This window comes from Gossypium raimondii, chromosome 8, assembly GCF_025698545.1.
Source record: "Gossypium raimondii isolate GPD5lz chromosome 8, ASM2569854v1, whole genome shotgun sequence".
NCBI classification, from domain to species: Eukaryota; Viridiplantae; Streptophyta; class Magnoliopsida; order Malvales; family Malvaceae; genus Gossypium; species Gossypium raimondii.
In genome coordinates this window covers 33,864,707-33,936,795 of record NC_068572.1, presented here as the reverse complement: position 1 = coordinate 33,936,795, position 72,089 = coordinate 33,864,707, and the positions used below count along the sequence as shown (strand labels likewise).

The window sequence follows — 72,089 nt, the reverse complement described above, 5'->3', positions numbered from 1 at the left end:
TTCGAATCTTGGTATGGGCATTATTTTTGCTCGTGCGTCCAGGAGAGTTTGAGATGGACTAAAAATCTGAGCAGTGGTTTTAGTGGGGAATTTGATGGAGAGAAAAAAGGGATAGGGGTGGTTATCAAATATTCTGTTCAGCTTTTCATTTTTTTTCTTACTTTTCCCAAACTCCCTCCACCCTTATGTCATTTTTCTCGTCATTGCTGCTGAATTTCTGCTCTCTTTCACCCTTCATCTTCTTGATTTTTCTTTTCCCACTCTGCCTCGTGTCGTTCCACATTTGTCTGCGATAGTTCGGTAATTTTTAGATAAGTGATTTGTCTTTATTTGTTAACTTTCTTCTGAAGTGTTTTGTTTATGCCAATTAGGGGAGGATTCAAGGGCTCGTAATCACCAAACGGAGTCTTAGTTTGTGTGGGAATTACTGTTCATCGGTGGAAGGTAAGGTTTAGTCACTCATGTGTTAAAACCTTGATACGAGTTCGATTTGGGATCATTTTATGTGAGATTAAATTAGTTTTATTTGTTCAATTATAGGCTTTGGAGTGATCGGGGACTGTTTTAGCATTAAACAAAACCAGGTGTGCACCCGAAACGCAGAAAATACGATTCGGTAAAAAGTCAAAATTGTTTGTTGTTTGGACAGTAACAGTAGGCTAACTTTGAAAATTCACCATAAATTGTGGAAATATAATTAGAGGATGAAAAAATATAGACTTAAATCTTATTGAGTCTAGTTTCTTATAGAAGAAATGGTGTAAGTAATAGAATTGTAAATCGTGATATATAATAAGTTTTGTGAGACAAGGTCAGAATGAATTTCGGTTCCCCTGTTCTGACTTTGGAAAATCATCAAAAATTTGAGAAAAATAATTAAGGGTTAAAATTTACATGTTTAAATTATTAATACGTCTATTTTTAATATTAAAAAAAGGTAACATCATCCAAATTTTTACTAGAAGATACTTAATTTTTAGCAAAGAAAGGTCGAAGCTGCCAGACAGCAGAACAGGGGTAAGATTGAAGATTTTAATGTACTTATTGGCTAAACCAAAAATTATGAAAATTTTATGGTAGAAAGGTATTTTAGTATAGTTTCAAAGAAATCAAGCGGACCTTAATTTGGATTTCTGTACCTCGAGATATAAATAATTTAGTAACAGTGACTCAAGTAGACAACTTTGAAGGAACATATAAGTAAATAGTGAAAAAATATATGAATATTTAGCTAGCACGGGTTACATTAAAAATGGACCACGCGGCCAAATCCAATTTGGGCCGAGTGGGCCACAAGGGTGTGTGGGCCCACACGGGCAGACCACATGGGCGTGTGAGCCCATTTTCACTAAATTGATTGCTAAGACTGCACAGGTCGCCCAAGTCGACTGTGTACCTACTGTAAGGTCGATAAGTATCAGTTAGACCCCTAATTGTACGAACTGGCTATTTGATTTATATATGTGTTGAGTATGATGATAGTATGCTTGTATACTGAACTGGTTATATGTACTGATGTCCTGAGATAGCATGCCATGACTTGTATATTGCAGTGCATAGGGTTGGGTTCATTATATTTGGAGGAAATGTACTGAAAGGCTCTTAAGCCTAACATACTAGTAGCTCAGCTGCAAATTACTATTTTGTGCTGCATTCGGTACTGCCTAGAGTGTAGGGATGGGTGGATTGATTTGATCCCCACATAGAGTGTAGAGTTGGACGGAGATAGTGTGTAGAGGCTGGTTGGGTAGGACTTTGTTACTGAATACTGCATGACTGCTAATGATACTGTGATGGGCTAAGACCCTACTGCATATTTGATACTATACTGAGATGGGCTAAGGCCCAAACTGTTACTGATACTGAAAAGGGGATTAGGCTCAAGACTGCTTTAACTGTGCACTATGATTTGCTATTGTTTGTTTTCTATGGGATTACACACTGAGTTTTCGTAAACTCACCCCTTTTGTTTAAATGTGCATAGGCAATCCCTAGATCTAGACGAATTGATGCGGCGGAGGACTCGGCAGTGACTACGGTTTTGGACTTTCATGGTTTTTAACCCATATTTACGATAATTGGTTTTATTTCTATTCTATTTTTACTGGCTAAGTTTTTGGGTTGTAATTGGACTTTCGGACTTTGGTTTTGGGTTTTAATTATCTTTACCTTACGGATTACAATTGCTAGTAGTAGGAAACCTCGGTTTTCAAAAGAAACAAATTTTTTTCCTAAACGCACGATTGTTTAATCTGTTTTAAAGGCTTTCGTAAACGAATAACGTTTTGAAACTATCAATTAAATGAGCAAAATAATCTTGCAACTAATAAGATATTAAGATAAGGAATTCAATGGAAATGGTTTTAGCTCGTCAACACGATTTTCAAACACCCTATCATGTGACATCGTTTGATCCAACCATAATTTCTGGGCCAGGTTTGGGGTGTTACAACAGTCTTGTGATGTTTGTGATAAATCTCGTTGGATGAATAGGAATACAGAAGATGTGAATGAGGATGAAGGTGAGACACAATCAAGAAAGAATCTAATAAATATTTTGCGATATTTTCCACTAATACCAAGGCTTCAAAGGCTTTTCATGTCGTTAAAGACAGCCGAGTCTATGAGGTGGCATCATGATCAACGAATCGATGATTGATTATTAAGGCATCCTGCAGATTTTTTAGCTTGGAAATCATTTGACAGTAATTTTCCAAGCTTTGCAAGCAATCCTCGGAATGTGAGGCTTGGGCTAGCATCTAATGGATTTAATCCTTTTAAAATCATGAGTACTTCGTACAGTACTTGGCCTGAAGTGCTTGTTCTTTACATTTTTCCTCTGTAGATTTGCATGAAGCAATCTTCTTTTATCTTATCTATGATTATCCCTGGAGAGAAGGTCCCGAAAATGATATTGACATTTATGTGCAGCCACTTATTAAAGAGTTAAAACAGTTATGGGCAGTTGTTGAAACATATGATGTCTTGAGAAATGAGAACTTTTATTTACGTGCAACTTTGTTGTAGACTATTAATGATTTCCAGGCTTATGCTAATTTATCTGGTTGGAGTACCAAAAGGCGTTATGTTTGTCCTTGTTTTGAGGTGCAAACAAGTTTGAAGTGGTTATATAATGGGAAGAAGTTCTCTTACATGGGGGCATCATCAGTGGTTAGATGGAAATCATAGATTAAGATTTTAAAGGACTCTATTTAATGGTACTGAAGAGTTCAGAGAAGCTCCTGAGCAAACTATTGGATCTAAAATCTTGTTCATGTTAAAAGATATCAATTTCAGTTATGGGAAGATGAATTAACCACCCAACATGCAAACAAAGAGAAGACCAATGGAGGCTTATATTGGCGATGTTGACTGGAAGATTGATGATGAATCCGATAAAGAGGATGATCCTAATGAGGCGAACTTGTGGAAAAAATATTTTTTTGAGTTGCCTTATTGGGAGTATCACATTTTGCGACACAATTTTGATGTCATGCATATTGAAAAGAATGTTTGCTAGAACATCATTGAGACAATTCTGAATGTCAATAGAAAATCGAAAGACAATCTTCAGAGTCGACTTGATCTAGTTGACATGGGAATTCGGCGTGATCTTTATCCTTAATTACTTCCGAATGGAAAATCTCAGTTGTCGCCTTCTATTTTTGTAATGTTGAATAAAGAAAAAGAAGTGTTCTACACGATGTTGAAGGATATAAAGGTCCCAGATGCGTATGCATCAAATATATCTCGATGTGTTAGTTTTAAAGATCAAAGACTATATTCCCTAAAACCACATGATTATCGCATCTGGATGCAAGATTTACTACCAGTTGCTTTACGGTGTTGTATGTCAAAAAAGGTGGCGTCTTGTATAATTGAACTATCCAATATAATGAAAGCTATTTGTGGCAAAGTTTTGATTGTTGAAGAACTTGAGAAAGTATAAGATCGAGCCGCTTTGACTTTATGCAATTTGGAGGAGATCTTTCCACATTCATTTTTCACTATTAGGTGCACTTGTTAATCCATCTCCCTCATGAAGCAAAATTTGGTGGACCGGTTTTCTATCAGTGGATGTGTCCTATAGAGAGGTGCTAATTTATTTGTAAAGTTTTCATTCATTCATGAATATGCATTTAGTTACAAATTGAAGGTTACTTGGTAGAGGAGTGTTTGACTTTCTGCTCTAGATATTTAGAATATGTTGAAACAAGACTGAATAGACCAAGTAGAAATTCTAGGCTCATTAATCATAACTTAGCCGAAACTTATTTATTTTGAAGTTATGGAGAACCAATCAATAAAGTTGAAATTGCACACTTAGATGATAGATCTTGGGTACAAGCACATCGACATGTTCTTTTTCACCACGATTCAATTGAACTATTACGCAAGTAAGTTTTAGAATTTGATAAATATTCATATTTTTAATTTGTTTATCTTCTAACCAAGTAATCCACTTTTTAACATAAAGAGTACAAACAAGTCTTGAGATCTCGTTCACGCTCTCGAAGATTACAACATCGAGAGATTCATAAGTTATTCACAGAATCTTTTCATGAATGGTTAGGGAAAATGGTATGCAACTGAAGCTTTCATTGACAAATAATAATGTTTTCGTATAACATTTATAATTAATCAATTTACTTTCGATTCAATAGGTTTGGAGTGGAAAGGATGTCAATGAAAAAGCTAAATGTCTTTCTCAAGGTCTGAATAGAGTAATAAAAAGATATACTACCTTCATCATTAATGGATTCAGGTTTCATACAAAATCTTGCGAAAGATTGAGGAGGACTCAAAATTGTAGAATAGTTGTTAATTTTTCAATTACAAGTTATGCTAGTGCTAGGGACATTAATCCAGTTGAGGGAAATGTGGAGTATTATGGACTTCTTACTAACATTATTGAGTTGGATTACTATGGCAAACGGAAGGTTGTCCTATTTCGATATGATTGGTTTGATGTTAATACTGTTCGCAGAATTAAAAAAGTTCAATTTGGTTTTACAATTGTGAACTTCTCTCGATTAATTCACACTAGACAACAATTGATAGACGAGCCTATGTATTTTCTTCTCAAGACAAACAAGTTTTTTACTTGAAAGATCCAACTGATGAGGGTACGTTGTACTCCGTAACACCCCTAGAGACTTGTTTGACATGGGCAATGGAAGTAAAGATGACATCAACGAAAGATTAGAAACTTTGCATTTTCTAGAACAAAACTTAAATGAAACCATCCCTAATACTAGTACACAATTTCAATGGGTCCGCGAAGATGTGGATGAAGATATTTACGAATCATGATGTAGTAAAATTTTACGATTTTTAATTATATGTAATATTATAATTTAAATCTTGATCTTGTTAAATATTTCAACTATTTTATATGTACTATTGTTGTTGTAATTAGTTACTAATATTTCAAGTATTTTATGTGTATTGCAGATAAAATGCCTAGAAGAAGATTACGAGATCTAAGTATTATTCAAAATCCTCCAAATTTGGAAGAACCAAATAGTGAACAACAGACTGCTATTGGATTTTCGAATGTTCCAAATACAGCCGATGAACTTGCAGAAATTTAAAGTAATGTTAGCTTTAATTTACATGCATGTTGACTTTTATTATTGATTTCTGTTTCAAATTCTTATATTATAATATACCATTTTTAGCTGAAAGTGGTAGGAGGCGCAAAACTCGAGGATGTACGCTATTAAAAGATTTATATGAGTTAAATTATGTCAAGTGTGTCAAAGTAGCTAGAAACAGTCATGGTTAGCCTATTGGATCAGAAGCTCGACTTTTAGCAGGATACTTGGGCATTATAGCACGAAATGCCAATCTGTTGCCTATCAACTATGAGTCATGGCATCATATGCCTGATAGTAACAAAATCAAGCTCTCAATAATATTAAGGTAATAACATGAATGTAATTTATTATACTTTGGTTTAAGTTTCATTTATATTTACTTTCTAAACTTGTGTTATTTGCAGGAGAGATTTACTTTAGAGGTCTCGGATAATTATGTTAAGAAGGCATTAGGAAAAAAATGGAGAGACCATAAAAGTGCTTTAAAGAATGAATATTTTAGGAAAAATATAAGCCTTCAAGAGAAATTGTGAAATGTCCCGCCAGGAATGCTAAGGTACCAATGGTAAGATGCAGTTAGATTTTTGAATTCAAAGAAATGAGAGGTATTACATACTTCCAAACTCTTATAATTATTTCGGTTTATAGTATTTACTATATACGTAATAATAATTTCATAATGTAGGATCGTGAGCGAGTTGGAACTACAAGTAGGCAAAAACAAAAGTTCACACACACAGTTGAGTTGAAAAGTTTTACTTGTGTAGCAAATGACGAGGTATTTTAAATTTATTAATTGTGTCAAATATTAATTACTTTCTACTAAATAATATTTTTCCTACTATATTATAAGCGCTATAGGCCCAAAAAAATACCGCTAAAATATTTTTCATGTAGTGATACTTATTTAGTGACTGTATCACATCAACTTTAACATATATTAAAAGTCCATATACATTTTATATATTAAATAATACAAAACCTATAAAACCTATATATAATGTATATAATGAACCATAAACATATGTAAATATTATATATAAGAAGACACAATTATATTTATATAAATACCTATTTAGAACTCCCATCACGTAAAATTTCAACAACATTCGATATGTATATATATTATATAAAACAACTCTCCTACACATATATAATCATTAAATGCATATATATTATATATTATTTAATAAGACCCGATAAACACATAAATATTTATATATATTATATATAATAAAACCCACACATATTTATGTGTAACACAAAACCCACGCATATATTTATAATGTATATAACAAGACCATACATGCATACCATAAGTGGGGGTTCGCGAGCCTCACTTTGACTCTCTAGATCTCATAATTTATGGTAAAATATGACATACAAATGCACTTACCTGTAGCTCATCACGGCTCGTCGAACTAGACAACTTTATGTTTGCCTTTATCCCGGTTAGTTGAGGCTCCACCAATGTTTTCAGCTTTGGACAAAAAATCTACATATTAGTTAGCATTCAAAAACAATCTAGCTTACTCTCTTTGTGTTCATATAATGACTCTCCACTCACACATACTTATTTAGCTTATTTCATACAATCTATTTCGCTTAATTTCTTCTTCTTAACTTAATTATCCTTAATTTCTACCCCCTAATCCTTTAATTAAGATTTAATTATAGATCTAGATCTTTAACTTTGCTCAATTTTTTAATGAATATTTCTTTCGAAAAACATTGCTCATCCTCATTCTCAAAAGAAAACCATTTAATTCATGCAATTAATTCAAGATTTTGATAAATTGAATTTGTAAACCTCTTAATCTTGTCAAAATATATTGAAAATCATTTTAAAAACATCTCTTAGTTTTTATTATGAGATTCACCATTTTTATGCAAAAGATAGCTTTAAAACCATAGATCTTTAATTATCTTGCTTAGAACTATGAAAATTCAAATTAAAAACACCTAATAAAAGTTTAATACATAAGAAAACAATAAATTTACCTTTAGTTCAAAAACCTCCTTTAATTTGTACCAATTTGGTGAGAAATTGGAGTAGAAAGAGTGATTTTCTTACAAAATTAAAGGAATAGGGGGTGTTTGAATGCCAAGAAAATCTAAAAGGTGCAAAAAAGTTGTGAGAAAATTTTCAATATTAGATCTAAAAAAATTTTAAATTGAAAAGCATGGAGAGATCTTAGGCGACACATGGCATTTATAGCCAACTATTTTTCCTTTAAAAATTGCGCTTTTTACCCTCTAAGTCCTCTCCTATTTCTCCCATTTTAACTACTAATATTAATTTACACATTTAACCTCTACTTTAACCACTATTCCAAATTAGTCTCTATTAATTTTTACAAATGCCCCAATTATTAATACCATTATTATTTAATTTAATTATTATTACTATTACTATTATTAACTAATTATTTATTTTATCCTATTTCAGCTTCTACGGTATAAAATCTGATTTTTCTCTCGAGTTTACAATCTAATGCCCATTTCTGCTAACCCAATTTTCGGGATGTGACATGCAGAATGTCCATTATATTTGATTGTTCATTTCATGGAATGGTACTTGATGAAGGAACTCTAAAAGTCGAAGTTTCCCTCTTTGGTTCAGGAATCATTTCAGTAGGTTCTGCCACGTCAAGAATTTCAACTGGTTCTGTTGGTTCTGGTTCTACAGGAATTTCCTATTTTCAGTTTCATCAACTAGTTCAGACTGCTTTTGAAAGATAGCATTTCCTGCTACTCTGGCAAGGTCACAATCAGTAATTGTTCCTTGATTATACCCAACATACTAACTTTTGGTTCCTTATCTATTTGAATCGAGACTTTCATTTACATCAAATTATATGAGTCATGTGTACATAGTCCATTCCACTTAAAGATTAAGGAATGTCACACTATAAACGTCACAAGTGAATAAATCCATAAACAAATCTAAGATATATTCTACTTAAGTCTTGCCTAATGTATTGTCAATCTAGTCAGTCTCATCTACACATCTATCTTATAGGAGTCATTTGCTCCAATATCCAAGACGAAGTATCTCCTTAATTGCACTTGATAGACGACTTATTAATCTTTCAATCGATTTTCTCAATTTCGATTAGACTAAGCACATATTTAGATTATATACTAATATAAATTGTCTTCTCATATTATGATCTGATCACATAATGATGCTTAATATTAGTTTAAATGTTAAATAATCATTGAGTCAATATTTACTTTTATTTTTCTTTACATGAAAAATCATTAAATATAATATATAAAAGATATTAACGACATTGTTGGATTTTATTAAATCAAATTGTTCAAAAATTACAAGTACATAGACGAAGTCACTACACTAAGGACACTATATCCCAACATGGGAGAAATTGATTAGTAGTAAATTGACCTATATAATTGAGTATTTTGTTGCACTTAATTTTAGCTTGTTTTAGAGTAAAAGTATTAAAGTTTGTAGTGTTTTTTAGGATTTTAGTGTTTGAAGTTGCATTTTAGTCTTTTACATGATTTTAGGTGTTTTTCTGCTTAATAGTAAATAAGCTTAGTATTGGTTTCATTTTGTAGGAGAAAATGTACAAAGGAATGAGGGCCATGAAAATCAATCTACTCCAACGTGATAGAAGCCTCAGTACGTCATGATAGAGCTCTTTGTCAAAGAGTCAAATTGTCTCAAGTTCACAATGTTGGTTGTGACCTAATCTCTATTATGTTGGGGCAAGGTCTTTTTCATGAGATTAAGTTATTTTAAAACCACAAGGTTAGTCGCAACCCAAATCACAAGGATGTTGTGATTGTGATGTTGGGAAAACTTGAAGAACATGCATTGACTATGAAGCACCGACACGGGGAAAACCCCCTCGTACCAGTGTCGTACTGTTATTCGACACGGACATGCTACCGACACGGCCGGATGCATACCGGACACACTTCGACGCGTGTCAAAAAAGGGACACTACTGCACTTTCTTTTGGCTTGAATCAGAAACGAAAAAAATACACATATACAAGAACTTTAGTAAATAGATAAAAAGAACTTTAGCATTTAATTGTGATAATTTATAGGACTTTTAACATACTTGTCTTATTTAGAGTCGATTCGCTTATATAAAGATGATGATGATGATGATGGAGATTTTGTAGATGAAAGTTTTGCAGAAAAGAAAGACAGAGACAAAGGTAAAGGCAGTAAATGAAGAGGAAAAAGTGATAAATAAGGAAGAAAAGAAGGGTATATTAGTATATGTGTAAGAAATAAATAAAAAGTAGTGAATGTATCTAGTTATAATGAGGTAAGAAAGTCCAAAAACATTATAATAGTATAAAAATAGTGAAAGTAAGTATAACAAAAATATGTGAGACCCATTATAATAAGAATATATATAATATTTGTCTAGTTAATATATTTGTTGGATTCAAAATATTTTTAAAAAAGTTAATTTTAATTATAAATTAATAAATATATGTGAGACCCACCGGATTACTTCAGCTTATTTCTATTCCTGAATGAAAATGAGATTGTATCACGATGAATTTTGTAATGGAGTTACCTTTATCAACAAGTAAGAAAAATGCTATTTAGGTGATTGTTGATCGACTTATGAAATCGACTCATCTTATAACGATTAGGACTGATTGGTCACTTCAAAAGCTTGCTAAAGTTTATATTCAAGAAATAGTGAGATTGCATGGTGTCCCTATGTCGATAATCTCTAACCGAGATCCACGATTCACTTTGAGATTTTGGATAATCTCTACTTAATTTTAGCACAGCTTTTCACCCACAGACTTATGGACAATCTGAGCGTGTTATTCAAATTTTGGAAGACATGCTTCGTACTTGTGTTATTGATATTGAATCAGGTTGGGAGCATTCCTTACCTTGAATTTGTATACAATAATAGTTTTCAATCGAGTATTCAAATAGCTCCGTATGAAGCCTTATACAGACGTAGATGTCGATCACCTGTTTGTTGAATGAAATTGAACGAAAGAAGAATGATCAGGGCGAAATTAATTCAAGAAACGAAAGACATTGTTAAGAAAATTCGAGATAGATTAAAGACAACTTTCAATAAACAGAAATCACATGCAGATTTGAAACTTCGAGATATTGAATATTTTGTTGGTGATAAAATATTTCTTAAAGTTTCGCCTTGGAAGAAAATTTTGAGATTTGGCCGAAAAGGGAAACTGAGTCCTCGTTTTATTGGACCGTATGAGATCACGGAAAGAGTAGGACTAGTTGCTTATCGTTTAGCTGTGCCTGCAGAATTACAGAAAATTCATGATGTTTTTCATGTTTCAATGCTCAGAATATATCGACCGGATCCATTTCATGTTATTTCGACGGAAGATATTGAGATTAAACTTGATTTGTCATATGAAGAAGAATCGGTTGAAATTTTGGCATGTGAAGTAAAAGAGTTGCGAATAAGGGAATTTCGTTAGTGAAAGTGTTGTGGCGTAGTCATAGTGTTGAAGAAGCGACTTGGGAACTGGAAGAGACTATGAGATCTAAGGACCCCCACCTCTTTTCAGGTAAATTTCAGGGACGAAATTTAATTAGGGGGAAGAATTGTAACGACCCGATAGTCAAATGTGTCAGAAAGTGAAATCTTGAGACTACGTTCCTATAAATTTGACTCGTAAATATTTATTAAAAATATTTACGAAGCTAGTTGTGTAGTTAATTAGGTTTTGGTTAAGTGAATTTGCATGAATTATGAGTAATTAGGTATAAGGACTAAATTGCATAAAGGTGAAAGTTGAATTATAAGATTAAAGAAAATTAAAGGGACTAAAGAAGCAATTATGCCATTATTCTTTAATGAGGCGGTAAGATATTTATAAATTTAATATATATTATAATAAAATATGTTTACTTAATTAATACGTATATATATTGTATTATAATAATAAAGTAATGTATAATAAAATAAAGGGACTAAATAAATGAATAAAAAAAAGAAAAAGAAAAAAAGCCAAGCCAAAATGAAACAGAAAGAAAAGAAAAAGAGAAAGAAAGAAAGAGGAAATGCAAGGGCATAGGGACTTCTAAGGTTCAAAGTTCAATTGGTTAGTCAATTTAGTCCTTTTTTTTGGTAATTTTTATATTTTCGGAATCCCAGTGTTAAGTACTACCTGACCTATGTCAAAATTTTAGCAATTATTGAGTTTTTAAATGTGGTTAATATTGAATAATTTTAGTATTAGGGATTAAATTGATAGATTTAAAATTTAGAAATGAAAAGGATTGAATTGTAGAATAAATTGTAAATTTTGAGTAATAAGGATTAAATTGTGAAAATTTTGAAATTTAGGGTGTCAGAGCCCAATTTTGTCCAGGCCCAAACAGAAATAACAAAAATAAAAATTTTCCAAACCCAGTTACAAAGTCCAAAATACAACAGTCCAACTACAGATACAAACCCATTATGTTACAATCCCAATATGGCCCAAATCAAAAAAACCCTAATGGCTCGATAAGCCCAAAAACCTAAAATTTTCAACAGAAACCCTAGCCTACCTTTTGCGCTGCACCCTACCCTAGGTCTGCCACCACCTCTGCCACCTCTATCAGCACCGCCCTCAACTTGCATCACCACCTGCAAAGGCCAAAAGCAGAAGTGACAGAAAATGTACAACAATAGATTGAAATTTTGTATGAAATGGCTATAAAAGCCAGATAACAGATGGTATTCGGGATGGTTTTTTTGGACGAAATAGAAATCGAACAAAAAACACAAAAAAAGAAATCGAAAAACAGAATACAAAAACCCTGAGGTGATTTTTTTTCTTTTATTTATTTTCTTCAAATCTGTTTATATATATAAATCACAAATAAAAAGAAGAAGAAAACGCTTACCTGATGATTTGTGTTCCACTGAGACAGGCTGAGGTCACCACCTCCGATGAAAGGTGGCTCTGACGAAAACTCAAAAAAATCGAAGGATTTCTTCGAGATTTTTGCGATTCGGTGGGTTTTTGGAAAAAAACGATCTCAAATCTAGGCTCAGGGAGCCGAAACGACCGAAAAGGGATTTTTTTATATATTTTTCAGCCACCGTGGATGGCTGAGCCGTCACGGTGGAGCTTGGCGACTCCCTTGACCAGACTTGGGGGCTATTTCAGAGAAAAGGGAAAGATGACAGGAATTTTTTTAAGGCAGAGAGAAAAATGATTTTTTTTTTGAAATTTTTGGTTTTTATAGACCTCCATAATGACATTGTTTTAGGAGTGGCCTCAGATGCCCAAAACGACGTCGTTTTGGGGGTGACTCGATTACCCGACCCATTAACCCTTAGGGTCTGCGTGTTTTTAAATGGAAGGGCTAATTACACCTTTAGCCCTTCCGCTTTCGTATTATTTTACAACTAAGTTCCTATCATTTTTAATTTTTGCCCTATAATTTATTTCAATTTACAAATTGGTCCACCTTGAAGCTTCGAGTTTTGGAGGATGGGGATTATTTCCCATTTTGGCCCCTCCTTGTTATTCGCGCATTCAACTTGGTCCTTTTCCTTTTTATTTATTTTTGATTTGCCCCAAATTTTAATTTTAAAGTTCAATTTAGTCCTTTTTTTGTTACTTTTGCTATCTTACTATTAAATTAATTAATTTAATATATTATTATTACTATTATTATATTTCTATTTATATTTATTTACCTAAATATTTTAAATACATTTATTTTATTATATCGTTTTATTTATATCCTTTTATATAATTTTAAGCTTTAGATTTTATTATTATTTATTATTAATATCATCATCATTATTATTGATATCATAATTTTAATTTGTTTCACACTATATTTATTCACTTATGTGTTAATACTAGTTTTTTAGTTTCAAATTTTTAGTTTTTCTAGTTTTTCTTTACTTATTGTCTCTCTTTTATTTTGGCTTATTTATTTTATTTTCGTCCCTATTACTATTGTTCATATTAACGCTTTTTATGCATATTAGCACCATTTTTATTCTTTTACATTTTACTACCAATTTACATTACTTTAATCTTTGTCCGATACACAAATTTCATTTTTAATAATAAGCAATATTTCGTATTTTGGAATTCGAAAGGCCGTTCCCTAAATTACGAGGTTTTAATTTTCTCAATAAATCTGAATACACGAACCCTTTTTTAAACATAAGTTTTTTAATAATCTCAAGAATTAATAAAAGATCGTGTTCTAACTTACGGAATATGATTTCTTTTCTAAAACTGAGATAATCGAGTATCTTTTAAAATGATAAAACTTTCAGTGTTTATTCTCGTTTCAGGGATTTAAGACATTGTGTCCTAACTTACGGGATATAATTCTTTTTCTCAATTAACGTGAAATACGCCTTTTGCTAAAAAAATTTCAATTAAGCGATTTTAACAAAGGATCGTATTTTAAATCTCTTCAAAGTTTTCAATTTTCGACACTAAGAAACTAATTAATCAACTAGGTACCAATTTTGGGCTTTATGAGGGTGCTAATCCTTCCTCGTACGTAACCGACTCCCGAACCCATTTTTTTAATTCCGTAGATCGAAATTGTTGTTTTAATAAATCAAACTATTTATTAAAAATAACATTTTTTCGAGGTGACCTGATCCCACCTCATCAAAAAGGATTGGTGGCGACTCCCATTTTCGTTTTTTAATAAAAATTCGATGTCAAAAAATGGTTTCGACATAGGGATTTAAGTGAAAATAGGGAGTTAAATTTAGTTTAAAGTGAAATTTGTATGAAAATATAGGATTAATTATAAAGAAATAAAGTTAGTCTCGATTTATGCTAAATTGAAAATTAGGAAAATATTGAGTAAAAATTGAAATATTCAATATGAAATTGAATTGTGTTGTATTGATGAATTTTAATTGTTTTAATCCCGTAGCTAACGTCGTACAGGAATCCTTGACTAAAAAGGGGAAAGATAAAGTCGACATTGAATAGCTCGAAATTTTTAGTTTGTATTTCTATAATCTGAAACTAGTTATTACTTGTTGTATTTTTTATTTAATGCATATGGTAAGTGTTGAGGTAAGCATTTGACACTTTGACATTTAATTGAATTAAAAGTTGATTGAATGGATTGATTTGATATATATATATATTATGAATATATTAATTATTTGAATTGAAATGAATATTAATGTGAAATTTGAATATTGGATATTTGTTGCATTTGGAAAGTGAATTGAAACCCTATTAACTGTATCGGGTTGAGTCAGATATATATGGCATGCCATAGGATTGAAAGAGTTCAGGAATTTCTTCGACTTCGAGTTGATGAGGCACTGGGTGCCAATTTACTTCGGTTTAACTGATGAGACGCTAGATGTCAATTTAATACTTTGGATTTATTCGGTGAGACACTGGTGTCAATTTACTACTTTGAATTATCCGATGAGGCACTGGGTGCCAAACTGGGTGTTGGTTGGATTCGTGTAACCGTCTGAGTCCGAGTCATGTTAATAAGGGTAATTAAATAAAACGGTACTATGATTGATATTGGATGATATTGTACATGAATTGAAAATGGGATACTGAATTGAAACATGAAAATGAGATGCATGAATTATGTATTCATGAATTGGATATTGTTATTGTTTCAAATGATATGTGAACCAAATTGTGAAAAGCTATTATATAGCAAGTGATGAGAATTGAATAAGAATATGTTATAAAATGATGTATTTATGTTTCCAGTATTGAACGGTTAATGCTATTGTAGAAATAAATGTGGTTTTAAATATTCAATTGTGTCTATTATATTGTTTTTTATTTAAATATTCGGATTACAGAAATACCACTGAGTTTTACTCAGTGTACGATTTTGTTTTTCGTGTACATATTAGGTACTTCAATTTTGATCACCGATTCAGCATCTAACAACGATCCTAAACTCAAACATTGTGATGTTTATCCTTTTGAAATGTTTCGGCATGTACCTAGGGTGTCTAAATAATAGTTATTTTGTGGATGGATTGTAAATGAAGTTATAAGTTTAATATTGGTTTGGTATATATATAATCGTGTGTTTGTTTTTGAAGCCATATTATGGCATGGTAAATTGAACTAAATCTAGATATGTACATGTGAATTTAATTCTATGTTTAAGTGCTCATGAACTAGGCAAATTGATTTGGATTTGGTATGTTTATAATTTGGATTAAAATGATACTTTGATGACTTGTTTTGATGATCTGAAATGTTTGAGAATTCTGCCTGTTTGATCAATAAACTTCGGTAATACTCTGAAACCCTATTTCGGTGACGGATATGGGTTACGGGTGTTCCATTTAGTGGTCTTTCTAGAAGATTTAGTATATATTAGTATAATATATTTTACATTTATTAGCATAATTTATTTGACCTATGAATTTAATCTATAAATATGTGAGACCCATTATAATAAGAATATATATATGTAATATTTGTCTAGTTAATGTACTTATTAGATTAAAAATATTTTTAATTAATTTTAATTATAAATTAATAAATATATGTGTGACCCAAATTCTTCTTGTCGAAACCACTGTTTTGAAAACTAAAATGTTCTTGTCGACTTAAAAGACGAAAATTAGAGTCGCCACCGATCTTTTAAAGAGGTGTGATCAGATCACCTTGAAAATGATTTTAGGTCTACGACTTTTGAGAAAATAGGTTCGGGAGTCGGTTACGCATGAGGAAGGGTTAGCACCCTCGTAACGCCCAAAATTGGTACCGAATTGATTGTTTAATATCTTAGTGTCGAGAATTTGAAAATATTTTAAAATACGATCTTTCCTTTTTTTATTAATGTTAATTTTATAAAAGATGATTGGATAAATCGAGGCGAATGTTAAAGACCTTCTCATCTCAGAGTAATAAAATGTCACACCCAATACATTAAGACACGACATTTTTAGTCCTCGAGAATAAGCTTGTCTTTTGATTTTCAAAACCCGTGTGGTGAAGTTTAAAAAGGATATTCAATTGCTTTAAGTCAGATGAAAAATCGAAGCCCAATACGTTAGGGCACAATTTCTCAAAATTCCGAGCATTGAATATTGCCCTTATTATTTTTTGAAAAATTCTCGTCTCGAGGAATCAACATGTCATGTCCAATACATTAGGACACAACGCATCGAATTCCCGAGAGTAAGCTTTTTGTTTATATTTTGATTAAAGCATATCCTCGATTATTTAAATTCAACGAGGAAAATTAGAACCTAATACGTTAAGGCTCAATCTTTTCGAAGATCCCAAATGTCGAGTATTGCGTTATTTTGGTAAACTCTTTGAATAAAATGTTCTCGATACTTGAATGATATTAAACGTAACTTTTTAAACAAATAAAAACGCGATAGAAATATGATGTACAACCAAAATGTACACTAATGAATACAAACAATCAATTGATACAAACAAACAATACCGTATACATAAGAGCAATGGTTTCATGTAAATATTAACATTTAAAAGCTAATGAATTAAAAATCAATAGTATACATATATTAATTTAAATAAATAATACATATGGGATGAAAAATTAATATAAATATATATATACGAGTTGAAATAAATTAAGTGTATAATAAAATAAAGTTTAAAAATAGGCATGCAAAATATTTAAAATAGATGATAAAACTAAGTAAATAGTATATGTAAACATGTTTTAAATAGTGAATATAAATCAATTTAAAGCAAATAGTATGGGTTAATTTTAAAATAAGTAATATGTAGAATAACTTAAAATAAAATAATATATAAAGCAACTTAAAATAATAATGTATAAGCAAGTTAAAATAATCATATACAAATTTAATACAATATATACATATATACATACAGAAATTTTAATAAAATAAATAAAAATAAACTAATTTTAAAATAACATATAAAATAAATGGCTTAAACTAAATATTATATAAAAATATATGTGAAAAACAGTATTTAATATTTAGAATTCAATAAAAATTACAGGATGACAAATAGCTAAATAAATTAATAAATAAAGCTTAAACGATTTGATTGGGTAAATAGGAATTAAACAGAATTTAAAACAAAATCAGAAAGAAAAAACACAAATAGAATAAATTTGAGGGGCCAAATGAAGCAAGCGCATTACGTAGGGGACTAAACGGGAAATATTCCCTATCCCTCAAAACGCATTACAACAGTCTGGGCCAAAATGAAATGACATCAAAAATGCGGGGAAAATTTAGAAAATAAGGGAAAACCGGATTAAAATATGAAAGAAACCAGGAGGGTTAATGGCGCAAATATTCCCTCTGAGACCGAAACGCGCGGATCTAGCCGTGCTTGGGTCGGGTCATCGGATCAGTGCTAATACGACACCCGTTTTAGAGCCATTGAAAAAGGCCCTAAACAGTGTCGTTTCTTATACCTCGTATAGACTAAATCAAAACCCTAAAATCCCTAATATTTAATCCCCCTCTTTTAAACCATCAGAGAAAAAAAGAATAAAAAACTAAGTCCTTTCGCCCTACTCTGCCACCTTCAAACCCAAAACCTCATCACACTCCGACTTGGATGGAGCAAACGAGGTTTCAGCGGCGCCTATACGAAGGTAAGTAGTTCCCTTTTTTATATTTTACTCAGTTCATGAAAACAAATCAAAATAAAAAAAGAAAAATAATAAAGAAGAGAAAAAGGAAAATTAGAATCAGAAATCACCTCAAAAGTATGCTATATTTGCTGTTTTCTTGAGATTTTTTTGTATCTTTGTATTGATATTGTGTGTAACCCCTTAGAAAAGCTTCGGCCTTTTGTTTTATAGGCCGAGAAAAAGAAAAGAGAAAAAAAAGAAAAAAAATACAAATCCCTTCTTTTCTTTTTTGTTGTCTTTGCTGCTTGTTTGTTTGTGTCTGCTGCAGGTACGATCGCACGGAGGCCAGCTAGAGGCTCGCGGTGGCGCTACGTATGTGAGGAGGCAGGCGCTCATGGGAGGAGTGAACATCACGTGTGGAGGGCTTGGCTGCGACACCTGGATCTTCTAAGGTTTCCGTGTGCTGTTTTGTATTTTGGGCTGATTTGGTAGTTGGGCTAGGTTGGGCTTGGGGTAGTGTTTGGGTTGTTTTATTGTAAATGGACTTTTAATATTTTTTGTTTTTACATTTACACTATAAAATTGGGCCGGGCAAATTGGGTATTACACTTCTTATTAAATAAAATAAGAGATTACTTCCAAGTCAAGTTAAACAAAATATATTTTCTTTCTAGAAGATTCAGTATCTATTAATACAATATATTTTGTATTTATTAGCATAATTTATTTGACCTACGAATTTAGTTTATAAATAGACACTTTTACAACCTTGGAAAATACATCCATTAAACGATTAGAACTCAACTCTTTTAAGAGAATTTTGTATTTACGTTTTGAGGGTTCTTTGTTTTTGGGTTTTGGGATTTAGTTTTTATCTCAATTTCTTCCGCTATTTTTACTTATTCTTTGTTTAATAGGGTCGATTCCCAACATTAATTATGGTAGCTCAAAATGGTAGTGGAAGTGTTGACTCATCAAATAATGTTGCTAATGCTAGTGTGTCTTAAGATGATATTAGTAACACTCCTTTTTGGAGATATGTTACTAAATTACCAAAAACTGTTGAAGGAGGTAGGAGTGTTAGTTTTGTGTGTAATTTTTGCAATGCTACATTTAAGGGGTCATACTCTAGGGTTAAAGAACATTTATTGAAACTAAGTGGGTAAGTAATTCGAGTGTGTCCTAAAGTAACACTACAACATCTTGCTGAAATGCAAAAAATAGTTGAAGATGTGAAACTCAAGTTGCAACAAAAAATAGTCCCATTGCCACCTAGTTCTCAAACATTAGCATCTTTCTTTAGGCCAAACACAACCACGCTTCAAGGGCATAGTTTAGGTTCTAAAAGAAGAAAAGAACCTTTAGAACAATCATTCAACCTAGTTTCTCAAGAGAATTTAGATAGCGAAATTGCTTGAATGTTTTATTCTAGTATATTGCCTTTTCATCTAGCTAGGAACCCTCATTATGTGAATGCATTCACCTTAGCTAGTAAGAATTTGATTTTGGGTTACATACCTCCAGGGTATAATGCTATAAGGACTACATTGTTGCAAAAAGAACGAGAAAACATAGAGAGGTTTGTACAAATCCCTTCTTTTCTTTTTTGTTGTCTTTGCTGATTGCTTGTTGTGTCTACTGTAGGTACGATCGTAGGAGGCCAGCTGGAGGCTCGCGGTGGCGTTACGTGTGTGAGGAGGCAGGCGCTCATGGGAGGAGTGAACGTCACGTGTGGAGGGCTTGGCTGCGTTGCCTGGATCTTCTAGGGTGTCCGTGTGCTGTTTTGTATTTTGGGCTGATTTGGTAGTTAGGCTAGGTTAGGCTTGGGGTAGTGTCTGGGTTGTTTCATTTGTAAATGGACTTTTACTATTTTTTTATATTTTTATTTATAAAATTGGGCCGAGCAAATTGGGTATTACAGCTGCCCCTCTTCGCTCAGTGTCATGTAACGAGAAGGAAGCAAACACTTCAACAGGGTCAAATTTGTCCGGTCTTCTAGGGTCTTGACCTCTCTTGGTGCTTTTCTTTCTTCACGTAGCTTCATTCCATCCTGCTGCATCTTCAGAGGCATAGAAACTAATCATCCACCTATTCCACTGCTAATTAGGGAGATAGGACTTGTAATCTTCAACCTATTCCACTGCTGGTCAGGGATATAGGACTTACAATCTTCCACCTATTCCACTGCTGGTCAGGGAGATAGGGCTTACAATATTCCACCTATTCCACTGCTGGTCAGGGAGATAGGGCTTACAATCTTCCACCTATTCCACTGCTGGTTAGGGAGATAGGACTTACAATCTTCCACCTATTCCACTGCTGGTCAGGGAGATAGGGCTTACAATCTTCCACCTATTCCACTATTGGTCAGGGAGATAGGGCTTACAATCTTCCACCTATTCCTGGTTAGGGAGATAGGGTTTACAATCTTCCACCTATTCCACTGCTGGTCAGGGAGATAGGGCTTACAATCTTCCACTTATTCCACTGCTGGTCAGGGAGATAGGGCTTACAATCTTCCACCTATTCCACTGCTGGTCAGTGAGATAGGACTTACAATATTCCACCTATTCCACTGCTGGTCAGGGAGATAGGACTTATATCTTCGATCTACTTAGCCGTTAGAACAAGAATGCAAGATCTGTTATTTTCAACCTGCTCCGCTGCAAACCAGGGAGGCAAGGCCTTGTGATTTCACCGATATGCTCTCCGAAGAACATGAACTGTATAATGAACCTAAATATGCCTAAGATTAGGATGGCATGATCAAAATGCATCAAATGCTCCTAACTAGACATGTGTGAATGGTATTTGCATGAATGTGGAATGCTATTTTTTTTTCGAATGATCCCTTTTTTTTTATCGCTTAAGTTATCATTGCTCAAAGTTTATTAAGGCTTTATCATCAACATGACATTCTTGTCATTTTGTTCAATCAATATTTTGACAATAAAATCCAAAGAGAAAGTCCTAATTTAGACTCCTCCTTTTCAGATTTCCAATCTTTAAACTTGGTGCATTCTAAACAAAAGTCCTATTTCAGGTTCCTGTATTATTTAGAAACTTCTAGAGTAATATGCAAAACTTCCCTTGTGAAAGTTTTATTAGTCGATTAATCATTATTCCAATGCAACATGCTTGTCAAAAGGTCATAACAAAGGATAAGAATAGGGTTGGTTTTGAGCAAAGCTCAAAAGGAATAAATTATCAAAGATAGCAAAGAGAATGATTGGGAATGTATATCTTGGAAAAGAATGAAGTATTCTAAGAAAAAAAATTCAATATAAATAATATAAAGACTAGGTGCCCTAGGTATCGCAGCTTAAACTTCTCTGTACAAACTTTCTGAAGACCATTCTGAGCTTGACATGTGTTTAGGAGATCTACAGCACTTTGTCGATGCCCCTAGATATCGTGTACCCTCTTTTGTTGATTCAGGTATAGCAAGATCACCATATGCCCCAATTTCGTGAAAATTCGAGTTGCTCTGATTTCCTCGTGCCCAATTCTAATCAATATTGGAGCGGCCCTTTTTGGGTTTTCAACTCAAATCCCCTTTGGTTTTAAGGCGCCCTTTGCGGTTTTTCACCTTGATCCCATTTTTTTCTTTTTTTTTCTTGACTCAAAGTGCCCTTTACGGGTTTTCACCTTGGTCCTTTCTCCTTTTTAAGCAAAGTATCTCTTGACGGAGTCCGAGTTTACTGGATTAGGCAGGCTTTTACCATCCATCTCGCTCAAGATTAGAGCTCCTCCAGAAAAGGCCTTCTTTACAACATAAGGTCCTTCCCAATTTGGCATCCACTTCCCTCTAAAATCCTTTTGTAGAGGAAGGATCTTTTTCAATACCAAGTCCCCCTCGTGAAATTCTCTGGGACGAACCTTTTTGTTATAGGCTCGCATCATTCGCTTCTGGTACATCTGTCCATGACGAATAGCTTTTAGCCTTTTTCCATCTATCAAGCTCAACTGATCATATCGAGATCGGACCCATTTAGCCTCATCTAACTTTAGTTCAGCTAGTACCCGGAGAAAGGGGATCTCAACTTCAATGGGTAACACTGCCTCCATCCCGTAAACTAGAGAGAAAGGCGTTGCTCCAGTAGAAGTCCTAATGGATGTTCGATAGGCAAGGAGAGCGAATGGTAATTTCTCATGCCAGTCTTTGTAAGTCTCAGTCATTTTCCTTACAATCTTCTTGATTTTTTATTAGCTGCCTCCACTGCACCATTCATTTTCGGGTGATACGGTGACGAGTTGTGGTGTCTGATCTTGAATTGACTGCAGACTTTCACTATTGTGCTATTATTTAAGTTCAGCGCATTGTCTGATATGATTCTTTCAGGCATTCCATATCGACATATGATCTCTTTTTTCAAGAATTTGCTGACTGTTGACTTCGTGACATTAGCATATGAGGTAGCTTCTACCCATTTAGTGAAATAGTCAATAACCACAAAGATCAAAACGATGCCCGTTAAAAGCCTTTGGCGATATGGGCCCGATAACATCCATCCCCCATATGAAGAAAGGTTATGGAGAAGTCATAACGTGAAGAGGTGATGGAGGTGCGTGTATTTTATCTGCATAGATTTGGCATTTATAACACTTCTTGGTATAATTGATGTAATCCCCTTCCATCGTGGACCAGTAATAGCCGAATCTCATAATCTAACTAGCCATTGTAAATCCATTGGCATGCATTCCGCAAATGCCTTCGTGAACTTCTTCTAAGATTTTCTTGGCTTCCACCTTATCCACTCATCTCAATAGTACTTGATCCTTCCCTCTTTTGTATAAAATCTCTCCATCTAGGACATAGTCAATGGCTAGTCTCCTCAATGCCCTCTTATCATCCTCCGTTGCCTGATCAGGGCACTCGCGATTCTTCACATATTGCAATATGTCTTTGTATCAAGGATGACTGACATTTCTCTCTTCCTCGATATTGTAGCAATGAGCTGGGGTCTCATAAATGCTCATCTGGATAGGCTTCATATCCTCTAGCTTGTTCGCCTTGATCATTGAAGCTAGAGTGGCTAACGCATCAGCCATCTCGTTTTCATCTCGTGGGAGATAGTGGAAAGTAATGTCATCAAACTCTTCCGATTTGAGGACCAACTTTCGATAACTGATTAATTTAAGGTCTCTCATTTCCCATTCACCCTTGAGTTGGTATATTACCAATGTAGAATCCCCATATACCTCTAACGTCTTAATTTTACGTTCTATGGCTGCATGGATGCCCATGATGTACGCTTCATATTCAGCCATATTATTTGTGCAATCAAAATCCAATTTATTGGTGAAAGGATAGTGGTCTCCAATTGGGGATATTAGGACTGCCCCAATCCCATTTCCTACAGCATTTGAAGCTCCATCAAAATGTAGCTTCCAAGGATGATTTTCTTAAGAATCCTGTTCAGCAGTTGCCACGCACATCAAGTCTTAATTTGGGAAGTCAAAATCCAGAGGTTCATAGTCTTCTAAAGCTCGGCTAGCTAAAAAGTCTGCTATTGCACTCCCTTTAACAGCCTTCTGATTTATATAGACTATATCGAAATCGGAGAGCAAAATCTGCCATCTAGCCATCCTCTCATTCAATGCAGTGGACTCCATCATATACTTTAAGGGGTCTAATCTTGAAATTAGCCACGAGCATGTATTGTCTCAATCTACGTGTCGTCCAGATCAAGGCACAACATAATTTTTCAATAAGCAAATACCTCATTTCACAGTCAGTGAATTTTTTACTAAGATAGTATATCGCCTTCTCTTTTCTCCCCGTCTCATCATGTTGACCTAACACGCATCCCATGGACTTCTAAAACACCGTTAAGTATAGGATCAGTGGTTTATTCGGATTAGGGGGTGACAATACTGAGGTACTGGACAGGAACTGCTTTACTCTGTCAAAAGCTTTCTGACATTCTTCATCCCATACACCTAGGTTATGTTTCTTCAAAAGACGGAATATGGGATCGCATTTATCAGTTAGTTGTGAAATGAACCAAGTGATGTAATTAAGTCTTCCTAGGAAACCTCAAACCTCTTTTTGAGTACTCGACGGAGACAATTCTTGTATTGCTTTGACTTTGTCTGGGTCAATCTCAATCCCTTTTTCACTGACTACAAACCCCAAAAGCTTTCCCGACTTAGTCCCAAAGGTACACTTGGCTGGGTTGAGTTTGAGCTGGAACTTTCTTAACCTTAGAAACAGCTTTCTCAGGACTTGCACATGTTTCTTCACTGTTTGAGATTTCGCAATCATGTCGTCGACTAGACTTCTATTTATTTATGCATCATATCATAGAAAAGGGTCACCATGGCTCTCTGATATATAGCTCCTGCATTTTTCAACCCAAATGGCATCACCCTATAACAGAAAGTTCTCCATAGGGTTATGAATGTGGTCTTCGTCATATCTTCAGGATGTATCTTAATTTGGTTATATCCCAAGAAACCATCCATGAAAGAAAATAATGAGTATCCTGCTGTGTTGTCCACCAATGTGTCGACGTGAGGCAAGGGAAAATTATCTTTCAGGCTAGCCTTATTTAAGTCTCTGTAGTCTACACACATTCGTACCTTCTTATCTTTCTTAGGGACGGGTACGATGTTGGCCACCCATTCTGAGTACTTGACCACTTGTAGAAATCCAGCATCGAACTGCTTTTGCACCTCCTCCTTTATCTTTAGTACAACATCAGGCCTCATCTCTTATGAGAAGACTGTATACTACAATATCAGTATTCAGACCAGACATATCCTGGTATGACCATGCGAAAATGTCTTTGAACTCTTGAAGTAACTCGATGATGCCTTGCTTCATTTCTTCGGTTATGTGTGTTCCCATCTTTACTACCTTTCCCTCCTCCAGGGTCACAATCTCTACCATTTCCTTATGAGGTAGGATCTGTTTCTCCTCCTGCTCTACCATCCTCAATAGGTCTGGGGACAAGTTACTATCTATGTCGTCTTCAAAGTTATGAGATCCCTCTAAACACATGTCTCGTTCAAAAGGATTTTCTAAGTCAATAGCAGAGTCACTCATGGCATTGATATTCGGGAACCTGTTACAGGTACCAATGAGTATACAAAGAAAGTAAAAATTTTAAGTATATTTATTTTTATGGTATGATTATGAAATTGATGAAAGAATGATTTGGAAGAATATGAAAGAATCCGAAGCAATTACTCGTATAAAAGAATGAAAGAATCTTAAAGGAAATATCTGTTCCAAATAACTACAAAGATGTATTTCAATAAGATAATGATGTTCGAACATAAGCCTATTTCACAAAGGAATTCTTATTGTTTCTAGGCTAAAACAACAAGTATGTTCTGAATATTACTCTGAGAAGGCTCTAAAGAATTCAGGTATCTCTTTGTAGTCAAATTATTTAAAACAATCCCAAGTTCATAGGGACGGATATCCAACAAGGTCCCTTCTTCATTTGTGTCTTCATGAATGACGTTGATGTGAACACTTTCTAATATCTCATTGATACTTTCTTCCACCAGTATCCTTCTCTGAGGATGAATAATCCCTCCCGATACAAAAGTCTTGGATATGCGAGGAAAAGTCATAGGCTTCCATTTGATCTTATCCCCTCTCAAGCGTGCCCTTCTTCTTTCTTGTCTCTTTTCTAACTCTTTCTTCTTTTGTCCCATATCCGACTTGTAGCCTAAGCCAAAACGATCTTTCTTTTCCCTCAGTATAGGAACCTCAATTTTTCCTTGAAGACATCTCCCCAATCCTCTTCTAGGTAATGCTCCCTTCCCCATCAACAATTGTAACCCCATCTTCATGGTATTGGATATTTTCGGCACTGGAATTTTGTTCCCTTCAGAAATAAATGTTGCATTTACAAACTCTAAAGATTGAAAAGAGCATTCGACTGCCTCGTCATTAGCTTCCACGTATGGCGCATCGTTGGCTACAACTGCTATGATGTTTTCTTCAGCATTTATTGTTACCAGCCGACCTTCTGACACTAGCTTCAACTTCTGATGTAATGACGATGGTACAGCCCCTGCCGAATGTATCCATGGCCTCCCCAATAAGCAATTGTAGGAAGGCTTGATATCCATTACAAGGAAATCCACCTCGTAAATAGTTGGACCAATCAATAAAGGTATATCGATTCTTCCCATGACTTTTCTTTCAGTTCCATCAAATGCTCTCACTGTATTCTGACATGTCTTCATATGTGAGCTGTCCACAGGTAGTCTATTAAGAGTGGAGAGGGGCAATACATTTAATGCAGACCCATTATCAATCAAAACTCCCGGCAACGTGTACCCTTTTCATCGAGTAGTAATGTGCAAAGCTTTGGTGGACCCCCTACTTCCTGATGGTATTTCGTCATCACTGAAGAAGATAGAATTATCGGCGCTTGTATTGCTGAACAGCCGATCCAGCTTACTGACGAAGATATCATTAGCTACATACGTCTCATTCAATACTTTCATTAACGCACTTCGATGTACCTCTGAACTCAAGAGTAAAGCTAACACGGATATGCGAGCCGGTTGTTTGTATAGTTGCTCCACAACACTGTACTCGCTGTACTTCAGAAATTTCAAGAATTCCTTAGCTTCTTCTTCTTTTATTGGCTCATTGATCAACGGTTCAGGCTTGATTGCTTTTTCTTTCTTTTGCTTTTCTGCCAAAGCTTCTCTTTTTGTTGACTCTATTCGGGGGCTTACCAAATCGTAGCACCTCCCACTGCACGTATGAGAACCTATACCCTGATCCCCTTCTGCAATAGCAGCTGAAGTCTCCTTTTCTGGAATGGTTGTATTGCATTCATAGTTCCACGAAACTTTCTTGCTATCCTTGTAAGAGAAGGTTGTAGGTTTCTGAATGATGATCTTCGGTGTTATACATGCTTTAGCTTCACTATTCTTAGGTCATGAAATGATGACCACAGGATAATTAGCTTTTGGAACTCCTAACGTTGATTCCGATGTGCATATGTTTCCTTCCTCTTGAACTTCTTCATAGAACTCCATCTCTTTCTCATCTATCATGCATTGGACCAAAGTTATAAATTCTATACACACCTGGATCTCGTGTCTTATCTCCTGATGGTACTCACAGTAGTTCCCCTTTTCTTCATAACTTTTTTTTGAATCTGAAATGATCAACCCCCTTTTTCCCATCTCCTTCGAAACCCGTCTCAGAGGGGTTCTTTCCTCTACAATGTCTGCCTTAATTTTTCTCCCCATGTTTCCACTCATCATATTCACCTCATTATTAGCATGATTAGGTAATGGATTTTCTGCATTGGGCGAATCATCAAGCTTGACAACACCCATACCAATTAGCTTTTCAACCAGCTTTTTGAAGGTTAGGCAATTTTCTATGGAATGCCCCATGATCCCCGCGTGACAGTCGCACTATGCACTCGCGTCGTACCAATTGGGGTATGGCGGTTGTAGGGGTTTCAAATAGTGAGGGGAAACAACATCTGCATCGAATAACCTCTGATACAACTTTTTATACAACACTGAGATTGGCGTGAACTGGAGCTTCTCAGTGTTTTGCCTTGTTCCAGGTTCTTGTCTTGATGAACCTTGCTGGTTAGCTGTCACCTTCCTCGGTTGATTCACCGTAATCGACTTTGAGTAACCTTTGTTATATGAACTCGTGTTGTTCACCTCATTCTCCTTTTTCCTCGAAGCTGACCTTCGGTTACTTTCTCCAGCGTTAATCTTCCCACTCCTGATGGCATTTCCAATCATTTCACCATTCATGACTATGTCAGAAAAGCTTTTGGTGGCACTTCCTAACATGTGTGTGATGAACGGGGCTTTCAAGGTGTTAAAGAAGAGCATTGTCGTCTCTTTTTCCAAGAGGGGTGGCTGAACTTGGACTACAACCTCCCTCCACCTCTGTGCATACTACCTAAAACTTTCGCTTGGCTTCTTTTCCATGTTTTGCAAGGTGATTCTATCAGGAACCATGTCGTCACATGACAGTACTGCTTCATGAATACTTGTGCGAAATATTTCCATGAACTAATCCTGGTATGGCTTAATTGATTGTACCATTTAGACGCTGCTCCTATGAGGCTATCTTGGAAGCAATGTATTAGCAGTTGATCATTGTGAATATGCCCAATCATTCATCTGCAGAACATGGTGATATGAGCCTCAGGGAAACTGGTTCCATTGTATTTTTCAAATTCTGGCATTTTAAACTTATAAGGGAGTACCAGATCCGGGACCAAGCTCAAATCTTTAGCATCTATCCCACGGTAGTTCTCAATGTTTTCCATTGCCCTAAATTTTTCCTCAAGCCACTTACACATTTCTTCTAGCTGTTTTGGCAATCCTACCCTTATTTTCTATTTTTCAGCCACTTCATCGAAATCAGGGACGGCGAGGTTAATAGGGTTATATATGGGGTTAGGGCCTGATCCAGCTTGAAAGTTTGTTAAGACACCAACTTGAAACTGCTGAGGCTCGATTGTGACAGAGGATTTGCACGGGTGCACCTCAGCTTAGGTCTGCCCGTACGGAGGGGTAACACTAGGAGGATTGAGAGGTTCGTTATCGTCTCCCTCTTCATCATTAGCCATAGGGCTCTTTCCTTTATCATTTCCCCCAGTCAATAGTTGAGTCAACCGATTCATCATGTCTCTTTGAGTCTCTCGTAATTCATCCTTAATATCTTGCTGAATCTTAGCTAGCTGCTCTCGCACTTGCAGCTGAACTTGGTCTTGCATCTCCTTCTGAAGCTGTTCCAGTCTCTCCAATCTTTGATCCATGTTTCTTGATTTTGCACGGGTACCGTACGGGTGTTTAGTAGATTGGTTTTCCAGATTAACTATAATGATTTTAATTGGTTAGGATCTTTCAGTGGACTTTAGTGCATGTGATGTAATGTAATGCAAATGCATGAATGCAAAGAGGCGTCGTTTCCGATTCAATTCCATTTAGAAAACTTTACTAGAAAACAAAATTATTTACCTAAAACAAATTACATATATGGTTTTGCCCTAATGCTTAGAACTTTAACTTTCCTAAGTAACGAAGCTAACTCTTGTCCCCGAATTGATTCCAGCTCATACTTTACGCTCAGTGCATCGGCTTGTACCGCCAAAGTCTGCAGGTGATCAGCTACCTCTCAACTTTGAATCACAGCTTCTCCCTTAATACGATCTCTGTTTTCAACTTGATTCTGAAGATGGTGAAGCTGCTCACTCTGACGACTTTCGTTAGTTTCCAGGTACTCAATCCGGATCTCACAATTTTGCAATGCCGATTCCAACTCTTCTATTCTTTCTTTCATTTCTTCGATCTTGCCCAAGCTCGCTCTCAATTCCATCACAAAATTTCGACTTTGATACCGATGAAGAGATCTTTCTAACTCAGCCACTCTATCTTTTAGTTCACATTTTTCCTTTTGGTTCTCTAACAAACTCTTCTCTTCTGAACCTCTCAAAATTTCTTTTCCCATCCATCAGTCTTGATCTTTTCTTCCTAAATCTCTTAACGCCACTGTTCTGAAGTTTTCTCCAGCCCCGCGGTCCTTATTGATAACCTCAACTTCTTATAGTTTGTCTTCAAACTGTCCAGATCTTCCTCAGCTTTATTCTTACCTTTTATTAATTTCTCAGTCTCTAACTTTTAAACATCCACATCTAATCTCAGGTGCATCTTTTCTTCCTCCAACTGCTCGATCTTCTTCTCAAGCTCTGCATTCTTCTTCTCAAAATCTTGCTTTATAATTTCCAATTCAGAAGGAACAACCCGCAAATGTTCTTCTATCGACTGACTATCTCCTTGACTGGGCCCTGGGATATTATCATTGATTCTTTTAACCCACCATTCATTATATTCAGGAGTCGTCATTGGGCCTACGGCTAATCTCTTCATTCGACGAGTTTGGTCCCATGCATTGGTTATCTCTTGAATCTTCTTTTTATAGACATCGTCTTTATATGAGAATTTAAACTCAGCTAAACCTTGGGTTGCAAGTATAAACTGCCTTGACCTTTATTGTCTTAGCACCATCAATGGAGCATAACCAACAGCTCCCCAGATTTCAAGTAATGGGACCCAATCAAAATTACCACATCGGTACAAGATCTCATTCGGAAGTAACCACGGGGCTCTCCACTCGATGTCCTCCTCATGAAAATTCTGAAAAATGGCCAACCATTTCTCTTCCTAGATGTCATCTCTCCTTGGTGTAGCTGCTATCTCTTTCAGTGGTGAATAACTTTCAGAGAAGACTCGATACGAAACCTTATCAATTTTTAAAAAATGACTGTGGAACCATGCAAGTAGAAGCTGCACACATCCGATGAATCTGCCTTCACCCACCCTTCAACATGCATTCAGTGACCTGAAGGTTTCTACCAAAATTGTTAGAACTGGCGTAACCCTCTTATCAAGTTAGTCGAAGAGATCTGAGGTTGCCTCATCTACGTGCCCTAGTGCCTTAGGAAAAATTACTAGCCCATAAATGCTCAAAGCAAAGACATCAACCTTTTTTCCTGCATCAGGGTATGCCAAAACCAGCTCTTGCAGGCTTTTCCAAGGAATGCATTTGCTTTCCCCCTTTTGCTTAATCCGTGCTGTGACCCACTGCTCACTCATTCCAGTGATGTTCATCAACTTCTTTACAAAGGTTGGGATATTAACGACTCTAGAGTAGACTTTATCAACTTGGATCTTCGGGCAACGAAGCAAAGCTGTATATTCTTCTATATTGGGCGCTAAATCAACCCTTCCAAAGGTAAAGCAATTATATGCGGGGTTCCAATACTGAGCGAAGGCCCGGACCAAATGTTCATCTACCTTAATGTCGAGTAGATACGGCAAATCCCCATAACTATAGTTGAACAATTGCTTAGTTTCGTCATTCCAATGATCCCATATTACTTTTAATTCCTGAAGGCTATTTTACGTTACACTGATACGGGTGTAATCCCACAACTCTGACATGTATCCCCCGGCTAGACTATCTCCTTTCTCTAATTGTGTTTTCTCTGACCACATACGGACAGCAGCATTGTCCTCTACTTTATCAAGAAATCCGTTCTCCATGCCAAACTTTCTAAATTAGTAATCGAACTTGAATCGACACTCTTTTGAATATGAAATGACATGCAAACATAAAAACACCATAAGTTAGTGCAACATACAAAAACACAACTTCAAATAAGTAAAAAGAATCAAACAGCTATTTGGGTAACCGCTAGGGTTTCCGCCGTATAGTCAAGGGTGGGCTCCTAGTGTTTTCTATATGTAGTTTAGTTCTAAAGTTGAGGTACCCGAACCAGCAGATTCTTCAATCCTCACCCATTATAGGCTTATACAGACCGAGTTCGGTTCAGGGGAATACATTTCCCTATGACTGCACGGAGATGAAAATCTCACGAAGACATAGGTACAAATGTATCCCGGAAGCGGTCCACTATCCTGTACGGAGGTGAAAACCTCACGAAGGACTAGTTTCTCACTCCCACTTAAAAGGGTAAGACTAAACAGTCTTTATGCAATATGATGCCAAGATATAAAACTCGATTTACGGTGATCATACAAACAAGTGCAAAGGGAGGATCGTAATTTTTCAAATCAAATTTTCAATTTTAGAAAATAAGAAGAAAAAAACAATCAATTTTGCGGCTTGACTCTCTAAATCTTGTCCCCAGTGGAGTGTCGAGCTGTCGAAACCACCGTTTTGAAAACGAAAATGTTCTTGTCGACTTAAAAGACGAAAATTAGAGTCGCCACCGATCTTTTAAAGAGGTGTGATCAGATCACCTTGAAAACGATTTTAGGTCTACGACTTTTGAGAAAATAGGTTCGGGAGTTAGTTACGCACGAGGAAGGGTTAGCACCCTCGTAACGCCCAAAATTGGTACCGAATTGATTGTTTAATATCTTAGTGTCGAGAATTTGAAAAGATTTTAAAATACGATCCTTCCTTTTTTATTAATGTTAATTTTATAAAAGATGCTTGGATAAATCGAGGCAAATGCTAAAGACCTTCTCATCTCAGAGTAATAAAATGTCACACCCAATACATTAAAGCACGACATTTTTAGTCCTCGAGAATAAGCTTGTCTTTTGATTTTCAAAACTCGTGTGGTGAAGTTTAAAAAGGATACTCAATTGCTTTAAGTCAGATGAAAAATTGAAGCCCAATACGTTAGGGCACAATTTCTCAAAATTTCGAGCATTGAATATTGCCCTTATTATTTTTTGAAAATTTCTCGTCTCGAGGAATCAACATGTCATGTCCAATACATTAGGACACAATGTATCGAATTCCAGAGAGTAAGCTTTTTGTTTATATTTTGATTAAAGCATATCCTCGATTATTTAGATTCAACGAGGAAAATTGGAACCCAATACGTTAGGGCTCAATCTTTTCGAAGATCCAAAATGTCGAGTATTGCGTTATTTTTTAAAACTTTTTGAATAAAATGTTCTCGATACTTGAATTATATTAAACGTAACTTTTTAAACAAATAAAAATGCGATAAAAAGATGATGTACAACCAAAATGTACACTAATGAATACAAACAAACAATACCGTATACATAAGAGCAATGGTTCATGTAAATATTAACATTTAAAAGCTAATGAATTAAAATCAATAATATACATATATTAATCTAAATAAGTAATACATATGGGATGAAAAATTAATATAAATAATATAAATATATATATACGAGTTGAAATAAATTAAGTGTATAATAAAATAAAGTTTAAAATAGGCATGCAAAATAATTAAAATAGATGATAAAACTAAGTAAATAAAGATATGTAAACATGTTTTAAATAGTGAATATAAATCAATTTAAAGCAAATAGTATGGGTTAATTTTAAAATAAGTAATATGTAGAATAACTTAAAATAAAATAATATATAAAGCAACTTAAAATAATAATCTATAAAGCAAGTTAAAATAATCATATACAAATTTAATATAATATATACATATATACATACGGAAATTTTAAATAAAATAAATCAAAAATAAACTAATTTTAAAATAACATATAAAGTAAATGGCTTAAGCTAAATAATATATAAAAATATATATGTGAAAAATAGTATTTAATATTTAGAATTCAATAAAAATTACAGGATGACAAATAGCTAAATAAATTAATAAATAAAGCTTAAACGATTTGATTGGGTAAATAGGAATTAAACAAAATTTAAAACAAAATCAAAAAGAAAAAATGCAAATAGAATAAAGTTGAGGGGCCAAATGAAGCACGCGCATTACGTTGGGGACTAAACGGGAAATATTCCCTATCCCTCAAAACACATTACAGCAGTCTGGGCCAAAATGAAACGACATCAAAAATGCGGGGCAAATTTAGAAAATAAGGGAAAATCGGATTAAAACATGAAAGAAATCAAGAGGGTTAATGGCGCAAATATTCCCTCCGAGACCGAAGCGCGCGGATCTAGCCGTGCTTGGGTCGGGTCATCGGGTCAGTGCTAATACGACACCGTTTTAGAGTCATTGAAACAGGCCCTAAACGGTGTCGTTTCTTATACCCTGTATAGACTAAATCAAAACCCTAAAATCCCTAATATTTAATCCCCTCTTTTAAACCATCAAAGAAAAAAAGAAAAAAAACTAAGTCCTTTCGCCCTACTCCGCCGCCTTCAAACCCAAAATCTCATCAGACTCCGACTTGGACGGAGCAAACGAGGTTTCAGCGGCGCCTATACGAAGGTAAGTACTTCCCTTTTTTATATTTTACTCAGTTCATGAAAACAAATCAAAAGAAAAAAAGAAAAAAAATAAAGAAGAGAAAAAAGAAAATTAGAATTGGAAATCACCTCAAAAGTATGCTATATTTGCTGTTTTCTTGAGATTTTTTTGTATCTTTGTATTGATATTGTTGTAACCCCTTACAAAAGTTTCAGCCTTTTGTTTTATAGGCCGAGAAAAAGAAAAGAGAAAAAAAAAATACAAATCCCTTCTTTTCTTTTTTTTTGTTGTCTTTGCTGCTTGTTTGTTTGTGTCTGCTGTAGGTACGATTGTACGGAGGCCAACTGGAGGCTCGCGGTGGCACTACGTGCGTGAGGAGACAGGCGCTCATGAGAGGAGTGAACGTCACGTGTGGAGGGCTTGGCTGCGACACCTGGATCTTCTAGGGTTTTTGTGTGCTGTTTTGTATTTTGGGCTGATTTGGTAGTTAGGATAGGTAGGGCTTGGGGTAGTGTCTGGGTTGTTTTATTTGTAAATGGACTTTTAATATTTTTTGTTTTTATATTTTTATTTATAAAAATGGGCCGAGTAAATTGAGTATTTCACTTCTTACTAAATAAAATAAGAGATTACTTACAAGTCAAGTTAAACAAAATATATTTTCTTTCTAGAAGATTCAGTATCTATTAATACAATAAATTTTGTATTTATTAGCATAATTTATTTGACCTACGAATTTAGTTTTTAAATAGACACTTTTACAACCTTGGAAAATACATCCATTAAACGATTAGAACTCAACTCTTTTAAGAGAATTTTGTATTTACGTTTTAAGGGTTCTTTGTTTTTGGGTTTTGGGATTTAGTTTTTATCTCAATTTCTTCCGCTATTTTTACTTATTCTTTGTTTAATAGGGTCGATCCCCAACATTAATTATGGCATCTCAAAGTGGTAGTGGAAGTGTTGACTCATCAAATAATGTTACTAATGCTAGTGTGTCTTAAGATGATATTAGTAACACTCCTTTTTGGAGATATGTTACTAAATTACCAAAAACTGTTGAAGGAGGTGGGAGTGTTAGTTTTGTGTGTAATTTTTGCAATGCTACATTTAAGGGGTCATACTCTAGGGTTAAAGCACATTTATTGAAACTAAATGGGTAAGTAATTCGAGTGTGTCCTAAAGTAACACTACAACATCTTGTTGAAATGCAAAAAATAGTTGAAGATGTGAAACTCAAGTTGCAACAAAAAATAGTCCCATTGCCACCTAGTTCTCAAACATTAGCATCTTCCTTTAGGCCAAACACAACCACACTTCAAGGGCATAGTTTAGGTTCTAAAAGAAGAAAAGACCCTTTAGAACAATCGTTCAACCTAGTTGCTCGAGAGAATTTAGATAGCGAAATTGCTTGAATGTTTTATTCTGGTAGATTGCCTTTTCATCTAGCTAGGAACCCTCATTATGTGAATGCATTCACCTTAGCTAGTAAGAATTTGATTCTGGGTTACATACCTCCAGGGTATAATACTTTAAGGACTACATTGTTGCAAAAAGAACGAGCAAACATAGAGAGGTTGTTACAACCTATAAAGTGAATGTGAAGGGAAAAAGGTATTATTCTTATATGTGATGGATGGACGAATGAAAAAAGATGACCATTGATTAACTTTATGGCTGTTTCTGAAGATGGAGTTGTTTTCTTGAAAGATGTCAATTGTGAAAAGGAGTACAAGGATAAGTTTTACGTGGAAACTTTAATTAAAGATGCCATAAGTGAGGTTGGGGTACCAAATGTTGTTCAAGTGATAACCGACAATGCACCAGTTTGTAAAGCCGCGGGATTATTAGTAGAGACACAACATCAAAAAGAATGAGGTTACATATGATGTTTTGTGTTGGATAAATAATGTTCATGATGATGCTCTCTTTATAAGAAACTTCATGATGAATCACTCTATGAGGTTGGCAATATTTAATTCTTTTATGCCTTTGAAATTACTTGCTGTTGCGAATACTCTATTTGCTTTTATGATTGTGATGTTAAAAGAATTCAAGCTCATTAAACGGGGTCTCCAAAATATGGTTATTAGTGATGAATGGTCTACTTATAGAGAAGATAATGTTTCCAAAGCCTATTTGGTGAAGGAAAAAAATTTGGATAACATTTGGTGGGATAAGGTTTATTATATCCTTACTTTTACGGAACCTATATATGATATGCTTCGAATTATGGACACGGATAAACCTACTCTTCACTTGGTTTATGAGATGTGGGATGAAATGATCGAAAAAGTGAAGAAAAGCATTTATAGGCATGAAGGAGATGAGAGATCAATCTTTTATGAAGTCGTATATGATATTCTTATTGATCGATGGACTAAGAGTAGTACACCACTTCATTGTATGGCTCATTCTTTAAATCCAAGGTAAACTTAGATAACATATATTCCATTTATGCTTGTTTTTATTCTTTTATACTTGTTTTATTTATTATCAATTAAAAAATTTTAAATTTATTTGTTTAAATAGGTATTATTGTAGTGATTAGCTTAATGAGGTTCCAAATCGCCTTCCTCCATATAAAGATGTAGAAATCTTGGAGGAAAGGAATAAGTGCTTAAGAAGATTTTTTTTCCTTCTACCGAAGAAAGGAAGATGGTTTTCCAAGAGTTTGCGAGATTTTCGGGAGCACTAGATATTTTTGATTCATTTGATTCACTACAAGATAGATGGCTTTTGGATCCCAAGTCTTGGTGGTTAGTTCATGGGGCTTCAATACCTTTGCTCCAAAACTTAGCTTTGAAACTTCTTGGACAACCTTCTTCATCATCTTGTTGTGAGAGGAATTGGAGTACAAGATGTGGGATATTGGAGGTGATGTATTTGACTCATTTGAAGGAGTTGGAATTCTTGGAGTTGCTAGCTTATCTCTTGATGAACTGGATATGGAGATGGTAATTTTTGCCAATGAAGAAGATATGGAAAATGCTAATGCTATGAATTGAACTAGAAAATTGCTCTCTTTTTGCTTCTTTTTGTACAAGCCTTTTTAAGGGTATAGGTTGAACTTCAAATTTAGATTTGATATGACATGTTTTATGCAATGAACTTGAAAAATATATTACTATATTTTTTCATATTTTATGTAATGATAAGAGAGCTTAATGGAAAAAGAATTGATTATATATTAATGAAAAATATCAATATTTTCATTTACATTGAGTATTTTAACATAAAAAATATTAAAAATATTAAAAATATTTTTATTTCCGTATCCTATCGTATCCGTGCTCTTATTTTTTAAAAATTATCATGTCACCGTGTCCGTATTGTATCGTACTGATATTACGTGTCCGTGTCCGTTTTCATGCTTCATAGTGCATTGAGCAAGGAAGTCATGACGGAATACATGAGGAAGCCGCTGTTGGGCTGCTAGAGCAACATCGAGGCAACAATTTTCGACGAACCCACACCATAGATCAATGTGCTAGATAACTAATTTGATCTATCTTTCTTCAATCTAGATAATTACTCTTGCTTAGTTTCTGCTCTGTAATTATCGACATTACTAATTTATGCTCCAATCTTGAAAACGTCTTTATCGATGCTCCATATTCTTTGAAAAATAAAACACGCAAGCAAAATCCAACCATTTAAAAACCAGCATCGACCAATCACCTAACAGTTGGGTTTCGGTCGAAATGAAATATTAACGTTAAGTAAGATCTATGCATAGATAAACTGTCACATGCCTCCACGCACCGGCACATGATGGAGAACCCAAAATTTTAACTGTGCATGAGATGTGTGCGTAATTACACCAGCTATCGGATTTTGTTAAATGATCGGAATCAAACTTGCGCACCTCTCTATGTCACCGGTGAACCTAACAATCACTTTGCTGAAGTGACCCATAAATAACTCACAAACAATCTTGATATTTGCGTGAAAACAGTTAAACTTAAACTCAGAAATAAGCTCTAACAACATCTAACCAACATAGGAGAAAGATGAAGAATTACAAGAAATTCTTTCTTCTATTTACATTTAATAGGTAAACTAATTTACACGAATTACATATAGGAGTGAGCAAAATTTAATTTGATTAGAAAAAAAATCGAAAAATAATTTGAATTTTGAGTACTTGAGTAAACTTGAAAAGTAATTCGAGTTTTGAGTTCAAGTCGAGTTGAATTTTATAATTCAATAACTCGAATAATCCAAATAACATATTGGTGTAAATACCTCTTTGGTCTCTATCAATTTTGAAAATAAGTAAATTGGTTTCTCTCAAAAAATTACAAAAAATTCAAAATATTTATAAAAATTCCAAAATTTATATAAAATTTTGAAGAATATATAAAGAAAGTTAAAATTTTGTAAAATAATATTTTGGGACCCAAATAAGTTAATTAATGATTTAAGTTTATTATACTAAAATATATTATTTTATATTATTTCTCTTTGAAATTGTTTTAAAATATATATAGTTTTAAATTCACGTTCTCTAACATGAAATTAGTTATACTGTAATAAGATTTTAATTTGAAATGTTTACTTTTTTAATTTAACTCGAATAATGTCACTCAATTCGACTCGACTCGATTCGAAAAAATTCAATTCGAGTTAAGATGATAAAGTAGGACTCTTCAACTCGATTAACTCGAAATTTTTTCACTCGATTCGATCAAACGCTCATCCCTAATTACATTGGTTGAAATAAGAATAAAATAAAATAAACCAAGATAAAAACCTTTAAGGCTGTGATAACATTCTCTAACAGCCAGGATGATATTATATGTGCTAGTGATCCTTTTGATTTTTAATGTTATCTAAGCAATCGATCTGGTTTGCAGATTAGAGATTGCCCTTTCAAAATCTTATAAGTTGTTGTTATTGGTGTGGACGATGATCAGTGTTGACACCATTTTTTTGGATGAAAACGGGGTCGACTTGGGTTTTGAAAAATGAAAACGAAAATGGGAGTCGCCACCGATCCTTTTTCATGAGGTGTGATCGGATCACCTCGAAAAGTGGTTGTTTTTAATAAACGATTTGATTTTATTAAAACAACAAGTTTGGTCCATGAATATTCAGAAAAACGAGTTCGGGAGTCGGTTACGCACGAGGAAGGATTAGCACCCTCGATACGCCCAAAATTGGTACCTAGTTGATTAGTTAATGTCTTAATGTCGAAAATTGAGAACTTTGAAGAAATTTAAAATACGATCATTTGTCTTAAAATGACTTGTATAAAATAGGTTGCTTGTAAAAAAAAAAAACTCCTACGATAAAAATTAAAAAAGGATATTCAATTATTCGAGTCAGATGAGGAAATCGCAACCCAATACGTTAGGGCACCATTTCTCAACATTCCGAACATTGAATATTGCCTTGGTTGTTTTTAAGAAAATCTTCATCTCGAAAAAAACAACGTGTCACATCCAATGCGTTAGGACACGACATATTGAATTCCCAATAATGAGCTTTTATTTATTTATTTTTAAAAAAGTAACCTCGATTATTTAGATTCAACAAAGAAAATCGGAACCCAATACGTTAGGGCTCGATTCTCTCGAAGATCCCAAATACCGAGTGTTGCTTTTATTTTGAAATTTTTGTTCTTGATAAATTCGAGTAAAATGGATGTAAAATAATGATAATGATGTCAATGTAAATAAAATGATACAAGCAAAACAATAAATAATAAAAACAATCATACGGGCAAGGTAACAAATAATTAGGGACTAAAGTAAGAAAACAAACAATAATAAACATGCAAATAAATGAGCAAAATTAACAACATGATGCAAATATAAAAATATAAACACACACACACACACACACACACATATATATATATATAAAGCAATGAGAATATGAAAACATATGTATGTGTACATATTTAAAATTATTGTAGATTAAAAATTATGTAAGTGTATGTACATACATATATACATATATAATAATCATTAAATATATAAAAGTATATATGTGTAAGTATATATGAGTCATAAAATGTAAAGAATATATACAAGGTATATTTTGAAAGTATAAAGTATATGTAAGTGTATATATATATAAAATATAGAAACAAATATGTGTATGCATATACATAAAATATACATAGTTATATGTACATATATTATGAAAATAAAGCTAAAATAATAATAAATAAATAAAATTAGTTAAGGCATTAATAAGATTGTAATGACTAAATAAATGGGAAATAAAACCAATAACAATGAATAACAATAATAATAATAACATTAAAATAATGAACACAACCATAAATTACTAAAAGGGACTAAATTAAAGTAAAAGCAAAAATATGGGCAAATTCGTAATAAAAGGGACTAAATTACAAAGCGCCAAAAGGAAGGGATCAATGGACAAATAACCCGACCGCCTCAAAACGCAATGCAAAGAAGGCTAGGATTGAAATAAAATTAAAATTATAGGGCTAGATTAAAAATAAAAGGAAATAGCAAAAATGACCGAATTGAAATGAGCTTTAATATTGGAGGTACTGCGCGCATAAATGACCCATTTGGCAAAAACACGCGGATCCTCCCCTGAGTCGGGTCAACGCGCGGGTTATGGGGTAAAACGACGTCGATTTGGGGCCAGATGAAACAAGCCAAAACGGCGTCGTTTCCAGGCGCTATAAAAACAATTTTTTTTAGATTTCTCATTTTCTTCACTTTTCTTTAAAAAAAACTCAAAAAAAACTCTCTCAAGCCCTTTAGGGGCAATCCGATTTCCGGCCTAAGGTCCGGCCGTCCACCATCGCCACGAAGAGTCACGGACGACGACGGCCGCCGTCATGGTGGGTTTAAAAGTTCAAAACGGCCCATTTTGTCCCCCTTTTTGAGTAGGATTCACCTTCGAGGCTAGAAATGCCGAAATCCAAGCGAAAAGGGGTCAAAAATGGAAGAGACCTTTCTGTTCTTCCTCCTCCTCCGCCGAAATCAGGTAAAATTCTCTTTTCCCTTTTGTTTTTATTTTATATATTCTTATATGTACTGATTAAATAAAAAATGAAGAGGAAGAAACAATGTAAAAAAAATAAATAGAACGAAAATAGAAAAAAATCTGAAATTAAAAGAAAATCACCTTTTCTATTTCCTCTAAATTTTTTCTTCAAAAAAAAGCCCTCATTACATTTAGTTTCATGGCCTTTATAGCCGGTTTACATTTTTACTTTCTTCTACTGTTTCAACTGCTCGATTGGTTTCTGTCTTTTCTTTCTTTTCATTGCAGGTGGTGATGGTGGTTGTGGGCTGGCAGAGAGCAGGTGGTAGAGGAGTGGTGGCAGCAGCAGCAAGTGGTTTAGGGGCTAGAGTTTCTGTTAGGTGTTTAGGTTTTGGGTTTTGGGCTGAGGTATTGGGTTGAAATGGAATTTGGGCCTGTTGTTGAATGTAATTGGATTGCTAATTAATTTTGGTTTGGTTGTATTTGGGCTTGTTGGGCCCCGGGTCAAAAATTGGGCCCTACAACTGCCCCTCTTTGCTCATTGTCGTGTAACGAGAATAGAGCAAAGACATCAAAAGGGACCAATGTTTGCCCGGTGTCTCTGAATCTTGACTTCTTTTGGCGCTTCTCATCCTCAAGTGGTTTCTCTTCAGTCCACTGTGCCTTGTTGCTTCGATCCATTCCAATGCAACTTCAAAAAGACAAGACTTGTAGCTTCTATCCAACTGTTTTAACTTTAGGGGGTGAGGTTTGTGGTTTAAATTCGTTATTGTTGATCTGCTCCACTACTGCTTAGGGGGACAGAATCTGCAATCTTCAACCTACTCCACTACTGCTTAAGGTGATAGGACTAATGGCTTAAATATGCTTCTCCACTGTATTGGGAAGATAAGATTCACCATCTTCGATCTGCTCCACTACTGCTTAGGGTGACAGAATCTGCAATCTTTAACCTACTCTACTACTGTTAGGGTGATAGGACTAATGGCTTAAATCTGCTTCTCCACTATATTGGGAAGATAAGATTCACCATCTTCGATCTGCTCCACTACTGCTTAGGGTGAAAAAATCTGCAATCTTTAACCTACTCCACTACTGTTTAGGGTGATAGGACTAATGGCTTAAATTTGCTTCTCCACTGTATTGGGAAGATAAGATTCACCATCTTCGATCTGCTCCACTACTGCTTAGGGTGACAGAATCTGCAATCTTCGACGTACTCCACTACTCTTTAGGGTGATAAGACTAATGGCTTAAATCTGCTTCTCCACTGTATTGGGAAGATAAGATTCACCATCTTCGATCTGCTCCACTACTGCCTAGGGTGACAGAATCTGCAATCTTCGACCTACTCCACTACTGCTTAGGGTGACAGGACTAATGGCTTAAATCTGCTTCTCCACTGTATTAGGAAGATAAGATTCACCATCTTCGATCTGCTCCACTACTGATTAGGGTGACAGAATCTGCAATCTTCGACCTACTCCACTACTGCTTAGGGTGATAGGACTAATGGCTTAAATCTGCTTCTCCACTGTATTAGGAAGATAAGAATAACCATCTTTGATCTGCTCCACTACTGATTAGGGTGACAGAATCAGCAATCTTCAACCTACTCCACTACTGCTTAGGGTGATAGGACTAATGGCTTAAATCTGCTTCTCCATCGTATTAGGAAGATAAGATTCACCATCTTCGATCCGCTCCACTATCGATTAGGGTGACGAATCGCAATCTTCGACCTACTCCACTACCGCTTAGGGTGATAGGACTAATGGCTTAAATCGCTTCTCCATCGTATTGGGAAGATAAGATTCACCATCTTCGATCTGCTCCACTACTGATTAAGGTGACAGAATCTACAATCTTTAACCTACTCTACTACTGTTAGGGTGATAGGACTAATGGCTTAAATCTGCTTCTCCACTATATTGGGAAGATAAGATTCACCATCTTCGATCTGCTCCACTACTGCTTAGGGTGAAAAAATCTACAATCTTTAACCTGCTCCACTACTGTTTAGGGTGATAGGACTAATGGCTTAAATCTGCTTCTCCACTGTATTGGGAAGATAAGATTCACCATCTTCGATCTGCTCCACTACTGCTTAGGGTGACAGAATCTGCAATCTTCGGCCTACTCCACTACTCTTTAGGGTGATAAGATTAATGGCTTAAATCTGCTTCTCCACTGTATTGGGAAGATAAGATTCACCATCTTTGATCTGCTCCACTACTCCCTAGGGTGACAGAATCTGCAATCTTCGACCTACTCCACTACTGCTTAGGGTGACAGGACTAATGGCTTAAATCTGCTTCTCCACTGTATTAGGAAGATAAGATTCACCATCTTCGATCTGCTCCACTACTGATTAGGGTGACAGAATCTGCAATCTTCGACCTACTCCACTACTGCTTAGGGTGATAGGACTAATGGCTTAAATCTGCTTCTCCACTGTATTAGGAAGATAAGAATAACCATCTTTGATCTGCTCCACTACTGATTAGGGTGACAGAATCAGCAATCTTCAACCTACTCCACTACTGCTTAGGGTGATAGGACTAATGGCTTAAATCTGCTTCTCCACTGTATTAGGAAGATAAGATTCACCATCTTCGATCTGCTCCACTACTAATTAGGGTGACAGAATCTACAATCTTCGACCTACTCCACTACTGCTTAGGGTGATAGGACTAATGGCTTAAATCTGCTTCTCCACTGTATTGGGAAGATAAGATTCACCATCTTCGATCTGCTCCACTACTGATTAAGGTGACAGAATCTACAATCTTTAACCTACTCTACTACTGTTAGGGTGATAGGACTAATGGCTTAAATCTGCTTCTCCACTATATTGGGAAGATAAGATTCACCATCTTCGATCTGCTCCACTACTGCTTAGGGTGAAAAAATCTGCAATCTTTAACCTACTCCACTACTGCTTAGGGTGATAGGACTAATGGCTTAAATCTGCTTCTCCACTGTATTGGGAAGATAAGATTCACCATCTTTGATCTGCTCCACTACTGCTTAGGGTGACAGAATCTGCAATCTTCGACCTACTCCACTACTCTTTAGGGTGATAAGACTAATGGCTTAAATCTGCTTCTCCACTGTATTGGGAAGATAAGATTCACCATCTTCGATCTGCTCCACTATCGCCTAGGGTGATGAATCGCAATCTTCGACCTACTCCACTACCGCTTAGGGTGACAGGACTAATGGCTTAAATCGCTTCTCCATCAGATTAGGAAGATAAGATTCACCATCTTCGATCTGCTCCACTACTGATTAGGGTGACAGAATCTGCAATCTTCGACCTACTCCACTACTGCTTAGGGTGATAGGACTAATGGCTTAAATCTGCTTCTCCACTGTATTAGGAAGATAAGATTAACCATCTTTGATCTGCTCCACTACTGATTAGGGTTACAAAATCAGCAATCTTCAACCTACTCCACTACTGATTAGGGTGATAGGACTAATGGCTTAAATCTGCTTCTCCACTATATTGGGAAGATAAGATTCACCATCTTCGATCTGCTCCACTACTGATTAGGGTGACAGAATCTGCAATCTTCGACCTACTCCACTACTGCTTAGGGTGATAGGACTAATGGCTTAAATCTGCTTCTCCACTGTATTGGGAAGATAAGATTCACCATCTTCGTTCTGCTCCACTACTGATTAGGGTGACAGAATCTGCAATCTTCGACCTACTCCACTACTGCTTAGGGTGATAGGACTAATGGCTTAAATCTGCTTCTCCACTGTATTAGGAAGATAAGATTAACCATCTTTGATCTGCTCCACTACTGATTAGGGTGACAGAATCTGCAATCTTCAACCTACTCCACTACTGCTTAGGGTGATAGGACTAATGGCTTAAATCTGCTTCTCCACTGTATTGGGAAGATAAGATTCACCATCTTCGATCTGCTCCACTACTACTTAGGGTGACAGAATTTGCAATCTTCAACCTACTCCACTACTGCTTAGGGTGACAGGACTAATGGCTTAAATCTGCTTCTCCACTGTATTAGGAAGATAAGATTCACCATCTTCGATCTGCTCCATTACTGATTAGGGTGACAGAATCTGCAATCTTCGACCTACTCCACTACTGCTTAGGGTGATAAGACTAATGGCTTAAATCTGCTTCTCCACTGTATTAGGAAGATAAGAATAACCATCTTTGATCTGCTCCACTACTGATTAGGGTGACAGAATCAGCAATCTTCAACCTACTCCACTACTGATTAGGGTGATAGGACTAATGGCTTAAATCTGTTTCTCCACTGTATTGGGAAGATAAGATTCACCATCTTCGATCTGCTCCACTACTGATTAGGGTGACAGAATCTGCAATCTTCGACCTACTCCACTACTGCTTAGGGTGATAGGACTAATGGCTTAAATCTGCTTCTCCACTGTATTGGGAAGATAAGATTCACCATCTTCGATCTGCTTCACCACTGATTAAGGTGACAGAATCTACAATCTTCGACCTACTCCAGTACTGCTTAGGGTGATAGGACTAATGGCTTAAATCTGCTTCTCCACTGTATTGGGAAGATAAGATTCACCATCTTCGATCTGCTCCACTACTGATTAGGGTGACAGAATCTGCAATCTTCGACCTACTCCACTACTGCTTAGGGTGATAGGACTAATGGCTTAAATCTGCTTCTCCACTGTATTAGGAAGATAAGATTAACCATCTTTGATCTGCTCCACTACTGATTAGGGTGACAGAATCTGCAATCTTCAACCTACTCCACTACTGCTTAGGGTGATAGGACTAATGGCTTAAATCTGCTTCTCCACTGTATTGGGAAGATAAGATTCACCATCTTCGATCTGCTCCACTACTACTTAGGGTGACAGAATTTGCAATCTTCAACCTACTCCACGACAACCGAGAGAGGCAAGGTTTGTGTCTTCGATCTGCCTCGCTGTCAATGCAGGAAGGCAAGATCTTTTGTCTTCAACCAGCTCCATCACAATCGAGAGAGGCAAGGTTTGTGTCTTCGACCTGCTTCACTGTCAATGCAGGAAGGCAAGATCTTTTGTCTTCAACCAGCTCCATCACAAACGAGAGAGGCAAGGTTTGTGTCTTTGACCTGCTTCGCTGTCAATGCAGGAAGGCAAGATCTTTTGTCTTCAACCAGCTTCATCACAACCGAGAGAGGCAAGGTTTGTGTCTTCGACCTGCTTCGCTGTCAATGCAGGAATGTAAGATCTTTTGTTTTCAACCAGCTCCATCACCACCGAGAGAGGCAAGGTTTGTGTCTTCAACCTACTTCGCTGTCAATGCAGGAAGGCAAGATCTTTTGTCTTCAACCAACTCCATCAAAACCGAGAGAGGCAAGGTTTGTGTCTTTGACCTGCTTCGCTGTCAATGCAGGAATGCAAGATCTTTTGTTTTCAACCAGCTCCATCACCACCGAGAGAGGCAAGGTTTATGTCTTCGACCTACTTCGCTGTCAATGCAGGAAGGCAAGATCTTTTGTCTTCAACCAGCTCCATCACAACCGAGAGAGGCAAGGTTTGTGTCTTCGACCTGCTTCGCTGTCAATACAGGAAGGCAAGATCTTTTGTCTTCAACCAGCTCTATCACAACCGAGAGAGGCAAGGTTTATGTCTTCGACCTGCTTCGCTGTCAATGCAGGAATGCAAGATCTTTAACTTCGTTGATCTGTTCTCTGGGGAACATGACCTGTATGTTCTATTTTATGAACCTAATTGTGCCTAGTGATTAGGATGACATGATCAGAATGAATCAAATGCTCCTAACTAAATGTGTATGAATGGTGTTCGCATGAATGTAAAATTTTATTTTTTCGAGAATGATCCCACTTAGGTTGTCATTACTCGAAGTTTATTAAGGCTTTTGTAACTAACGTGTTACAATGTCTTCTTGCTTAACTGGCTTTTCTGAAGAAACATTTAGCCAGGTTGCCCCCCACTGTGAACCTCAAAGTTTAATCCATTGGGGCGCAAAATTTGTACCATCATTCTCCCACTGTAATCCAAGGGTAGAAATATGTGGCCTTTCCTCAATCTTCTCCTATCGCAATTCAAGGATACAGAATGTGAAGCTCTTTGGTCCTTTACCCCATTCCCAAGGTGTCATACAAAATGCTTATGCACAATTGGAAAATTTTCTTCTCTGAGAAAACCTTTTCTTATCACTCGGTGATCCTTGCTTGTTTGTTCATTGAAGTTTTGTCACCAACACGACATCTGGTTATTTTGTTCAATCAATGTTTGGACAACAAAATCTGATAGGATAGTCTTTAACTTAGACCCTTCCTTCTTAGATATTTCACCCTTTAAACTTGGTGTTTTCTAAACAATAGTCCTGTTTCAGGTCCCTATATTATTTAGAAACTTCTAGAGTAATATGAAAAACTTCCATTGTGAAAGTATTATTAGTCCATTAATCATTATTCTAATGCAACATGTTTGCAAAAAAGAATATAACGATGGATGAAATAGAATTGATTTGAGAGCAAGCTCGAAATGAATGAATTATCAAGGGTAGCAAGAATAAAAGAGGAATTGATTGGAACACGTATCTTGAAAAAGAATGAAGTATTCCAAGAACAACAACAAATTCAATATATAAATAGTATGAAGGTTAGGTGCCCCAGATATCGCAGCTTGAACTTCTCTGTACAAACTTTCTGAAAACTTTTCTGAGTTTGACATGTGTTTAGGAGATCTACAGGACTCTGTCGATGCCCCAAGATGTCGCCTTACCCTTTCAGGTATAGCAGGATCACCACATGCCCTAATCTGATCACTTTATGCCCCATTCTGATCAATATTTGAGCCGCCCTTCGGGTTTTCAACTCAAATCCCCTTTGGCCTAAGGTGCCCTTTTCGGGTTTTCCCCTTAGCCTCTCTATTTTTACTTTTTCATTTTTTCATTTTTTTCATCTTTGTTTTTTTTGACTCAAAGTGCCCTTTTGCAGGTTTTCACCTTGGTCCTTCCTTCTTCTTTAAACGAAGTGTTTCTTGACTGGATCCGAGTTTATAGGACTAGCAATCTCACTCAGGATCAGTGCCTCTTTAAAAATGGTCTTCTTTACAACATAGGGACTTTCCTAGTTTGGCATTCATTTCCCTTTAGCATCCTTTCGTTAAGGAAGAATCTTTTTCAACATCCAGCCCTCTTGTGGAATTCTCTGAGACGAGCATGTTTATTATGGGCTCATATTATTTATTTATGGTACGTCTGACCCTGATGAATAGCTTTTAACCCTTTTCCTAGGGCCAACTGATCACATTGCGATTGGATCCCTTCAACAAGCAATGAAGGGATTTTAATAGGTAGAACTACCTCAATCCTATAAACCAAAAAGAGAGGTGTTGCCCCAGTACCGATGTTCGACAAACAATGAGGGCAAATGGTAATTTCTCACGTCAATCCTTGTAAGTCTCAGTCATTTTCCTTCAATTTTTCGATGTTCAACTCTAGGAACTTCAAGGATTTAATCGTGGTGTCCACTTCTGAGTTAATTTGAGACCTCAGCTATCGTGCTATTGTTTAAGCTCAATGCATTCTCCAATACCCTCTTCTTTGAAATTCTGTATTGGTATGCGATGACTTTGGCTCATGAAGTATCCTCTCAAAATGAAGCAATGCCCATTAGAAGTCTTTGATAATGGTGATGTCCATGCCCCATTTTGCTCAAAATTTGAGTCGCCCTTTTTCGGGTTTTCAACTCAGATCCACCTTTGGTCAAAGCGCCCTTTGCGGGTTTTCGCCTTGACCTCTCCTTTTTCTTTTTCTTTTTTCTTCTCTTTTTTTTCCTTTTTTTTTACTTCGATTTTTTTGATTTTTGATTTTTGTTTTTGATTTTTATTTTTTTTGTTTTGTTTTTTTTGTTTTTTCCTTTTTTTTTGAGTCTGAACTCATGAGATTAGGCAAGTCCTGGTCATGCTTTTCGACCAGAATCAATGTTATTATAAAGTCTTCCACATAAGATCTTCCACTTTCATCTTGTGTGTGAAAAACCTTCTTTGGTACCAGATTTCTTTCATAGAGCCCCTTTGGGACACAACTACGACAGAAAACTTTAGATCTTCTTCTTTAATTTGGATAAAATCCAGCAACATCTTGAAGGGATAGAAACTCGACTTCAAATGGGCAAAGCTATGCTGACTCAACGAGAGAGGCATTGCCTCGGCAAAGAATTGTATCGTTCGCACTGTAAATTTCTGATATCGTGCTGTTGTGCAGGTTTTATTATAGGAATCAAGGCATACCCTGGTATGATCATACAAAGACGTATTTGAACTCTAGAGGTAACTCAACAAGGTCTTGCTTCGTATCTGTGGTCAGGTTAATTCTAGTCTTCACCAAGCTCACAATTTCTAATGATTCCTTGAGAGGTAGGATCTGTTTATCCTCTTGTTCTACCATCCTCAACAAGTCCAGAGATAGGCTATAATCTATGTCATCTTCAAAGTCGTGAGATCCTCTAAACACATGTCTCGCTCAAAAGGAGATTCTAAGTTCAGAAAGTTGTCATTCATGTCGTTGATATTCGGGGACCTATTGTAGGTGCAAGAGAATATACAAAGAATGTATGAATTTAAGAATAATTATCTCGCACAAGATGATTATGAATGAATGAAAGAATGATTTGGATGAAAGAATAAAAGAATAAAATAATCATTCAAAAATGAAAGAATATTGGTTCAAAAGATCGCAAAGATGCATTCCATTAAAATAATGACGTTCAGACATGAGCCTATTTCACAAAAGAGTTCTTATTGCCTCTAGGCTAAAAGCAACAAGTGTGTTCTAAATATTACTCTAAGTAAGCTCTAAATACTACAGGGGTTCCTTTTACAGTCTAATTATTCAGAACACTCCCAAGTTTATAAGGGTGAACATCTAATAAGATCTCTTCTCCAGTTGCTTCTTCATATTCGGCACTGATGTGAACATTTTCCAACATTTCTTCATTCATCACATTCCCTTCATTACCCGTATGATTGAGTAGCAGGTTTTCTGTGCTGAGTGAATCCTCAAATTTGACAATGCCCATATTGATAAACCTTTCGACCAGCTTTTTGAAGGCAGTGCCGTTCTCTATAGAATGCCCCGTAATTCCCGCATGATAATCACATTGCACATTTATGTCATACCATTTGGGGTATGGAGGTTGTAAAGGCTTCAAGTAGAAAGGGGAGACAACATGTGCGTCAAATAAACTCTGATACAGCTCCTGGTATGACATTGGGATTGGTGTAAATTGAGACTTCTTAATGCTTTGCTTTGTGCCGGATTCTTGTCTTGGGGATATCTGATGCCCAGTGGCAACCGACCTTGGCTGGCTTGCGGTAATCGGTTTTGAAGAACCCTCATTATACCTACCCGCATTATTCACCTCATTTTTCCACTTCCTCGGGACCTTTGAAGTATCTCTTTGGGATTCCACTCTTGTCCTTTCTGTTTGTAACGATATTCAAATTGCTTTGGGAACTCTACTCTCGTCTGTTTTGTTTCCGCTAGACCATCAAGGACAACAGGATTAGTTAGATTGCCCCTAAGATTGGAACCTGAGCCCGTCGCAAAATCCACCGGTGTCGAGGTACTGGTCTGGTATTGTGGTCGGATGTTAATAGTTACCCTTTGTGGGTATGTGTTTGGTTGTGCTTGGATGTTTGTCGGGGTAAGGTCTGGAAGATATGCAGTACCTTCATTATTATTCTCAAAGTGGACCACTGGGTTTTTTCCTTTTTCTAACCTAATATCCAATAACTGGGTTAACTGGCTCATCATATTTCTTTGGACTTCTAGCATTTGATCCTTCATATCTTGTTGAAATTTGGCCAATTGCTCTAGCATCTGTATTTGCATCTGCTCTAATCTCTCCAACCTTTGGTCAATTCCTTTAGTTTCTGTTCGGGTACCGCAAGAATGTTGGTTTTCCAGATTTGCTGAAATAATTTTACCTAATTAGGGTCACTTTGTGAAAATCTAATGCATATGATGCAATGTAATGAAAATGCATGAAATGAATGCAAAAAGAGACATTAATTATTGGTTCAATTCTATTAGAACAACTTTACTAGAAAACAAATCTCTTTACATAAAGCGGATATATATACGGCTTTACCCTTATGTTCCAAAACAACGATTCCTTTCTTCATTCGCGCGTTAAGATGAATCTCACGAACTCTTCAAAAGGAACGTCTCTTCTATCTCCTTTTTGCTTGATCCGGGCTGCGACTCGTTGCTCGCTCATCCTTGTTATGCTCACTGGCTTCTCTTTAAGAAAGTTTAGTGGCTCTCGAATAATCTTTGTCACCTTAAATCCTCGGGCAACGGAACAATAGTTATGTTGTCCTATATTAAACTATCATCTTTCTCTTGTTGTGTTTTCTCGAAACATATTCGGGCAACCGTATTATTTTCCACTTTATCAAAAGACCCATTTTCTTATGACAAGCTCTCTATTTAACAACCGAACGTGAATCAACACCTCTTTTTATGATGAAAATGCAATGCAATCATAAAAAAAAAAAGGAAAATAGGTTAGTATGAAACAAAAGCAAGCAAGAATAAATAGAACACCTAGTCGGGTGACTACTAGGGGTTTGAAGTAGTTCTACCTAGGGTGGGCTCCTAAGGTTCACTACATGAGGTTTGGTTCTAGAGTAAGGGTACCTGAACCAGCAGATTCCTCGATCCTCACCCATTATAGGCTCATAAGGACCGAGTTCGGTTCAGGGGAATACATTTCCCTATGGCTGCACGGAGATGAAAATCTCACGAAGACATAGGTACGGATGTATCCCGAAAGCAATCCACTATCCTGCACGGAGGTGAAAACCTCACGAAGGACTAGCTTCTCACTCCCACTTAAGAAGGTGTGACCAACGGTCATGCAATGCAATGCAGAAAGATATAAAAATTTAAAATACAAAACATGATGAAAACTATAACTCAAAACAAATGAAATGCAATAAGAGGATCGTATATTTAAATCAAATTTTCAACTTTCGACAAAAAGACAAGAAATAATCAACTCGTGGCTTGACTCTCTTATTTAAAATCCCCAGTGGAGTCGCCAAGCTGTTGACACCATTTTTTTGGATGAAAACGGGGTCTACTTGGGTTTTGAAAAATGAAAACGAAAATGGGAGTCGCCACCGATCCTTTTTGATGAGGTGTGATCGGATCACCTCGAAAAGTGGTTGTTTTTAATAAACGATTTGATTTTATTAAAACAACAAGTTTGGTCCACGAATATTCAGAAAAACGAGTTCGGGATTTGGTTATGCACGAGGAAGGATTAGCACCCTCGATACGCCCAAAATTGGTACCTAGTTGATTAGTTAATGTCTTACTGTCGAAAATTGAGAACTTTGAAGAAATTTAAAATACGATCCTTTGTCTTAAAATGACTTGTATAAAATAGATTGCTTGTAAAAAAAAAACTCCTACGATAAAAATTAAAAAAGGATATTCAATTATTCGAGTCAGATGAGGAAATCGCAACCCAATACGTTAGGGCACCATTTCTCAACATTCCGAACATTGAATATTGCCTTGGTTGTTTTTAAGAAAATCCTCATCTCGAAAAAAACAACGTGTCACATCCAATGCGTTAGGACACGACATATTGAATTCCCAATAATGAGCTTTTATTTATTTATTTTTAAAAAAGTAACCTCGATTATTTAGATTCAACAAAGAAAATCAGAACCCAATACGTTAGGGCTCGATTCTCTCGAAGATCCCAAATACCGAGTGTTGCTTTTATTTTGAAATTTTTGTTCTTGATAAATTCGAGTAAAATGGATGTAAAATAATGATAATGATGTCAATGTAAATGAAATGATACAAGCAAAACAATAAATAATAAAGACAATCATACGGGCAAGGTAACAAATAATTAGGAACTAAAGTAAGAAAACAAACAATAATAAACATGCAAATAAATGAGCAAAATTAACAACATGATGCAAATATAAAAATATAAACACACACACACACACACACACACACACACACACACACACATATATATATATATATATATAAAGCAATGAGAATATGAAAACATATGTATGTGTACATATTTGAATTATTGTACATTAAAATTATGTAAGTGTATGTACATACATATATACATATATAATAATCATTAAATATATAAAAGTATATATGTGTAAGTATATATGAGTCATAAAATGTAAAGAATATATACAAGGTATATTTTGAAAGTATAAAGTATATGTAAGTGTATATATATATAAAATATAGAAACAAATATGTGTATGCATATACATAAAATATACATAGGTATATGTACATATATTATGAAAATAAAGCTAAAATAATAATAAATAAATAAAAATTAGTTAAGGCATTAATAAGATTGTAATGACTAAATAAATGGGAAATAAAACCAATAACAATGAATAACAATAACAATAATAACATTAAAATAATGAACATACCATAAATTACTAAAAGGGACTAAATTAAAGTAAAAGCAAAAATACTGGGCAAATTCAGAATAAAAGGGACTAAATTACAAAGCGCGCCAAAAGGGAAGGGATCAAATGGACAAATAACCCGACCGCCTCAAAACGCAGCGCAGCAGTGGGCCGGATTGAAATAAAATTAAAATTATAGGGCTAGATTAAAAATAAAAGGAAATAGCGAAAATGACCGAATTGCAATGAGCTTTAATATTGAGGTATCACGCATAAATAACCCATTTATTAAAATCACGATCCTCCCCGGTCGGGTCAACGCGGGTTATGGGGTAAACGACGTCGTTTTGGGGCCGATGAAACAAGCCAAATCGGCGTCGTTTCCAGGCGCTATAAAAACAATTTTTTTTAGATTTCTCATTTTCTTCACTTTTCTTTAAAAAAAACTCAAAAAAACTCTCTCAAGCCCTTTAGGGGCAATCCGATTTCCGGACTAAGGTCCGTAGCCCACCATCATGGTGGCAGAGTTTGTCACGGTGATTTGCCGCCGCCGTCATCATGGCGGAAAAGTTCAAAACGCGAGGCTAGAAATGCCGAAATCCAAGCGAAAAGGGGTCAAAAATGGAAGAGACCTTTCGGTTCTTCCTCCTCCTCTGCCGAAATCAGGTAAAATTCTCCTTTCCCTTTTGTTTTTATTTTATATATTCTTATATGTACTGATTAAATAAAAAATGAAGAGGAAGAAACAATGTAAAAAAAAGAAATAGAACGAAAATAGAAAAAAATCTGAAATTAAAAGAAAATCACCTTTTCTATTTCCTCTAAATTTTTTCTTCAAAAAAAAGCCCTCATTACATTTAGTTTCATGGCCTTTATAGCCGGTTTACATTTTTACTTTCTTCTACTGTTTCAACTGCTCGTTTGGTTTCTGTCTTTTCTTTCTTTTCATTGCAGGCGCTGATGGTGGTTGTGGGGTGGCAGAGAGCAGGTGGTAGAAGAGTGGTGGCAGCAGCAGCAAGTGGTTTGGGGGCTAGGGTTTCTGTTAGGTGTTTAGGTTTTGGGTTTTGGGCTGAGGTATTGGGTTGAAATGGAATTTGGGCCTGTTGTTGAATGTAATTGGATTGCTAATTAATTTTGGTTTGGTTGTATTTGGGCTTGTTGGGCCCCGGGTCAAAAATTGGGCCCTACAATCAGCAGTGCACGAACTCAACTACTCCAAACTGTCACTCTTAGCTCATTCCCACCAAATAAAACACAGAAATAACATCAGATATGTTGGCTTATGAAAAGTAAAACATATCACATGAGACAGTGATTAGGACTCCTATTAAAACCATAATTTTTATCATCTAATTAAAACTTTGCACTTCATCTGACACTCCGGTTTACGCTAATGCCAACACATATACTAAGAAAACAATCATTGATAGCATCTCGTAGAGATAACAACAAAACCTTCTTGTAAGGATTAAAAGACAGAAATTAGATAATGTATGTCAGATTCAGACAACATCTTGCATTAGATAGTGAATAGGACTCCTTAATACAAACGTAATCATTATCCAATTAAAATAGTGTTTTTAATTATTTACAGCAGCTGACACTTCATTTTACGGTTTGAGATGTCGAGCTATGAATGAGCTAGGAAAAAGAAAAAATCGATAGCATCTTGTTTGGAGATAGGAACAAAATCCTTTTCTTGTAATAGTTTTGCTAGTTTTGGACATGCATAGGTTGTCTCACCCCAAACTTTTTCTAGTTGAGATGAGGGGCATACAAAAAAGTCATTATCAATTTGCTTAGCCCACAATCGAATACACTGTCATCCACTTGGAAGTTTAGGGATTAATGTAATTTAAAATTTTTCCCTTGATAGACTTCTTCATCGAGCAGACAACGGAGCATATCATCTACCTATTAATTTATTAGGTTTAACTTGAGAGTTTAGTTGAAAATATGCACTTATGATGTTGAAAGCAATATTATATTACCAATGTATCAAGTGGGTAAAAATCATGCAAGTCTAAATGTGGAAGATCCTACTTCCCAATCTATAAATATAGCAAGACCATCACTTATAATTTAATTTTAATATAATTACTTATTTTACCTTTCAACTTTATAAAAAGTCACTTTAATCTTCTATTTAATTTCTCACCGCTTTTAACCTCTCGAATTTGCACGGTTTGTCAAATTACCTTAAAATAAATAGAAAATTTAACATTTATTAACTTTGTTGCCACGACTTAAAAAACATTTTTATATATTTATACTATTTTAACAATTTTAAAATATTTCATAATTGTTTTTGAATTTTAAATTTTAAACACTAATTAATTGCTAACAAGATAACCACATGGACTGACACATTAACAAAGTTAATAAACCTTAATTTTTCCATCAATTTTGGGGTGATTTGACAAACAATGTAAGTTTAAAGGTTAAAAGAAAAAAATAAAAGAAGGGTTAAAATATTTTTTTTAAGTTGGAGGGCCAAATAAATCATCATGTATTAATTTTTTCAACTTTTTTCAAGTAATGTACAATTAAAGGTTAGTACTCATGTACCCCTGATAGTATTATACCCAAACCACATACATTAAATTCAAAGAAAATTGCTCAAATAAAAGGTTACCACTGTTTCTCGAAAGTTCAAACCTGAGTAGGTTGTATGGTGAACAACTTTAGTCACCATGTCAATAAAGGGAGCTCATTTAATTTTTCCAGTTGATTGTAGATTGAGAGAGTAGGGATAACAATGGGTCCAACATATATTACTTTTGTAAAATTTGAATTAGAATCTATAAATTTACTTTTAAAATTAGAATATATTAAATTTGCAGTTACAAATTTAATTTTTTCAAATTAAATTATCTATTGGATATTTAAATTCACTTAACATTCGAATTTAGTAAGTTCTGTAGTAAGTTCAAAGCGAAAATTAAATTTGGATATTTGAATTCTTTATTCATATAACTAAAGATAATTTTGTCACAAATATTTGAATTTAAATATTAATAGAATTCAAAAAAAAAATCTTATACCAATAAATATATAAATTAAAAGTAGAAAATTATAAGGTAGACTATTAAAATAGTCACTTTTATTTACCTCAGGTTACATTTTAGTCACTTATGTTTGAAATGTTACGTTTTAGTCAGTTATGTTAACGCGTTGTAACATTTTAGTCACTGAGCCATTAATTGTCGTTAACGGTGTAACAGTAAGCTGACCTGGCAAGTTAAATCATCATTTTAAACAAAAATTTTAGGTTAAATTATATAATTGGTCCTCATAATTTTTCGTTTTGAGCAATTTAATTTTTTTTTCTTTTGTGTTTTTTTAACTTTCCTTGTTTTTTCATTTTCCATTCTCTTATGCTTCTCCTTTTGTTTTCCTCTCGTCTCAACCTCTTTTAACGTAGTTTTTCTATATTTTTCATTTGTTAAAACTCTTTTATGTTTATGAAAAAAGAAAAGGCAAAAGTTGAAACCAAAATAAAACTTGCTTCGCATATTCTCACCCCACATTTACAAACTATCATCATCCATCATCACTTTAACAAACCAATTTGGATTTCTCAATGACCTAGTCCACAAGCTCACCTCACTCAAAGACCTCACCAGTCGTGACTTATGGCAGTCCACACTCAACAAAATTTCCTGAGCCCATTCCCTTAACCTCCTAACCAACCCCCACGACCACCTTATCTATCTTACCGACAACATTCTCGCCCTCTTGGAACTATGTTGTTTCACGAATTCTTCAAAGGAGCTCTACACTCTTAATGACTAAAATGACCATCATACGAAACTTACCCTCAACTTTATACAAACCAGTTTGGTTCCATGCTCTCTTTCTCTCTTCAGTTCATCCATGCCCGGCTTCCAATCAGGCTTGCTTGGGAATATCCAAGAAGTTTTAGATCAAATTTATCATTTGCTTAACTTTATTCGTCAAAAAATAAAATAAAAGGAAATGAATAATCTACACGATTCTGTAAAAGTTTGGAAACGGAAAAAAATTGTTTTGAATATAAAGAATTCAATTTATGTTTAGATTTGATTAAAAATATGATTTTTTTATATTGATTAGTTAGATCTAATTTTAGTTTCAAAATTAGGTTATATTCAAATCAAGATTTGATTAAGAGTGATTGATATTTGGTTTGAGTGAAATTCAACTTAGGAATCATGTGAAAAAACAAGGACTTGATTTATTTGGTGGACAAAGATTATGTTTCTATAATGAAGAATATGAGAAGAGAGAAAATAAAGGGAAGAAGAAAATGAAAATAAAGAAATAAAAAGAAAACAAATTAAATTGTTCAAAAAAATAAAAGTACAGGACTAGTTTTAACAAATGGAAAATATAGAAAAACTACGTTAAAAGAAATAGAGAAGGGAGGAAAGCAGAGGGAGAAGGAAAAGAGAATGAAAAAAAAGAAAAAAAAAGTTCAAAGAACATAAAAGAAAAAAAATTAAATTACTCAAAACAAAAAATATATATTGGGACTAACTGTATAATTTAACTTAAAATTTTTGTTTGAAATGATGATTTAACGTGCCACATCAGCTTACCGTTACACCATCAACGGCAATTAACACTCAGTGACTAAAATGTTACAACATGATAACGTAAATGACTAAAATGTAATATTTTCAAACATAAGTGACTAAAATGTAACCTGAGACAAATAAAAATAACTATTTTAATAGTTTACCCAAAATTATAAAGTGACAAACTAGAAAGGGACATTAGATAGGAGTAACAACAAAGGAATGTGGGTTTTATTTCATTTTAAACATTCAACTTAAAACTAATTGATGTAGGCAGAAAACTAAGTTAAAGTTAAAGACAAAATTTAATAAGGTTGAGATAAAATTCTAAAAATTAGAGTTCAAAATTATATATTTTTTGGTAAAACGGTTTTAATTAAATTATTAAGGTCGAAAATGAACTTTTTTTTCTTAATGAAAGGGCTACAATGGCTTAAATTAAATATAGGAAGGGGTTAAATTTGAAATTGTCCCATTTAATCAAAGAGTGCAGAACCCATGGGTTTGCCCCTGGCGGAGAAGCTGACTTAAAAATAAAAACGGCAGACAATATTGGATACCACCTGAACAAACTCCATCATATTAGGTTGACGAAGCATCTTTATGCTATGATAGTGATTTCATAAGGTTGGTTAAATCACGAAAAAGTTTCTATAGAACAAGTTACAGTCTTAATAATAAAATGCTTACTACGTATAGTACTGTATGTAATTGTACTTATTTCCCTGAAGAAAAAAAATCAATTTACAGCTTATAATGGGGATTCTTTGGGCACAAAAAGTAAAGAATGATTAGTACAAGTTAGAAAGAAAATGGAAAACGAAAGAATTGCATTAAATATTGAATCTATAAATGGCTAATACTCAACCAAGCACAGAGGAAACATAGAGGTAAGGATCCCAAGAGCCATTAGCACTACTCCAACCATTATTGTCACACTGCTCAAACTGCTGATGGGATGGCCAAACACCTTCTGTTGTTTCATCAATTTGAGACATTGGCATGCTCACCATATTTGTTTTACCGTTCATATTCATTTGCAGCTCTATCGGGCACTGGTCCGAATATGACAAGTCCATGGTTGATTCGGTTGTCCCGGAAAGTGGCCAAGTAGATGTAGCAGCAGCTGTACAAGTGGTGATATTAAAGAATCCATTTGGAGGGACTTGGTTCATCTGTGTGCCCCATTCAGCTTCAAATGACGGTTCATTGGACCACATCATACTTGCCATAGACTCAATTTGGCTTTGGCCAGGTTGAGGTTGAGGCCACTGAACACCAATATGATTTGCAGCTACTTGATCATGATTTAGGAGGTCAGGCTTGCTAGAACCTGGATTTAGTGGACCCTGAACAGGGTTCATGTTTCTGATTCCTTGAGGAGCCACGGTTGTCGTTCTTGATTCTCTGCTTACATTTTTGTTGTTTTGGGAAGAGTTAGAAGCAACGATGGGTTGCAAAGCGGCACGATTAGCTGGTGATAGGACTTTAATCCCTTTGCCATCAAGCAACTTAGCCTTGAGTGCACCAAGAAACCCATCAGCATCGTTCCCCGTCCCACAGACTTCCTCAAAGGAGAAAGGTTCGATGTTATCTAGCGAGACGCGGTTGGCTGTGGTTTTTGAGGCTGATGGAGGTAGCTCAAAGTTGGTGCGCGCATTAGCTCCACGCAGGGCTCGGGCAGCATCATCGTAAGCTCGAGCTGCGTCCTCGGCAGTATCAAAAGTTCCAAGCCAAAGCCTAACCTTTTGCAAAGAATCCTTGATTTCAGCCACCCATCTCCCCGATGGTCTCTGCCTAACTCCCACAAATCTATGGTGTCCTCTGGATGACTTCTTTCTGCCACGAACTCCATCAGCACTGGTAGGAATCACCATACTTAATTTTCGCCCTTATGGAACCTCTCAGTAGCGGAGGCTGGGGTCCTTAATTATTGTGGATTCCGAAAGGGTATCTTTAGTTTGCCCTTAGTCGACAACAAAGAAAATGCCAAAAACTGGTGCTTAAAATAAAGGGGCTGTCCACTGCAGGCCTTGTTGTTTCCATCGACGCAATTGCTAAAATACAATAGCAACTAATACATTTTCATCAAACCTAGATTGTATTTCGAAACAAGGACTATGGATGTAGAATTTTTAGTTTTATACTCTGTTACTTTAAATATACAATTATTTACGTTTATTTTAAATTTTTAAATAAGATGTCTTTATGAAATTTACTGTTGATGTATTAGTGTTTATAAACTAAACTAATCATATATCTTAATACAAATTTTAAAACAGTTAAAACCTCCATTCTTACCATTTTTAAGAGACGTGAAAGTAAAGAAGAGACCTTTCTTTTCTTTTCTAAAATAATGCAAAAGTTTTAGGAGCTTATCCTTGGGTTTTAGAGCATTATATATCGAAGTACGAAGCTTTGGTTACGATAGTATGTATTATTTTTTTGGGTTAATATAATATCTATAAAATTATATATTTTGACAAATACTACATTAAAAATTCAAACTAAAATCCAAATTAATTATATGTTCAACTTAATTTATCAAAAGCGTTTTACTCATTCTTTCTTTGACGAGTCAATCTTTTCATTTTCTTACTAGTGTTTTGTTGGTGTAATTCATTTGTTTTTCTTTACCTTTTCTATTTTATCGTCAGCTATATAAATGGACATCCACACAACGACATCTAATATACATGCATAATTGGGTTTAGTTACATATTAGACTTGTTCAAATCAATTTCAAGCAAAAAAAATTTTAATATATTTTCTTTATTAAATGATGATTATTAATTTGGTGATTTCTGTTTATGTTTTTATGCTTTTATATAGTTTTTAAATAAAAGAATTAGAATTAACATGTTTAGGGATTGAATTCAAGTTTAATGAATGTATAAAATATCACTATATCAATAATAATTCTTGAGTAAATTTAAAAATTTTAACTTTTAAAATAAAATGTTTTCTCTCAAGAATTTATGTATATAGATAATTTCACCGATTGTGTTGGTGTACAAGTCAACTCGATATTTTATTTTTAAAATTTAGATTTTAATATTGGCGTGGTATAGAAAAATGACAATACCGTGATAAACAATTGGAATGCTTTTAATATTTTTACTATGATGTATTTACCTATTTCAATTTTCTTTTATTTACAAGTTAAACTATTTTTATTTTAATTTCGCATATATTGTATATGTGTTGTTATTATTATTAGTTTCAAACCTTAGTTTCATTATTTATTGTATATTGTTTTAAACACACACTTGTGTTCTAAATACGTGGTTTTCACTTCATGCGTGTGTGATAGAATTTCTAGTATTAATTAAGTTTTTATTAAGTTAGTGTTATGAGTTGATTGGACATCAATTTAGTTAAATACATTGAATACGATTTTTCCTATTTTGACCACTTTAATTTTTTTCATAATTTAGCCACTCTAATTAAAATAATCATGTGAATTAGTCATTGTCGTTAAAAATTTCATTTACCACTAACGGACTCATGATGTGATACATTAGCCCATAGAGTGATTAACACATGATATTTTTTTTTTGTTTTTGACTTTTGACTAAAGCTTAGAGATCTCTCTATAATCAGTCCAAAATATTTTTTTCTCTCCTCTCTTTCTCATCACTTTTTTAATGACTTTCTCAACAACACCAAGCAGATTTATTTCTATTACCCACTCCACGTGCCAGTCATTCAATGGGCTAATGTCCCACATCAGCAATCTGTTCGTGGATTAACAAAATTTTTAACGATAATTACTAATTCAAACAATTATCTTAATTAGAGTGACTAAATTGAGAAAACAAATTTAGATTCACCAAAATAGGACAAACCCTATTTTAGAGTGACCATAGGTTTAGTTTACTCAAATATAAAATAACCCATTTAGTTAATTTCAATAATTAACCCAATCAAATTTTTCGAATACTAAATGGGTTTATAAGAGTCAATTTCAATTGCTAAAGTAAAAATTCATGTATCTAAAAAATATAATATATGTAATCTATACTATTGTTATACCCTATGTAGCAAACGTCATATAACAACTATAGAGAGTTTGACACATGTCTCCCAACAGAACCAATGATATCGCAAACCCACAACTAGTTTGCGGACCTTGTAATTGGTTTATGAACCACAACCTGACAAACTTCAGAATTATGCACCTTCGCTAAGGCTATATAAGGATCATGTGGAGGTTTACAATAATTGATTGTTAGTCGACCTGATATATCTCATCCTAGGATGTCACATCACTGTCACTATCAAGGGTATCAAATTAGACTTCCATGTTAGCAATTTTAGGACATGTAGCTAAGTTTGTCCCCTATTATAAAAGGGTCATTCAAATAGCTCATGCAAGTCTCTCTCTTCTTTGAATCTCTAAAATATCTCCACAAACCCACAATTTCCTCCCAACCTTTAGACTGTTGGAAAAAGTTCAGTTTGAAAATAGTTTTCTTGCACAGTGAAAAATTAAAATTTTGAAAACCGACCTGGTTTGTGATATTTATAGCAATAAAGCTTAATCCAAAATCGTACCTGTGTTTTTGGATTAAGCGAATCCTTGATTTTTTTGGCTTTCAACCAAACAATCTTCTCTGCTATTCTCGTACCACAAACTACTTCGAGTGTGGGTTCAAACCAATTGAATCAAAACACAAAACTAGAAAAGGTTTTCTTTTCTTTTTAGGGTGAAAATGAAATTTCTCTCTTTTTAATAGAAACTGATAGAATTATTATTTGAAAGTATATATTTAATAGTTGAGAATAAACTCTTTATTTTCAGGTAGAGTGACAACATCTTAAAGTTTTGTTAAATAGCCCTACCGATCCCATCTATTTATAGGAAGAGAAAGTATAACCCTTGTTTAATTAGAGAGGTTTATTTCAAATACAAAAAAACTTTGTACTCAGGGTAAGAGTAGGGTGGACGATATCCCCTAGTATTCCTACTCGGGTTGTCACCCCCTAGATGTTTCATGAGGGGTTTTGGGCCTCTTTCATATTAGGTTCAATTACAAGTACTTCTCGGGCTTTTCGACCTAGTACTTTGTAATTTGATCCAACACGATTTTGTTTTTCTATTTCCCAAGATAAACCTCAATATTTTATATTAAATAATTTTCTCATCCCAATTTTACCCGTAGTAAAATAATGACAATTTTACCCCTAGTAAAATTTCCAAGAAAATATATTTAATATTTCATAATTCAACTTGTTCACTATGATCGAGTGGTTTGTTTTCATTTTCGGGCTTTGAAATAGCTAAAAAATATAAACCCATTCTTCCGATCATTTCTGAGCAATCCATGTACATTTGCAAACGAATCATTTCTCATTTTCATTTCCATTTCCATTTCCATTTCCATTTTGGGAAAACTACATTCATTTCCAAATGATTCCATTTCTCCATTTCAGAGAAAACCATAATAATTTCTAAATGTTTTCCATTTCTCTATTTCTATTCATTTAGATTTAAACATACAATTCATTTATGGTTTCAACTAGCTAGCGGGGGGACCGATTGGACATATGTAATTAGGGCTCAAATGATTTAAAATTTAGTGCTGACTTTTTGCCTATTAATTATAAACTCATTTAGTCATGAAGTCATTCTACTGCAGTATCGTGATTGGCTCTCCCTAGTGGCATACCATTGGGATTCATGGTGAACACCACATATTCTATTCCCAGTTTTGGTTGGCTTAGCATTACGGCTTCGGTTAAGGCTTTCTTTAACTCGTCAAAACTCTGTTGGCAATAATCAGACCAATAAAACTTCTCATTCTTTCTCAATGATTCTGTTAATGGCGTCGTAATCATAGAAAACCCCATCACAAACCTTCTGTAGTACCCTGGCAACCTAAGGAAATTACATACTTCAATGACGCTCTTTGACAAATTCCAATCCAACACAACCTTGATCTTCTTGAAATATACTTTAATTTCATCAACAGAGATTACATGGCCTAAGAAGCGAACTTCTTTCAACAAAAACTCACACTTACTGAACTTGGCGTATAACTTGTTTTTGCAAAAGACATTCAAGACTATCAGCAGGTGCTCTTCATAGTCCACCTCACTTTCAAATAAACTAGAATGTCATCAATGAAGACGACCACAAGTGATCAAGGTAGGGTTGAAATACTCTATTCATCAAGTCCACGAACACCATTGGCGTATTTGTCAAACCAAAAGGCATTACTAGGAATTTATAATGCTTGTAGCAGGTGCGAAAGGTAGTCTTAGGAATGTCATCCCCCTTAATCTTAACTTGATAATATCCCAAATGTAGATCAATCTTCGAAAACACTCTAACTCCACTAAGCTAATCAAACAAATCTTCGATTCTAGGTAGTGCATATTTATTATTGATGGTCACATTGTTTAACTATCGATAATCTATACACAATTGAAGAGTCTCATCCTTCTTATTAACGAATAAGATTGGCGCACCCCATAGTGATACACTTGGCCTAATAAACCCTATGTCTAATAATTCTTACAACAGAGTCTTTAACTCCTTCAATTCTACCGGCGCCATTCTATACGGTGAACTTAAAATAGGAGCAATTCCTAGTGCAATATCAATTGAGAACTCTACATCTCTATTTGGCTATATCTTTGCAATTTTTTCTAGAAAGACATTCGAAAACTCGTTCACAACTAGCATTTGCCTAAAGTCTTCCCTTACCATAGATGACTCCAAACTGTACGCCAAGTAAGTGTCTCCACCTTTCGCCATCAATTTCTGAGATGAAACAATTGAGATTATATTTTTTTTTTGGTGTCACACTTCACCCCTAAAATAAACACCTTGTTGCCACCTACGGATATTAGTCACATACCTCTGGATCTACACTTAACTACCGCATTATGCCTTGTTAGCAAATCCAACCCTAATATGGCGTCAAACTTATGGAAACTCAACAACATTAAGTCTGCCAAAAATACATATCCACTAAAACCCAAAGAACAATCCTTTACTACCCTATTAACCACAATACGCTGACCTAGCAGTTGGTAATTATCATACTAGCCTTAGTAGGGACAACATTAAGACTCTTTCCATCCAAAAACTTATCGCATATATATGTCTGGATAGATCCAAGATTTATCAATGCATGAATGTTGTTATCGAATAAAGAAAATTTACCAGTGATAACGTCAAGGGCTTCCACATCCTCCTCAACTTGCATCATGTAGACTCTGTCTGAGGCCTTTGGTCCTGGCTTAACTATATTCTTCCTTGAAGCACCTTTTATAGACCCAGACTTCGTCACTATCTTGGTCTTCACCTTTAGTTGAGACTCTCGAGCAACTTGAACATTGTGCTCAGTGTTCCCTCCTCCTTTGACTGGACAATCTCTCTTAAAATGATTGTGTGCTCTATAGTTGTAGTAAACCTCGGTGACTTTCTACCATTTTCCTATATAATTCTTTCCAAAATTATTATAGACGGGGACCTTCATCTTCCTTGATCCTCCAATGCTAGCCATGAAAGTGGCTCGACGTCTACTTCGATCTCGGTGAAAGCCAACGGTTTGGGACTCACTCACTAGAGTAGTAGAATAATCATTTACATCTCTAGGCCTTTTAAATCCTACATTTGTAATTGTGCCAGAGGCTCCACACTTGTTCCTCTTCTTACCCTTGACTTTGTTCCTTTCTTGAATTGTCGACTCTATTTTTGAGCCTTCGCAGACAGAGCAAAAAAATCCTGAATTCTAAAGCAAGAAATAACACAAAAGTTCTTCATTCAACCCTCCTTCAAATCTGGTGCACATGCCTTCTTCATTTTGAACAAGTCCTTAGCATATTTGCTCAACCTGATGAAATTTTTCTCATACTCGAACATTGTTATTCTCCCTCTGTTTGAGCTCTAGAAATTCCTTCTTCATTTGTTCAATGAAGAGCCTATTGATAAACTTCTCCCTAGACTTCTTCAATAAAAATACCTAGTTCAACTGATCTCTAGAAATCATGCTGGTCAGTATAGTCCACCATTGATATGCTTCATCTTCTAATAAAGAAATATCACACCCTAGAGTCTTAGCTAGAGAGCATTGCAGCTCTTCTGTTACTCGACAGATTCGGAAGAGCTAGTTCTCTGCCACCACATGATCATCCTTCTTACTTCCTCTAAACTTTTTCGCACCATGTTTGCAAATTTCCTCCACTGGGTCTTCACGGGACATTGTTACAACAGGGATAGGAGGTGTAGGATTTAATGGTGGTGCAACTTTGGTTGTTCTTACGGTCTCTTCTGGCCTTATTATTTCATAACGTCATTTATAGGAAGAGGATGGTGCAACACCGATATACCTATCAAACCACTGTCCCATGACATGGCCCATCATCCTCTTGGGAGCTTCTTTAGCTTAAGCTCTCAGAGCCCCTGAGCTACTAACTTGTGGAGGAGCGTTACTCTTGATCTTCTCAACATTCCTAGAGTTTATTGACATTTTTCTTGTTTTTTCTACAAAATATAAACTTAATGAGCAGCACCATAAGGGACTACGCCAGATTTATGTAACATGCATTGCGGGGTTTCTAACTAACATCGATTTTCGAGAACCGGCTAAACCAAAGCTTTGATACCAATAAAACTGTAACACCCCACACCCGACCTGATCATCAAATCCGTGTATAGAATATCACAATTTAAAACAAACTGGACGAACTAAAACATTTAACATCTTATCACCTTAGCTTGGCGGATATTTTGCGCACTAGGGCATTAACCCAAATTATTGAATAACATAAAATATTTTTAAAAGCAATTTAAAATAATAAGACACCACTTATAAATAGGCTATAAGTAAACATCACTTGGCAGAAGCCTTATAAACATTCACAAGTTCATATAAAAATGCAAACAAGTTGACACTCATGCAGAAGTTTAAAATTCATTACTGACTAATGAACATTATTTAAAATAGTTTGGCTTATAGCCTAGCAAGACTGCTCGAGAGAATCCGAAAATACTAATCAACATATCAAATACAACTTTTTAAGTTTAAAATGGAGAAAACTAGAAATCATTCTATTCCGCAGTGATTTCATGTTATAAACAAAACAAGAGATGGATCACAAAATAGACCACATATCTGGTTGAGTCCCTTCAACAACATGCCCAACCTAGAAGCTTGAAAATACGAAGAAGGAAACTAAGTAAGTTTATAAGAACTTAGTGAATTCCATTGTAACATAACTTCACAATAGGATTCAAATGACATCACGTACCTAAGGCATAAAATGACTAAATGACATGCCACTTCTAATGGATATGACTTACTTTCCGTAGTATTCACTGGCGGATACTTCCACAAGTATACACAACCCAATGGTAGACATTATTCGCTATTAGATACTCGCGTATGATGGACATGTGTCACGACTATTCTATTTGTATTCTGCATAACAGACTACCCCTTATGACCATTTCTCGTACTTTTTACACTTCATGCAATATCCATATATTGTCTAACACAATATACATCTTTTTATCATTATACTCCCTTGCTTGTGCTAGCTTCTGATCTTAGTTCTGAAGAACCAATATTCCTGTAGAGCCAATCAATTAGCCATACCCTTCGTACCTCTATCATTCCTCCTTGTAATTCAAACACATGAGTGTTCCCCCACAAGGTCGAGTATTCACCAGTCATGATTTGTACCAAAGTGTCGTAGTAGAGGAAAAAATAATATATATATCTTTTTTCATCATCATATGTATCAACCCTCTGATACCTCTTACACAATTCCAGATACGAAACTTGTGCACCACGGAAGGAGTATTTATACAAATACACATGCAAGACTTCGGTTTAGGAATTATTGACTTTAACCGTACATGTATCGACTCCTTACCACGTCCCTTTTGACATTCGTGCCAAAACCAAAGGTTAAGGTGACTTACCTGGATATACAACAGGAAATTTTAAACATATTAATATAGATAACAGACTTAAGGTACAAAAAAACTCACTGGAAACCTTCACTCAGAGCTTTCTACTCGGTGGATTCTTTTCCCTAATCACTGAGACCTTCTCCCGTATCTTTGGCTAAAAAAAATCAAATGAATATTTTAAATACATGAACAACTAGAATTCAATCAAATAACAGGAATTGGTAAACAAGCAAATAGTTCTCGGATGGAAGTTTTCTTCCTATTCGATATTTAGATAGGAAACCTACTGAACAACTCTTACAACAACTATTTTCTATCTGGTAAAACTGAAAGAAGGATTTAAGAATTTACCAGCAGACAACGTAAAGGTAATGATGAAGAACACCTCTGGGTTTTTCTTTGATGATAATGAAGGTAAGCAAAGAAGACGAAATGAAAATCTTCTCTCCACTACCTGGTTTTCCTATTTATAGCTAACTCTAGTCCAAATGCCACTCAAGGTTAATCTCTAATCAGTAATCATGCACGTACGCTTCCACTAATTAATCACATCCTACGAGGCTCTCTACGTGTCTTGGTTATTGACACGTTACCTTCAGTAAGATGCCAGATGACTTAAACGTGTCCCACTAACCACTATTTCTAATACAAAATTACATCTACAGCAACATAAAACACACTTGGCAGACTTATTAGAGGGAGAGTTCGCTAAATAAGGATCTTGCCAAAATAATAAACTCTTTAACCGCGAAATAAGATTCTGCAAACTTGGAAAAACTTAGCAAAATATTTTTCCAGGAAATTTTCCAACATTAACCAGTCTAAGTCTCGCAACTTAAGTGGTCTCGCCAGCCCAATCTACCATGCAATATTTGTAACACCCCTAACTCGTTTCTGTTTCCATATTAGGGTTACGGAGCATTACTATACCATTTTGGACATTCAATATCAAAATGGTAACAATACACAAATTATAAGTTAATAATTGATATCATAATTCTATTATAGCAACAAATAATTTTACGAGTCTTAAATCGAGCCTATGTGGCCTTAAAAATAGTTTAGGAACAACCAATGACTAATTTAGAATAAATTAGAAAATTTAGGAAAGTTTGAAAATTTTAAGAAATAAGGGTCACACGTCCGTGTGACATAGCCTAGCCTGTGTGGGCATTCGAAATATGGAACACACGGCCGTGTCTCAGCCCGTTTCTTTACCCGTGTAACTCACTAAATTGGGTTACACGGCCGTGTACCAGACTTTGTGAATCCTGCATCTGAAATTAATATGATACACGACCATATGGGGTGGCCGTGTGTGGCACACGGTTGTGTGACAGCCCGTATCCGAGGCCGTGTGCAGCCCAAATTACCCCTAAACAAGCCACTTCAAATACCATTAGAAAAAAAAGAAAACAATGAAATGGATAGGTGTCATGAAGGAAAGCCTTAGGGTTTTCCTTTTATATATAAACTAGTATGATTTTTGACTTACTCTTCACGTTGGATTAATCATTTTTTGACTAAATAGTTAAAAATTTAAAGGTTACAATATGCTCCAAGTTTTTACTGTCTATATATTTAGAATTTATCCCAAAAAGATTAATTCTCTGTTTTTCAATTTAAAATTTAGGTCTAGCTATTAACACCGTTAAAATTCTTCCATTAAATTTGCTTGTATGACATTCTAAAATTTTAAAAAATTAGTCACTCAATACACATGTTACAAAAACGACATTGTAATAGACTTAAATTTAGCAAAAATCTTAACGATGTTAATAATTCTTTAAATTTACTTCTATATTTTAATTAGAATAGAATATCTAGACTAACTAAGGGCATTAGAAACATTGAGGTAACAAATTTTGTCAAAATTAAAGTATAAAAATCTCAAATTTGACCATATATAGAGATTGAAATTGAAATTTAATATTTTTTATAATTAAAGAGTAGTAAGACCAAAATCGAAATTTAATAATTATTGTTAATAATGTAAAAAGAAGAAGAAGAGAGCAATGACAAGTGTCAATGAAGAAAGCCCATCCTTCCTTTTATATATAGAGCAAGATAGATTCGTAAAATAATATTCCCATAAATACACTAAATTTTATTATATTTAGCACATTTGTATGAATAAAAGTATTATGAGTTTTGCCTTAAAAATTATTTATTACAAAAAAAAAAACAATTCTTTTCCTATTTTATAATATTGTACAAAGTTTTACAATAAAAACTCCATATTCATAGCAAAAGAATATTCATTAAATTAAATACATAATTTTCTATAAATGCAATGTGAAAATGTCATGCAGGGTTGTTAAATTGACATCTGGACAAGTATCAGAAAGATTCAGATTGTATCTAAGGAGTTGCTTGATTGTAGTGGAAATGGAGGAAGATCTAATAATGATTACTGGTAGAAAACGATAGAGGAGGGATGGTTGAGAATTAACTGTGGTGGTGCTTTTGACATCAAATCAAACAAACCTAGGACTGAAGTGGTAGTTAGGAATGATATGGGAATCATGATTGGTGGTGCGGTATCAAGCTTTGTCTTTAATTCTCCTGAAAGCATGGAAGCTTTGGCCTTGCAACATCGTTTTGAACATGATAAACAGAAGAAGTTTGATAAGGTAATACAAGGGATGGATTCCAAATTGTCTATAATAAGCTTTCAAAGAAGGATAGAATATACAAATGTAAATTGAAGCCTATTATGATAAAGCCGAACAACCTTATTGAATATATTCCTCAAGTAAAGATTCAGTTGATTAGACGTGAAGCTAATCATGCTACAAATTAGGTGGTACCTCTATTGGGGATCGACCCATATAAATAACGAATTAGAAAAAGTGTAGAGGAACAAATACAAATATTTTACGTGGAAAACCCTTAAAGAGGGAAAAATCACGAGCAAATGAGGTATTGAATTTTCACTAAATGAGTAAAAAAATAAGAGTACAATACGAATAAAAAAACCTAAAAGTATTAAATGTACAATATCAAACCCCGAAAACAAAGTCCTAACTTGAGAACAAAATCCTCTCCATAGTTACCATAAAACTCTCACTAAAACTCATATATGAAAACATATTGTCGCCCTTAGGAAAAGACCTTTTCTAATTGATGTCTCTAACAAGGATACAATTCCCCCTCTAAATAGGCTTAGGTTAGTGTTCTAATCATACTAAAGTATCCCTGGAATAACCAAAGTCCAACTGGGAGAGGCAATCCTACTTGAAATCTAAAACGCAACTGCCAAATAGGGGAACATGTCGCGATGTCCCATGTATGCTCGTCAAGACGAAGAAGCCACGTTCATTTAGGGTTTCATCGCATCATCACGATGTCTCTTGTCTTCATGTTGTGATTTTTAGAAAAAAAATTGGTTTGAAAATGGTTTTCTTGCACAGCGAAAAATTAAAAATTTGAAAACCGACCAGATTTTTTATATTTATAACAATAAACCCTAACCGAATTCATACCTGTGTTTTCAGATTAGCGGACGTTCATTGTTCCCAACTTTAAACCAAACGATCTTCTCTGCTATTCTCATACCATGAAATGCTTCGAGTGTGGGCTCAAACCAATTGAATCGAAACACATAACTAGAAAAAATTCTCTCTTTTATTTGGAATGAAAAACAAAAATTCTCTCTTCTTTAATAGAAACTAGTAGAATTGTTGTTCTGGGAAACCATATTTAATATCTAAGAATAAATTCTCTTTATTTTTTGACAGAGTAACAATCTCTCAAAGTTGTGTTTTATGCCCTTCCAATGCCATCTATTTATTTTTCGATAGAATAAATTCTCTAAGAATAAATTCTCTTTATTTTTCGACAGAGTAACAATCTCTCAAAGTTGTGTTTTATGCCCTTCCGATGCCATCTATTTATAAGAAGAGAAGGTAGAACCCTTGTTGAGTTGTATTTTTTTTATTTCAAATGGAAAAACAACTTCCTACTTAGAGTAGAACTAGGGTTAATAGCACACCCTAATATCTCTATTAGGGTTGTCGTCCACTTTATGTTATATGAGGGGATTTGGGCCTCTCTTACATTGGGTCCAATTACAAGTATGTTGAGATCAAAATACACCAAGAGGGGGGTGAATTGGTGTATTAAAATGTTTTCGGGAAATGGAAAAAAATAAAATGACTCAAGTATTTATAGTGGTTTAGCCTCAATTGCCTACATCCACCACCTTAGCTTTTCTCAACTAAGGATTTCCCAAATCCACTAGATTTGAACCTTTAAGGACAATGTTTAACCATACAAATCCCTATAT

General features: G+C 34.9%; 2 protein-coding genes across 2 annotated transcripts; one reads left to right on the top strand and one right to left on the bottom strand.

The window, feature by feature from the left end:
• Positions 1-35,538: 35,538 nt before the first annotated feature.
• LOC105793263 (uncharacterized) lies at positions 35,539-36,826 on the top strand. Its single transcript, XM_052634825.1, has 4 exons — positions 35,539-35,691; positions 35,803-35,829; positions 35,924-36,294; positions 36,598-36,826. The coding sequence occupies exons 1-4, from the start codon at positions 35,539-35,541 to the stop codon at positions 36,824-36,826; spliced, it is 780 nt and encodes a 259-aa protein (XP_052490785.1).
• A 21,907-nt stretch (positions 36,827-58,733) lies between these two features.
• On the bottom strand, positions 58,734-59,747 carry LOC105791278 (uncharacterized). Its single transcript, XM_012619292.2, has one exon. The coding sequence runs from the start codon at positions 59,745-59,747 to the stop codon at positions 58,734-58,736; it is 1,014 nt and encodes a 337-aa protein (XP_012474746.1).
• Between the last annotated feature and the right edge of the window lie 12,342 nt (positions 59,748-72,089).

What these genes read in the sequence shown, in the direction of transcription:
- LOC105791278 (XM_012619292.2), bottom strand. Translation starts at nt 59,747, where the DNA reads ATGGTGATTCCTACCAGTGCTGATGGAGTTCGTGGCAGAAAGAAGTCA.
- LOC105793263 (XM_052634825.1), top strand. Translation starts at nt 35,539, where the DNA reads ATGGCTGTTTCTGAAGATGGAGTTGTTTTCTTGAAAGATGTCAATTGT. An exon ending in TGATAACCGACAATGCACCA is followed by an intron (nt 35,692 to 35,802) that starts GTTTGTAAAGCC and finishes TCTCTTTATAAG; the next exon opens with AAACTTCATGATGAATCACT. An exon ending in ATGATGAATCACTCTATGAG is followed by an intron (nt 35,830 to 35,923) that starts GTTGGCAATATT and finishes AAAGAATTCAAG; the next exon opens with CTCATTAAACGGGGTCTCCA.